Raw genomic sequence first — 72,089 nt, forward strand, 5'->3', positions numbered from 1 at the left:
TATGGATACATAAAGAGTTGGGCCACATGAACCAAGGATCATAAGACCCATGAGTATGGATATGGGTTATATCCATGACCCTAGAAATCCCACATATAAATACATACTTCATTGCCCAAAATCGAGACTGGTGTATTTCTTGGAGTTCATGGTGTTTTTGGGTGTATGGAATTCTCTCTCAAGGGAACTCCTTTGTTTATGATGTGTTGTGATTCCACTTGAGGCTTCCACACTATTGGGGCTAAGCTCTTTAAGGCCAAATACATCAAGACTTCAAGCTCCATCAAAAGGTATGTTATCCTAACTAGTATATTATATGGTTTATATCAAATGCATGCTAGTTGTAGGTTTAATACATTGGAAACCATTTGCATGTATAATTAGTGAAAACATAGATCCAAGGTATTTAGGGTTGTATGTGCACCATAGGATGTTGTAGTATACTAAAACCCAACAGTTACAAGTTGGCATCAGAGAGATGTTTAAGCAGATTAGGTGTTTGCATAAACACTTAAGCTTAGACGGAATGAACGAGAGGTAATCAAACGACTAAACTATACCACATCTTGCGTGTAGGTATCATGTCTTCAAGGATATCTGGAAGGTTTGCTAGGGTCACCCCGGAGGATGAACACATCCCAATTGGAGCTTATGTTAGAGCGCCTGTAGATGTACCAGAAATTCCGCTAGTGGACGTGGCCAAGGAAGAGGAGGAGGCAGGGGCAGAGGAAGATGACGAGGAGCTGTAACAGCACCGATAGCTGCACCGTCTGTCCACGGTAGCTCCGGCTCCCACCGCGGTCGAGGTCGAGCTCGTGGAAGGGGTCGTGCGACGAACATGGTCACTAGGGAAGAGTTAGCTGATGAGATTGCTCGGGCGATTCAAGCGACATTGCCAAATGTAGTTGCTCAGGCACGAGATGCAATAATGAGTGTGTATGAAGGTAACTTGGGCGGGGTGAAGAGGACTACGAGTATAGTACACCAAATATAAATCATGACCCAAGTATTGCACAACCCTCAAGGCATCATGACAACCGTGAACGGCGAGGTTGTAGTTACAAGACGTTCATGGATTGTAAGTCACCCGTATTTAACGGAGAAATTGATCCCGTTTTGTCATCAACATGGATCATGGAGATTTAGGGAACATTTGATACTAGCAAATGTGCAGATGAGTGTAACAACGTGAAATTTCAAACCAAATTTTTCAATTTAAAAACACATTTATCTCAATTTAAAAACATCTTTGTCTCGATAAATACAAAATGTCACAATGTCAAATCATCAAAGCCCATATCAAAACTGTTCATATTTCGAAACTCCAGGATCCTCTAAATCACAAATCAATTGTTGATGTGTGTACAATCAGGCCGGCGCCTTCCCGTGATCCGTAGAAGTACCTGAAACACATAACACATAACACGGTAAGCACAAGGCTTAGTGAGTTCCCCAAAATATCACCTATATCGCGTTAGCCACTCGAGACTAGCTCAATACGACCCTCTGGTCAATGTGTTCAAGTGGAGACCCTCCGGTCCCACTACCCGGGAGGACCCTCTAGCCCTAACTCATTAAGTTCACAACAATAAGCATAAATCACAAGAATAACTTGCAAGTAACACAATAACACAATTAAGCACATAAGGCATCTCAGTCACACAAGGATACCACTCATGGTAAGTATAGTGAGAAGACTCACCTCGTTAGCTAGTAAGTACAAGTCTTGTGCTCGGAAATCTCGAACTGCCCTCTGCCTAATACATAGGATAACCACTTCTAATTAATACTCTATTCGCACTCAATTACACCAAGGTTGTCTTCTCTTTTCTCTCAAATTCTTGGAATGGGTAAAAGACCATTTTACCCTTCCATGGTCCCCATTACTCATGTTGGCCAACCCTAAAGTCAACATAAGTCAAACTCGAGTCAACAGTCCCAGTTTGACCTGACTCGCCGAGTGCACTCATGTGACTCGTCGAGTCCAGTCGTCCCTCAGAAGTCTTCGTGAAGGTCCAACTCGTCAAGTAATCCCCTAACTCGCCGAGTTATAGCATAGCCAGCTCATCGGGACAAACCCTAACCGACTCGTCGAGTCGGCTCCTCGACTCGGCGAGTCCATCCAGACTCTTTTCTCATTCAGATGATTTCTAGGCAAAAAACCTTCCCAAACTCTAGCTCTACACTCTTAAGGCTTGTTTATCACGTAAAGTCACAGGCTTTACGTCCATGCATGGCACTTAGGGCTTGAAATGCCAAAACATACCTTAATAAAGGTTTTTCACTCAAGAGCATTATTATGGCTGAATAAAGCATGGACTTTTGGACTCTAGGGACCTCACATGGTCCAGATCTGAAGTCCAAACCTCTACAAGGACTCAAAACACTCTAGGTCCTCATATTAGATGGAAAAAGCCCTAAAATCCCAAAATCATGAGATCTACTCAACAAAATGAGAAAGGTGCAAGCTTTATACCTTTCACAGAAGCTCTAAGGTGAAATAACCACGGATCTAGCAACTCCTTGTCGTCTATTAGCTTGAAATCATCTCTTCTCTTCAAAAGATGCACCAAACACTCAAAGTTAGCTCAAAACTCTCTTCCTAAGCTCAAAGGCCGATTAGGGTTTACTCTCAGTGAAGTTGAGCCGCAAATGAGGCTATAAGTGCCCTTAAATAGGACCCAAACCCGGGGATTTAGGGTTTCTCTTCACAACGTCTACTTGGCGAGTCGACTCTTGGACTCGTCGAGTAGATCATTAATCCCACGTGGCACATCGCGACTCTACTCGACGAGTTGTAGCACTGACTCGTCGAGTAGCTCAATAGTCCTCAAAATAAATAAATAAACAATATACCTGGAAGTCTGGATGTTACAATTCTCCCCCACTAGAATCAGACTTCGCCCTCGAATTCATGATCTGGAAATAACTCTGGATACTGCTCTTGCATCTCGGACTCCGGCTCCCAAGTCAACTCAGACCCTCTCCGACGTTGCCACTGGACCTGAACCAGGGGTACCTCTTTGTTCCTCAAAACCTTCACCTTTCGATCCATGATCGCAATCGGTCTCTCAATGTAATTCAGGATCGCATGCACCTGAATGTCCTCTAATGGCACCACTGCCGCCTCATCGGCTACACACTTCCTCAGCTGAGACACATGGAAGGTGTCATGAATCTGCTCAACTCCGTAGGTAGATCCAAACGGTACGCTACCTTACCCACTCTGACGGTTACCCTGAAAGGACCGATGTATCGGGGCCCCAGCTTGCCCCTCTTCCTGAATCGGATCACCCCTTTCCACGGGGATACCTTCAGGAGGACAAAATCTCCAACCTGAAACTCAAGCTCGGATCGTCGCCTGTCTGCGTAACTCTTCTGGCGACTCTGGGATGTCAGTAACCTCTGTCTGACCTGCTTAATCTGCTCAGTCGTCTTGAGCACTATCTCAGTGCTACCCATCACTCACTGTCCCACCTCTCCCCAACAGATAGGAGTCCGACACCTCCTCCCATAAAGAAGCTCAAAAAGAGGCATACCAATACTGGAATGGTGGATGTTGTTGTAAGAAAACTCAGCCAACGACAAATATGTGTCCCAACTTCCACCTAAGTCCAAAACACATGCTCGAAGCATGTCCTCGAGCGTCTGAATCGTCCGCTCACTCTGCCCGTCTGTCTGCAGGTGGTAGCCTGTACTGAAGTGCAATCGCGTACCCAACTCCTCATGAAACTTTTTCCAAAACCTGGAAGTAAAGCGCACATCCCGATCTGACACTATCGATGTCGGCACTCCATGCCGAGCTACCACCTCCCTTACATATATCTCGGCCAGTTTCTCTGCAGATGAACTCTCACTAATAGCAAGGAAGTGAGCGCTCTTCGTCAACAGGTCCACAATTACCCAAATGGCATCGACACCTCGCGCGGTCCTCAACAATTTGGTGATAAAATACATGGAAATCAGTTCCCACTTCCACTGGGGAACCTCTAGTGGCTGCAACTTGCCATGAGGACGCTGGTGCTTGGCCTTAACCCGGCGACAGGTCAAGCACCTCTCGACTACCCAAGCCACGTCCCTCTTCATACAGGGCCACCAATAATCTCTCTTCAGGTCCAAGTACATCTTAGTGGCTCCTGGATGGATCAAGAATCTTGATTTATGCGCCTCCTCCATCAGAATACGGCGAGCTTCGCCAGTATAGGGCACCCAAATCCGCCCTCGAAAATTCATAAGCCTTCGACTATCCGTCGTAAACTCAGACACCTGCCCACTCACCTGCTCCCTCTTGTGGTTCTTCGGTCTCACAGCCTCCACCTGGGCCTCTCGAATGGTATCTAAGAATGGAGTTATCACTATCATTCTCATACACGCATCTCGGATCGGAGTACTCTCTACTCTACGGCTCGGGGCGTCGGCTACCACATTAGGCTTGCCCGGATGGTACAAGATCTTGCAGTCATAGTCTTTCACCACATCCAACCACCTCCTATGTCTCATATTTAGGTTGGGATGATCCATGAGATACTTCAGGCACTTGTGGTCCGTGTATATGGTACACCGAACACCATAAAGATAGTGGCGTCAGATCTTGAGGGCGAACACTACCGCCCCTAACTCCAAATCATGGGTGGCATACCTCATCTCATGAGGCTTCAGCTGCCTCGACGCATATGCTGTCACGTGACCCCTCTGCATCAACACTGCGCCCATTCCTGATATAGACGTATCATAATATACCACAAAGTCCTCCACTCCCTCCGGAAGGGCTAACACTGGAGCTTCGCACAATCTCTGGCAAAGAGTCTCGAATGATGCCTGCTGCTCAGGCCCCCAAACAAAAGTAACGCCCTTCCGGGTTAATCTGGTGAGAGGAACCACAATCTTGGAGAAATCCCTGATAAATCTCTGATAGTATCCGGCCAATCCCAGAACACTCCTGATCTCGGATGGGGATCTCGGCACCTCCCACCGCATAACCGCCTTAATCTTGGACGGATCGACCAATATCCCATTCTGATTAACGATATGTCCCAGGAACTGGACCTCTCGTAACCAAAAATCACACGTGGAGAATTTGGGATACAGCTTCTCCGACCTCAAACCCCAAGAACCTCTCGCAGCTGCTCCTCATGCTGCTCTCTGGATCTCGAATACACTAAGATATCATCGATGAACACGATCACCGACCGGTCAAACATAGGCATGCACACCTGGTTCATGAGATCCATGAATTCTTTCGGTGCGTTGGTGAACCCGAAAGGCATCACCACGAACTCGTAATGCGCATAACGAGTTCTAAAGGCCGTCTTCTGAATATCCTCCTCGCATACTCTCATCTGGTGATATCCGGATCTCAAATCAATCTTGGAAAACCAAGATGCCCCCTACATCTGATCGAATAAATCATCGATCCTCGGAAGTGGATAATGGTTCTTGACCATCAACTTGTTTAACTCCCGGTAATCAATGCACATCCGGTGTAAACCATCCTTTTTCTTGACAAAAAGGATCGGCGCTCCCCACGGCGAGCTACTCGGTCGAATAAATCCCTTCCCGAACAGCTCCTGAAGCTGTGAGGATAAATCCTGCATCTCTGGTGGCGCAAGGCGATAAGGTGCCTTGGCGATAGGCGCCGCTCCCAGAACCAAATCAATCCGAAACTCCACTTACCTATCGGGAGGCACACCCGGCAACTCCTCGGGAAAAACATCAGGTAAATCGCACACTATCGGAACCTCGGAGATGGAACTCGACCTCTCTCACACAATCCGCGAATCCATCATGTACGCCAGGAAACCCATACAACCTTGCTGTAAACTCTGCCTCGCCCTGGAAGCAGAGCAGAAAGCTGACCCAGACATGGTACCCTCGCCATAAACTGTAAGTATTCCCCCACTAGGGTCTCGTATAGTCACCAACTGACGCTCGCAATCGATCACTGCTCCAAAGCGGCTCAACCAATCCATGCCCACGATGACACAGACATCACCCATCGCGATCGGTATTAGGTCAATCGGAAACTCGACACCAAAAATCTCCAACACACATCCTTGGAATACATCGGTAGCAAAAACCGCATGCTCATCTCGTAACACCCAAAAATTTCAAGACAAATTTGAACTTTTTAAAAACATTTCAAACCATTAAGATCATTACAACTTTGTTTTCAAAATGTATAACATCAGAGTTTCCCAGAAACATAACAAATCATGAGGAGTTGTACGGTCATGCCTTCGCCTTGCCGCGACCCCCTAATGTACCTGAAACAATAAACTTAAACTGTAAGCCCGAAAGCTTAGTGAGTTCCCCCAAAATACCCAACCACAACAATACACATATAATCATAAACAACATACTATGGGTCCAGTCAACCATCGGGTTGGAATACCCCAGGCTCTCAACCATCCGGTTGGAACGCCAACATACTATGGGTCCAATCATCCTCGGGATAGAATACCCCAGGCCCACAACCAACAGGTTAGAATGCCCACATACTACGAGTCCAATCATCCTCGGGATGGAATACTCACGGCCCACAACCTACAGGTTGGAATGCCCAGGTCTATTGGCCTCCGCACAAAGCAGATCAACCTCAACCGCTAAACGAACATGTGCACATATAACAGATAATCACATAATAGTCTATAGACAATACTTGATCTAACGGATCATACCACATAGCACATGGCACCATCCTATCTACCAGGATGCCGATCTAACAGATCATACCACATATCATATAATATTATCATACCCTCTAGGATACCAGTCTAACAGGTCTTACCACATACCATATAATATTATCCTACCCTTTAGGATACCGGTCTAACAGGTCATACCACATACCATATAATATTATCCTACCCTCTAGGATACTGATCTAACATATCATACTAGCATAACATAACCAGATAACAATCCAAAAGGCCGACCTTGGTGCCTTAGACCCTTGAGTATGGTGAGGATAACTCACCTCGCCAGTAGCTCGGAAGGTAGTGTCAAACTCCTCCAGATGTAGCTCCAACTCCAACACCTATATTCACCAATGCCCTTTGCTATCAATATTCAATTCACCAAAATACCCTCAGAAGTCAACTGGTCAACCCTTGGTCAAAGTCAAAGTCAAATGTCACGGTCAACAGTCCATGTTGACCTCAACTCGTCGAGTACCCTTAGCTACTCGCCGAGTTCCTCGCATAACTTGCCAACTCGCCGAGTCACTCGTCTGACACGCCGAGCCTAAGGCAATCTTTATCGGACTCACCGAGTCACTCTACTGACTCGCCGAGTCTACGACAATCTTCACCGGACTCGCCGAGTCAACCATGCCACTCGCCGAGTCCCTTCGGTCTTTCATCCATACAGATGCTTTTTAAGCCAGGGTAAGGCTCCATACTGCGAATCCAAGCTCCTAGGGCCTGCTTATCACGTAAAGTTGCAAACTTTACGTGCATGCAAGGTGCTAATGACTTAAATCAAGCTAAAGAAGAGGTTCTAGGCAAAAGAGCTTCACCAACATGCTAAAGACTGAGACTTAATGATGATAAGAGCCAAGATGAGCCTAGATCTGAAGTTGCAACTTCAGATCTTGGTTCATCACTCGAAATGCAACACCAAATGCCCCAAAATGGTCCCAAAACTCAAATATAAAAGGGATCTAGCTAGAAGAAGCTCAAGGTTATGACTTGATACCTTCAAATGATGATAAACTGAGGTAGACTTCAGATCCCCAACTATTCCTTGCTCAAAGCTTCTTGATCTTCAAGCCTTTCCTCACCAAGATCCACATTTCAAGCTTAAACACACAAGTATGGAGAGAAAATGGAGATTTAGGGTTTCTGTACTCATAGGGGCTGTAAGGGAATGCTAAGGGGGCAAAGGATCCTTTAAATAGGGTGCAAAACCCCAGGGATTAGGGTTTCACCCTCCAACTCCAACTCGTCGAGTCACTCTTCCGACTCCGCGAGTTGGTCACTTAAATATATGGCCCAATCTCACTCCTACTCGACGAGTCAGGGCACCCACTCGTCGAGTAGACCTTAAAACTTGAAATTTAAAGTCATACTATCAATACCTGATAATCGAGGCGTTACACTTCTCCCCCACTTAAACTAGACTTCACCCTCGAAGTCTGCTGCGGTGAACAACTCCGGATAGTGCTCCCGCATCTCAGCCTCCGGCTCCCACGTCCATTCGGATCCCCTCTGATGCTCACACTGTACCTTCACCAAAGGTATTTCCTTGTTCCGTAGAATCTTCACCTTCCTCTCTAGTATGGCCACGAGCCTCTCAACATAGTTCAGGCTCTCATCGACCTGAATGTCATCCAAGGATACCACCGCCTCCTGGTCCATAACACACTTTCGTAATTGCGAAACGTGGAAAGTGTTGTGAATCCGACTAAGCTCCTCCGGAAGCTCTAGCCTGTATGCCACCTTGCCAATCCTGGCAACAATCCTGACCGACCCAATATATCGAGGACCCAATTTTCCCCTCTTCCTGAAGCGGATCACACCCTTCCAGGGCGAGACCTTCAGGAGTACCATATCACCAACCTGTAACTCTAACTCGGATCGGCACCAGTCGGCGTAACTCTTCTGCCGACTCTGAGCGGTCTACAGCCACTACCTAATCTGTTGAATCTTCTCGGTAGTCTGCAAGACTACCTCCATCCGACCCATCACCCTGTGTCCGACCTCACCCCAAAAAACCGGCCGTGACATCTCCGCCCATACAACAGCTCGAAAGGCGGAGCGCCAATGCTGGAATGATAGCTGTTGTTGTAGGAAACTTGGTCAATCGATCCACGATGACCCATATAGCATCAAACCCCTTTGCCGTCCTCGGCAACTTGGTAACAAAATCCATCGTGATCTGTTCCCATTTCCACATGGGAATCTCCAGGGGCTGCAGCTTGTCATGCGGCCTCTGATGCTCGGCCTTGACCATCCTATAGGTCAAGCACCTCTCGACATACCAAGCGATTTCTTGCTTCATACATGGCCACCAGTAACTCAAACTCAGGTCTCTATACATCTTGGTGGCCCCCGGGTGAATAGAAAAATGAGACTTGTGAGCCTCCTCCATGACTGTCTGTCTGTCCCCACCAGACATCACCCAAAACCCGACCGCATCGGGTCAATAATCCCCGGCTATCCTGTACAAACCGGGGGTTCTCACCCTTGATCCTCTCCAGCTTCCAATTTTCCGGTCGCATGCCCTCAACCTGGGCGTCTCTGATCAGACTCACAAGCGGAGAATCCACCGCTATCCTCATACATATAATAATCGGCTCAGAAGCACAAATACTCATATCTGGCCCAATCAGCCTCGGACTGGAATACCAGGCATGCCTACGGCGGGTCCAGTCATCCCTAGGATGGAATACCCTCGTATCACGCACATGTTTGGTCCAATCAACCCTCGGGTTGGAATACCAAACACGTCAGTTCCACTCAATCGTAGGGTCCGATCATCCTCACGATGGAATACCCTAGATTGAAATACCACTTTATACGTAACTCGGGTCTAACCCATAACTTGAAATCCAAGGACCTATCCTTGCAACTCATCCAAAATCCTCTGATTCGTCACAACCGAGTAACACTCATCTGAAATACCGGGTTCCGGCCCGGTCGCGGAGCTAAAGGATTCCTATATAGTTGCCTCACATGACTTCCGAACGAAATCCTTCCCTGGAACTAGTTGGCACTAGATATCATTCCTCTGTGACTCTCACAACCTCCTGATCCAACAGATCGGATCCATGCATCAAATCCTGACGTCACCAAATCCAGGGCTAAAAGTGATTGCTACCTGACCAACGGTAGACTTATATCACAACGACCTTAAGCAATTCCTTGATTCCTTGATCTCTTAACTGTAGTGGCATTGCTATAGTCTTATCGCTAGCTTAACCAGGTCTAATCCCTCTGGGGAAACCCATAACCAATCCGTGGATTTCCATATCCTCACTGATACACCCGAACTGGTGGATACTATTGTTCCCTCCGCGTCCTAGCAACGCGCTCATACTATCCACCAACCTAGCGAATGTTGCGGCTACACCCACAGACTTACATCACTCTAGCACTATTTGCTGCTAGTGAATGCTACAGCTACCCCCGCAGTCTTACAACACTTCCATACCGGTCGAACATGCGCTCGGCCTAACACACAACTGAACTTAATTCATGGCTGTTTTTCCCCAATTTCTGCTATCAAGCGCCGAGAAGACGCAATTCACATACTGGGGAGCTTTACCGAACTCCCAACTCACACAACACTCAAACCAAGCAGCCACTTGGGTTGTCTTCCTTCCTGACAACGATGCGAAACTTATCCCATTTTCAAAACCGATCCTGCTTTTGCATTCCGGTTCGATTCTCCCCCACTTAGATTCAACTACGTCTTCACAATAAATGGAAATTTGAGAATTCCCAATCCTTCTTACTTCCAACGATCGATTTGATGACAATCAGACCTCACCAACTAGTACTCCTTAGTAGCTGCCCCAAATGATCACACGCTTCTAATAACTAGATGAACACTTCCTGATTCCCAGTGAAACCGACAGTCCCTAATGCTTGGATGACCCCACGTTCAAGTCCTGGAGACCAAAAGGTAGATGCTCCAACTAATACCTCGTCGACGAGTTACTTCCCTTGGCGCTTTAGTCCGTCAACCACTAACGGCTGCTAAAACCACTGAATCCTGACAAAGCTGAATAACCATCCTGTGGAACCCTGTCCGCAGACCTCCCACATAATACCCTTCTTCCCAAGATGCTCCAAACAAGTTTCCCGTTCTCGGGCTCTAGAATCATTCTCTTCAGGGTTTGCACCCTGACTCACTTACCATCTTAAACATCCACAGCTGAATTGCAGCAGTTGAAGCAACCTTTGCCCTAAACCGAGCTACAAACCACTCCCAAAACAGATTCTACAATCCCAAAAGTGCAATAGGCCGCACAATCAATCCTTACCACCTAATACAAGAGATCCAAGGCAAACCGAGCCTCAGAAAATACTTATGCCACATCGACCCACCTGCGCTCACCGGCGCTGAAATAATATCGCCAATCCCTGCAACCAACTGACCCGAGCTGGAATACAGTCTGATCTTGGGATCACAAGCCTGCTCGCTCCTTCGAACTCGAAAAACTGAAAGGGCACAACCCTTGCCATAGATGATAAAATTCTAATCAATCACTCTACCTCCCCGCTTCTAATGAATCCCTGAACTCTAATCACCTACAATCCTTTGATAACAAATTTCTCCTGACACCTCCAATGTCCTAACAACTCATGAAACTCCGCAACACATAGATCAGACAGGACAGGCAACTAACCCGAAATTACTGCTTATCCATATTCAACAATATTCCAAGACAAAAATAAATACCAATCACGGACGATTGACCACAATATTATTACAGAATGGGGTTTTCCAATTACATACCAGAGACTTCTAGCGGCTCGACCTTGACCTCCTGAGGAACGATGACCGCTGGAATCTGAATTCCTTCCGTCCTCAACATAGGACAGCTTGACCTGAAATGACCTGGCTGGTGACAGTGAAAGCATATTTGATCCTTCTTGCAATCCCGTTGCACATGCCCTCTCTCCCCGCACTTGTAGCACCTGAATTTGTGACAAGCAAATCCGTGGGTTCCCCCACACTTGCCACACACCTCTTGACCCTCCTGACTTCCAGTACTTAGGTTAGTTGTCTCCAACTCTTCGTCCTCTGCTGAAAAGTCCCTCCTCCTCTTTCCTAGCTGTGACCCCACCACCGGCACTCCCCCAGTATCCATCCCGGTAGCAACATCTCTCACAGATTGCAACGCTGCAACTTGCTCCTCGAACTTGGCGATCACCCTGGCGGTGACCCGGTCCACGACATCGAACAATTCTTCTCGCAAAATCTGAGAAACCTCCACGGAAATCATCTCCCGTATCTGATCGACGGACAATACCAGCCTACCCTGGCCACTCGCTCCCGATCCTGATCCGGATCCCGCCTCAAATCGATTCGCCATCACCATACTGAACATATACCAGGAAGATATCAGATAATCTGCATACACGACGGGGAACCTACTCCCAACCAAACCCTAGGGGTTGTGACTTCCTTGATACGCGTATGGGTCCTGTGCTTTCAGTAGTACGGGCCCATACTGTTGGAGATAGTGTCTAAGTCCATAACTATATTTGGTATGTACTTGACCCGACCCGGCATGGTCCATTTGGATTGCACTTCACCCGAACAATTTACGGATAATATTTTGAGAATAGTATAAGTTATGATTTATTAATATATTATAAGTTCTAATATATTAATATAAAATCATATTATTTAATTAGTGTTGATCTATAATTAATTTAGAATTAATTTAGAGATCAAAAGTATGACTAATTAAATATGGGCTCTTGTATTTATATAGTGTGGGCTAATGCTTATTTGGAATGGGCTAGGCTTGCATGGAAAGTCCATGGATACTCCATGGAGCTTTAACCCATGGATCTCATGGAAATGAAAAGACATGGGTATTAGGGTTTACATGGATGTAACCCTAATCCACCACACTATATAAAGGAGGTTTTGGTTCTTGAAATTGCACTAGTTGATGTGTGTAAACTAAGAGGGCCGATTTCAAGAAGTTTGTGACTATTCTCTCAAGTTTCCAAGTTTGTGGTGAATTGTGACTTCCATTTGAGGCATCCACATTATTGGTGCTAGGCTCTCAAACTCCAAGCAATCAACTACTACTACAAGGTAAGTAATTCTACTAGTTTTATTTGATTCAAGTACCCCATGCCATGCTAGTTACGATAAGAACCTTGGAAAAATAATTATTTGCAGTATCTTAGTCAAACATAGATCCAAGGTTTCTAGGGTTGCATGTACACCATAGGAGTGTTAGAATGTTGAAAACCCATCAGTGGTATCAGAGACTGGTTTGTTTATTTGATACTTGATGCAAAAAAAAAAAAAAAAAAAACTTGAAAATCGAAGTTTTGTTCAAAAGCTCGTATCAAAATTTCAAGTTTTGTATATGTACTTACGATTCTTGAAATTTTTGATATGAACATTCATAAACATATGAGTTTAGAAGATCATAGAAATTATGTGCTATTAATTGATTAGATTAATTCTTGATCTTTATGTGTTTTAATGGAGTCCATAACTAGTTCTTAAGTTATGGATAACCAAAAGTCACATTTATAAATAACCATTAAAAGAACACATAGGTTACAAAAAATGAAGAGTCTTCATTTTTAATAACCATTAACTCATAAGTTATGAGAAATGAAAAGTTTTGAGAGTTTACAAAACTTGCCCTCAAGTTTTGGAACATGTAAAGTCATATTAAAAACTTTAGTTCCAACCCCTAGAATTTTAAAAGTTAAAATTCACCAATGCCCTTTGCTATCAATATTCAATTCACCAAAATACCCTCAGAAGTCAACTGGTCAACCCTTGGTCAAAGTCAAAGTCAACTGTCACGGTCAACAGTCCATGTTGACCTCAACTCGTCGAGTACCCTTAGCTACTCGCCGAGTTCCTCGCATAACTTGCCAACTCGCCGAGTCACTCGTCTGACACGCGGAGCCTAAGGCAATCTTCATCGGACTCGCCGAGTCACTCTACTGACTCGCCGAGTCTACGACAATCTTCATCGGACTCGCCGAGTCGACCATGCCACTCGCCGAGTCCATTCGGTCCTTCATCCATACAGATGCTTTTTAAGCCAGGCTAAGGCTCCATACTGCGAATCCAAGCTCCTAGGGCCTGCTTATCACGTAAAGTTGCAAACTTTACGTGCAGGCAAGGTGCTAATGACTTAAATTAAGCTAAAGAAGAGGTTCTAGGCAAAAGAGCTTCACCAACATGCTAAAGACTGAGACTTTATGATGATAAGAGCCAAGATGAGCCTAGATCTGAAGTTGCAACTTCAGATCTTGGTTCATCACTCGAAATGCAACACCAAATGCCCCAAAATGGTCCCAAAACTCAAATATAAAAGGGATCTAGCTAGAAGAAGCTCAAGGTGATGACTTGATACCTTCAAATGATGATAAACTGAGGTAGACTTCAGATCTCTAACTGTTCCTTGCTCAAAGCTTCTTGATCTTCAATCCTTTCCTCACCAAGATCCACCTTTCAAGCTTAAACACACAAGTATGGAGAGAAAATGGAGATTTAGGGTTTCTAGACTCTAAGGGGTTGTAAGGGAATGCTAAGGGGGCAAAGGATCCTTTAAATAGGGTGCAAACCCCCGGAGATTAGGGTTTCACCCTCTAACTCCAACTCGTCGAGTCAATCTTCCGACTCGGCGAGTTGGTCACTTAAATACGTGGCCCAATCTCGCTCCTACTCGACGAGTCAGGGCACCCACTCGTCGAGTAGACCTTAAAACTTGAAATTTAAAGTCATACTATCAATACCTGATAATCGGGGCGTTACACATCTGCTATAGAAATCCTCAGAGGTCGACTCAACGCCTCACGTCGGATACTGATGTGACGACTAAAAGCTAAAGACACGAAGGATCGACTCGCACCCAAGTCAAATAACACTAAAGCAGATACAGAACTCACAAGAAATGTACTTAAAAATAGCTCAGAATAAGCACAATAAATCTCAGAATAAATAAATAAGGAGATACGTACCAGCCACTGCATCAGGTGCAACGCGGACCTCCTCCGCTGTCAGCTGAAAAGCTCTCCCACGAGCCTTCGGAACCTCGGCCTTCACCGGCCGAACATCAGTAGCACGCAAAGCAGCAGGAGCGGAACCCTGGGCTGATCCCTGAACAAGCTGAGGGCACTCGGCCTTCCGGTGGCCGGTCTGAATGCACTGGAAACAGATTGCAAATCCCTTGGGGCAATCCTTCGCCATATGCCCCTCCTTGCCACATTTGTAGCAAATCCCCGCCCGACAAGATCCCTCGTGACTCTTTCCGCACTTGCCACAAGTGCGGTCCTTCTAGCATCCTGCTCTCGAATCAGCGGGCTTAGCTTGCTTGGATGTCGGCTGCGACTGCGCCGGCCGCCGGTCTCTCCCCTGAGACTCGGCATCCTCCCTAACCTGAGTCTCCAGCTCAATCTCTCTCCTCCTGGCATTTTCCTGAAGCTCAGCAAATGTCCGATAATACGAGTTCGCCACGAACTCTCGAATATCCCTCCTCGGAATGCTCAAATACTGGCTCATGCGTGCTTGCAAAGTCAACACCTGCTCAGGGCAGAACAACACCCTCTCGTGAAACATCCGCGTAATCACAGTCACCGACTTTTTCTTCTGTCTGAGAGACAGAAACTCCTGATCCAACCGTTCCCTCTCCACCGGGGGAACATACGCATCTCGGAACATCACAACAAACCTCTCCCAAGTCACTGCAGCATGCTCTGCAGGAGTAAAACTGGTCGTCACAAACTTCCACCAGTCCTTCGCTCCCAAGCAAAGTTGGTTCAGCGCGAACCGCACCCTTAAATGCTCTGGGTATGAACAAGTGTAGAAACACCCCTCGATATCAGAGATCCATCTCATCGCAGCAATAGGATCCTGAGTCCCATCAAACTCTGGTGGCTTCATGTTGCTGAACTCCCGGTATAGAAACGAGTGACCTCCCTATGGTCTGGCTGCAGCGACAACTGCGGTGGCTGCAGCAACAGCCGCCTCAGAAACTGCAGCATATCGTTCGTCAAACGTCTCGATCAAAGTGGTCTTATTAGACCCAAACATCTCCGAAATAGCCTCGCGTATGGCTGCGGCCACCTCGTCGTGAATCATCCTGCGAATCTCATCATCGCTAACTCCACTGCTCTCTGGGGTGTGGCGTGTACCTACCATGATGTCTCTGAAACACAACACAAAATCATCAGAGAATCGCTTGAGCATACTCACACTCGACTACTCATCCCTACTTGCTCCTTATCATCCTAAGGATTCTTACTTGGATTTCCTGCAGATCAGGTGCTTTCAGTAGTACGGGCCCAATACTACCTTCCACACCCCATCTGTAGTCACCCCAAGTCCTCCTCCTAGGATTCTAATTCACACATACTCTATATCTCTCATATCACATATTACTCTCTTAGTAGACCCATATTAAACTCATCTAAGCATTTCTTCCTAGATGATCTCCTGACTCAGAACTCAGCACATACTCAAGCAAATAACAGATAACACTGATCAAAAGCATTTCCTAGGCTAAGGCATCATAAACCAGGCAACTCTAGCCCTAGAATATTAAATACCTACCCTACCCTCTAGCATGCAATTCTAGTAAACTATCTCATAAGTATTGCATAACACAAAAGTAAGGTATTTGGGAAATCACCGTTCGGGCTCAGGCTGATTGTACACACCGCTCCAGCTCGTTTTCTCTTAAAACTCTTTCTCATTTTAGAAAAATCATTCCTTTTGAAAAATTCTCTCAAATCCTGAGTTTGAGTCCAAACGCACCCGGAGGTGCATCCGAATCCCTCAAACCAAGGCTCTGATACCAACTTGTAACAACGTGAAATTTCAAACCAAATTTTTCAATTTAAAAACGCATTTGTCTCAATTTAAAAACATCCTTGACTCGATAAATACAAAATGTCACAATGTCAAATCATCAAAGCCCATATCAAAACTGTTCATATTTCGAAACTCCAGGATCCTCTAAATCACAACTCAATCGCCGATGTGTGTACAATCAGGCCGGCGCCTTTCCGTGATTCGTAGAAGTACCTGAACACATAACACATAACACAGTAAGCACAAGGGTTAGTGAGTTCCCCAAAATACCACCTATATCATGTTAGCCACTCGAGGCTAGCTTAATATGACCCTCTGGTCAATGTGTTCCAGTGGAGACCCTCCGGTCCCACTACTCGGGAGGACCCTCCAGCCCTAACTCATTAAGTTACAACAATAAGCATAAATCACAAGAATAACATGTAAGTAACACAATAACACAAGTAAGCACATAAGGCATCTCAGTCACACAAGGATACCACTCATGTTAAGTATAGTGAGAAGACTCACCTCGTAAGCTAGTAAGTACAAGTCTCGTGCTCGGAAATCTCGAACTAGCCTCCGCCTAATACATAGGATAACCACTTCTAATTAATACTCTATTCGCACTCAATTACACCAAGGTTGTCTTCTCTTTTCTCTCAAATTCTTGGAATGGGTAAAAGACCATTTTACCCTTCCATGGTCCCCATTACTCATGTTGGCCAACCCTAAAGTCAACATAAGTCAAACTCGAGTCAACAGTCCCAGTTTGACCTGACTCGCCGAGTGCACTCATGTGACTCGTCGAGTCCAGTCGTCCCTCAGAAGTCTTCGTGAAGGTCCAACTCGTCAAGTAATCCCCTAACTCGCCGAGTTATAGCATAGCCAGCTCATCGGGACAAACCCTAACCGACTCGTCGAGTCGGCTCCTCGACTCGGCGAGTCCATCCAGACTCTTTTCTCATTCAGACGATTTCAAGGCAGAAAACCTTCCCAAACTCTAGATCTACACTCTTAAAGCTCGTTTATCACGTAAAGTCACAGGCTTTACATCCATGCATGGCACTTAGGGATTGAAATGCCAAAACATACCTTAATGAAGGTTTTTCACTCAAGAGAATTATTATGGTTGAATAAAGCATGGACTTTTGGACTCTAGGGACCTCACATGGTCCAGATCTGAAGTCCAAACCTCTACAAGGACTCAAAACACTCTAGGTCCTCATATAAGATGGAAAAAACCTTAAACTCCCAAAATCATGAGATCTACTCAACAAAATGAGAAAGGTGCAAGATTTATACCTTTCCCAGAGGCTCTAAGGTGAAATAACCACGGATCTAGCAGATCCTTCTCGTCCCTTGTCTTGAAATCCTCTCTTCTCTTCAAAAGATGCACCAAACACTCAAAGTTAGCTCAAAACTCTCTCTCTAAGCTCAAAGGTCGATTAGGGTTTACTCTCAGTGAAGTTGAGCCGCAAATGAGGCTATAAGTGCCCTTAAATAGGCCCCAAACCCGGGGATTTAGGGTTTCTCTTCACAGCGTCTACTCGGCGAGTCAGCTCTTGGACTCGTCGAGTAGATCATTAATCCCACGTGGCACATCGCGACTCTACTCGACGAGTTGTAGCACCGACTCGTTGAGTAGCTCAATAGTCCTCAAAATAAATAAATAAACAATATACCTGGAAGTCCGGATGTTACAATGAGGACAAGGCGATTTATATTGCGACAATGTTAAAAGGGGAGGCAGTACATTGGTGGGGCATGGTGAAGGAAGTTAGGGGGCCAAGAAGATTTCATGGGATGATTTTCTAAGAATCTTTAAAGAAAAGTTTTGCCCTCGAACGACTGTTAAATAGTTGGAGGAAGAATTCTTGAGGCTGGAACAAGGGAATATGACTGTGAGAGAGTACAGCACTAAGTTCACGGAGAAAGCTAGGTTTGCCGAATTTTACGTGTCTACGAAAGAAAGGAGGATGGAGAGGTATATTTAGGGACTAAAAACCGCCATTCGTGAATTTGTAGAAATTCAGAAACCAGGTACCTTCCAGTCTGCTGTAGACGCCGCGGAAGGCCGATAGTGGGAAAAGAGTCGTCAGAGTGAGAATAAGGAATCAGGAAAAAGGAAGTTGGAAAGTTCAAATACAGACTCAAAGAAAGGCAAGACTTCTAGTTCAGATCGTAACTATGAGCAACAGTCTGGGATACAAAAATGTACTATATGCAGACGATTCCATAAAGGGGAGTGTAATATGAACCAAAGAACTTGCTACAAATGTGGAAAGATAGGACATATCGCTTCAGATTGTAAAGTAGGGAAAGTATGTTATGAGTGCGGGTCCTCAGATCACATCAGGTCAAACTGTCCTCAGAATAAGGTTAACAATAACCAACACATGATGACAGAGAAAGGGAATCGGTCGGGAGATGAAAAGGCAGAAACGATAAGAACAAAAGGAAGAGTTTTCCATATGACAGCTCAGGAATCTCAGGATACCCCGATATAGTGGCATGTACTTTCTTAGTAAACTCTATATTATGGGTGTTATTGAATGTGGATGCAAACATTTTTGTTTTTACTTTTTGTAAGTGCCTAAATATGGGTGCAAAGGCTTTTAGAAATAAAGATTGATGATGATCATTTTGTAGTCATAAGAAAGAAATTTGATGATTGCTTGAATGAAATAGACAATTATTTAGCATCACTAAATTTAGTACCTGTAGCACTATGAGATTTTGATAGAAATGAAGTGGTTGTCAAAAAAAAACCAAGCTAACATAGATTGTAATAAGAGAAGTATTGGGTGTAGGTGCCACATAGGGGAACATTATATTGTATGTGTACCAGTTGTAAGGGAGTTCTCGAGAATCCTATGGGTTAGCCCCAACAAGGATGAAAGGATTTATTTAATAGTTGCAGGACCTGCTTGAAAAGGAAAGGACGTTGTAGATGTGCATGGATTACCAAGATTCAAAGAAGGTGTAAGATCTTTACTGATTAAGGAAGGATAACGTTTTCACTTATGCTCTAAGTCATAAGCTAAGGAAGGAATCAAGTAAGATTCAAAATGATGAGAATTGATGTAACTGTCAGTTTACCGGGTGGAGCGAAGAAGAGTCAGAAAGAATCCATGGTAGAGGATAAGTGGAAAGTTTTTAGATTTGTTTAACTGGTGTATGATGACACATTTTAGTGGGGACATGGGTGTATGATAGTCGGGAACATAACGAGTGTGTTGTGACCGACGGAGATAGGATTTGAGATGTTACTCATTTCCTTGGATATTTAAATGTTTGAGCATAATGGATGTGTTGTGTCAAGTGGGAAGGGAAGTGGACCATTGGTTCTTTCTCTGGATATCTAAAATGGTCATTTAAATTGTGTCATCGGGTGAAACATACTTGTTGGAAAAGTTAGTTAAGTTGTATATTGATGAGATAGTGTAGTTGTCTATTTCTGATCGGAGCCTTAGTTTCATGTCATCATTTTGGAAGAGTTTACAACGAGAAATGGATTATCTGGTCAAGAAGTTAAAGAATGTTGAGATACAACTCATGAAAGCTCAATGAAAGTAACATAAAGGGTTAGATATGACATGGGGAAACGTATGAAGACCCAATACCCTTATTTGGTTGTTTAGTTCAAATTTCGAGGACGAAATTTTTCGAAGTGGGGAAGTTTGTGATAACTCAGATAAAAGAAAATGTATATATATATATATATATATATATATATATATATATATATATGTTATAACTAATTAATATATTTGTTTATTTTCTAGAAATAAAATTAGGTGTAATTAGTTTTAATTAGGCAAAATAATGAGGTTTAATCCTAAAACCCGTCACCTTCAATGAATGAGTAAATTCGAGAAAATCATAAGTTTTTAGGAGTTACAATGTTAGACATTATATAAAGCTCGTAAAAACCTATGAAAACCCCACCGGAATTATAAGAAATCGTTGATAATCAAGGGAGAAATCGAAGAGATAAGTTCTTGAAGGTTTCAGGTCTTCTTCTAGCAAATCAAGGTATGGTTCTTCGATTTATGTTCAAATTAGTTGTATAAATATATTAAGGGTGTGGTTCATGGTTTGGGTTGATTATATGTCTATGTTTCGTCCAAGAAATGGGTAATTAAAAAAATGAATAATGAGTCTTCAGAAAAAAAATGAATTTTAGAATGTTGTGATGTTTCTTTCAAAATTTTAGATGTCGGTTTATGTTAGTAAGATCTGGAGATAGCCTACGTTGATTTTTACATAACTATTTAATGGTTATCCGGGAAAATTGGAGCTGTAAATAAAATATATAAATGGCAGAAAAACAAAAGAGAGGGGTGTTCGGGTTAAGAAGGAGGCAGCTCGGATCTGTTTTTTGGGTGGGTCTAATTCAGAGAGTGGGTTCTGTTGTATAAATATAAGTAAAAGCTCAAACTTATTAATCAATTATAAAAGGAGGAGATATGAAAAGTCTAACAACTAAAATTTGTTGGTACTCCGGTCGTTACGTTTTGTTTTTGAGAATCAAAACTCAATAATTACAGAAAGGGACCTTGTAGTTTAAATAACATGTCATTTTTTCTAAATCAAAGTATTATTAATCCAACGTTTCTTTCGTGAATTAAAACTATTGTTACATATCTAGCCCCTGCAGTTTGGGAATTTGCCTAATTTTAGTTTTTACAATAAAATCTGTTAACATTTGCATTTCAGCCCTTGCAGTTTCGGTATACTTCTGCCCAATTTATTTAATAAATACATTATTGATTATTTTCTTAGAAAAATATACAGTTTAATATATTTTTAGCATTATAACTAAAATATTAGTCGGTTGAACGAGACATACGAATAGTCGAACCACATACCATGAACTCATAGGAAGTTTTCTCGGATGTTGCCTTAGAAAATTTGTTGTTGGAATATAGGGTGCAGGTTAGCAGCTTCGGTTAGAATTTGTCGGTTACGAGGTGCGTTTTTCGTGTTCTGTGGTTGCTCACACATAAATGTTTGTTATGCGTTTATTATGTGGTTTTAATTTATTTATGGACAATATGTTTTACGATAAGTATGGTTGTATGCAAATGTTATTTTAGAGTTGTTATCTACTGTGTGTGTTTTTGGATGACATGTTTAGCGGGAACGGGTGGTTGTTTAATCGTCATGAGCATGACGGATGTGTGTGATCGGCGGGGATGAGAATTGAGAATCATACTCATTTCTTTGGATATTTAAAATATTTGTGTACAGTGGATGATGAGTTGTCTCAAGGAGAAAGGAGATGGACATTTGGTTCTTTCTCTGGATTATTAATCGTTCTCTTAAATTATGTCATCTAGTGATATGTTTGTTGTATGATTTATTGAAACTATATGATAAAACCTTTTTTTAAGTGATGGACATGTATGTGCAACACGAACTCACTAGGCCCTAAGCTTACCCATTTAGAAATTTTAAATGTGCACAACCCACGAAACTATTTAACAAGTGACAGTAAGAAGGCTAGGGAGAAGGATTGATCAACAAGACGACAAAGCAATTCCGCAAAGACGTAACACCTGAAGTTCTTCAATTGAAGACTTTATTTTATTTTATTTTGCTTCAGTTGTAGTTTAGTCTATAAGGAAGTTCAGAATTGATCTTGGAAGATGTTGGAACGATTATTTTCCATTTAATTGATATTTGAAAATTGGGGTGTTACAACGCGTTTATATGTCATTGTTCTCCAATGTATTTTGATATACAACTAGAAGGGAATCATGCCCGCCGTTGGCGCTGTGTTCGTTTATTTTCTCTTGTTTCAAGTTGTATCATGTAGTAGAACATAATATTATATTAATGAAGACATATTCCACATACAGGAGGCGTTTGGATCCAAGAAGCCTGACACATTCATTTTTGCACCAATCTCTGAAGTCCATTGCCTCTACAAAAACACAAGTAAAGAATTAATGCTATAGAAAGAAGAATTGTAATGAGGATGATATATACAAAGCTAATTGCTATTCCTTTAAGTGAAGGAAGTTTACCTTAATGTTTAGCCATCACATCTCTTTTCCCTTTCAATGAAGGAGATGATGAAAGAGAAGCTTCAAGAGCTCTTCCACTCCTAGACTTCTGTCGACTCATAGTGGCTCCTTTTCCAGGAGTGTTCTTAGCCCAACTCTTGACTTGCAAGTTCATGAAAATCAGCCCTGCATCACAACCACAAACAGATCAAACACACTTCCATAAAATATAAATCATAAAATAAAAACACATCATACATACTTATAAAGCTAGCATTTTTTCTTGAATCTCATGCATTTGAAACCCCCTTTTTTAACTTCCTCAAACCACATTCATTTGAAACCTCATTTTTTAACTAATGCAACTCAAAAGTTTTCTTAATTATGATTTAACACTCAAAAGTTTTATAACTTATATTAAGTTTAATTAGCATTTAGTGAAAAGTTTACTATAAAAAGACCAATCTTTTGTGTCTTTTGTGTTACATAAAATCTTACATGTAAGAATGATTTGAAGATATTGTGATTCAAAAGTTTTCATATAGTTGAAGCATTCATGATCCAAATGTGATGATTTGAAGAAATGAGTTATGTCGCATCGATGATAATTGTAATATGATTTTTTCTTTCAACCAAAACAAATGAAGCTTTTCTATTCTTTCTTTATATTCAGTTTCTCATTTAATCTTTATATGTGATTTGTGTGTATTACTCAATCTTAAATGTGACTCTCCAAACATCAATGTTTTGCTTGGAATATCTTTCTGATTCTTCTTTTTCAAGAAAAATATTTTGATTGCAGGTTAGTGAAGAATTGTCATCAAGTTTCTATGGTTGAATGGTGTTAAATGAAGAAAGAAGATTCATAAAATGGATATAGGTTTTTTTGTTTGAGCAAAGTTGACGAATGTTAGTTTTTTCTTTTGATTTAAATGTATGTTTATGTAACATCTTTATTTATATATTCAACCACCCAATGCTCTTATTTATTTGATTGTAGTTTTTAAATTTTGATTATGTTTATTTTCTATTATTTTTTTGTTGGGTTATCCTACACAACATATTAAAAGATAACATAATTTTGAACATTTGATATGTAATTATGATAGACTTATCATTACATGTTCTTCATATGAAAGTAATTTATCCATATTACTACGACAAGAATTACATATGACATTTACGAAAATATATATATATTATATGTGATTTGTTTAACATGTATATGCACCTATGTTTAATAATTGAAGGGATTAAAATGATGCATCAAAACCAATTATTTAGACGATATAATAATAATAATAATAATAATAATAATACATTTCCAAGTACCGCATTCATTTGAAACTCACACTACAACTCAAGAGTTTTCTAATTTATGTATATTTATTAGTTACAACTCAAGAGTTTTTAACTTATGATTATTAATTAGTAATCACTAATAACTTTTTATTTTCCTTTCTTTTATAAGATTGTAAAGTTTTGCTCATTAAAAACATTAATGTATCTGAAGAGATTTGTGATTTAAATATGAAGAGTTAATATAAATGTTATAAAAGATGTTTTAGTGTTTTTATGTTATTAAAAGCTATAGTGTTTATTATTCATATTTTTTATTATTCGTTGTATATATATCTTTTTTAACACAAATGTTATAATAAATATTTTTCTATTTTTATGTTACTAAAAGCTGCAGTTCATATTTTTGTTCATACGTTTTGTTACCCGTTATATTATCATTCATTTGATATATAATTTACACAATTTTAAACGGTTTATAAAAATATCAAATAATTGTATATATCACAATGACTTAAAAATTAAACTATAATGTTTAATAAAACTAATATGTTAACTATATGTTTGCTTTACTACTAACATTTTGTTTCAAAGTAGAAATATTAAATAATAATTTGGTAAAAGTTATTATTTTAACTATATAATTATATTCTCGTTCAACGCACGAAGATTCGCCTAGTATACAATAAAAGGAACATACTTTTTTTGCTTCTTGTTTCAGGTGATCCAAAGGACCCCAAAAAAGATCATAACTTATATGAATTGTCAAGTACCTTTAACAAATACTACTATTATTTAGTATTATTATATATATTGTTATTACGATAGTTCTAAATATTATGTATTATAAAATTATAATAAAATATTATTTATTTGTATATAATTAATATAAATTAATTATAATTTTCATTAAATCAATATCTATTAAATAAACAATTGGTATGTAATTGGTTAGAATTACTTATGCATTGTATGATAGCCAAAGCAAAAATGGTCCAAATCAGAGAGACACTCCCTTAATCTAATGCTCTGTTACTGTTTTCATTCTTAGGCATACCCTTTTGATGTGGAGGCTCAAAAGAAAACTGAAGCTGGAATCCAACCCAATACATGAGCGACTATTCCCAGGTTTGGCAAAAAGAACATTGGGCAAGCCAAAAAAAGTAAGTTAAATTCTTGCTCTTTTTTTTGTAACACATACACTCTTAACAAAGGTTACTTGTACACGTGTTGACCCTGTATAAAAAAAGTCAATCAGCCAACTTCACAAAGACAATTCAAAAGCCTCTTAAAAAAATTCAAGTATATTATATTTTTAGTCCCTAAGTATAGCTGTTTTTAAACATTTTTGCTCCATAATGTTTAAAAAAATACTTGATATTGGTGATAGTATCCAAAATTCTAAAGTTGAGTCTTATCTCAACTAATAATATCATTAATTCACGATGCTAAGTAAAGGGGATAAAGTGGAAAAAATATGAGATCTTAACAGTGAAAACAGACCCTTAATTACTTGGAAATTCGTTCACTATAAAGACCATGAACCAACAACACAGTTAACAGTTCATTATAGGTAGTAATTCCTAAAATTATTTGGAATTGATAAGGTTTGGTAATTCAAGTAATAAATGTTGTGTTAACGAAGGTTTCCATTGAGACATAATGTGTTGTGTGAACAAAAACTATATATGTTACATAAATGAAGATCAAGTGTAACAATAAAAGCATCAAAGCACGGGCTAATAGCAAACTGAAAAGAAAATTCATATACCTGGTTGAAGCATTTCATCGAGCAGTTGGAGTGTTTTATCAAACTTTCTTTCAAATGCCAACCTTAATTAGTTAGGGGTATAGCTGAATAATTTTCTTGAAGAATGATGCTGCAATATCAAAGCAGGGTCAGCTAGTTTTGGCCAAATAACTGTTAAAAAGAAATATAATATTTATATATAATTAATAATTAATAATAATATAACCATGAGTATTCTGAATTAGTTTTTTCATTTGTGAAACACACCTCTTGATTGGAGTGAAGTTCATATCCATTCCTTACTGCGAAAGCTTTATCATTCCCCACAGATTCCTAAATTAAAGACATCTACTCATTTGCATGTTTGAAAAAAAAAAACAGTTAATTATCACAGGTAACTTTACAGAACATGTTTCATATATGTGTTGGTGTCAAGTGCACAAAACAACAAAAAAATAAAAGAACATATCAACCTGGTAATTCAATCGGTTCTAATACATCAAAAAAAGATTCTTAAACTACAGAAAACACAAAACATGAACACAGGTTCTGTATAACGTTGAAACAAATTGATGACACATTTATGTGCTCAAAAGTTCGGTCACATTATTTACTTTACACTCCAGTGTGTTACTTTTTAAACATCTTTTATCCGACAGACAGATAGGGGAAAAATGAAATAGGGGCATACCTTTACTTCACTATCATGTCTGGCAGTAGATGCAAGAACACGTGCATCCACAATCTTCTTTGTCTCCAGTTGAAGCCTTCTTTGGAAGTGCTTAAACATGGTGGATCCTCCAGACAACACTAGATTCTATAATAAGTCTCAAAAAGATTAACTTATTTTTTTATGTAATTTTGTAATAATATATAGTTTTTACAGGCTGAATAATGTGTACATTATATAGAGCTCTTCCTGTGTCAATTGGAGCAGATTGAATACAGCTGTCTATTACAGCAGGTAAAGGGGTTGTGAAGTCTTTATCATATATCTCTGGATTAAAGAAAATTTGCATGATAGAATATAAACATTATAATATCACTAAAAAACATAGTGATATCATCTTTGAAAATAACAAAAAGGGGATAAAATATAAATCATAAAGCTTGGGACCAACAAATCATTCATATCCAACATCACATGAGTAAGGTGCCCAAGTCTTTGGCTTAAAACCTCTCCATTATTTAACATACTTCAATGATTCTTTGTCATGTTTATTGTACTCCTATACAATTAAAGAAACATAAAATATGGTCATAAAATCATGAAAGTTTGTAGCCTTTTCAACTTGCATAACTATGAAGTTATAAACTACCTTGACAATGTCTGCACATGTGTAGCAATAAGTTTCCTTGATCTTCCGAGCTACCTCAAGTGAATCTTCAGGAGGGACATGCTCCCCTCTTTCCTGCATAAAGAAATATCACGAGAGAATTAACACTTTCCCAAAAAAAAATGAAAAGGAAAAGGAAAAGGAAAAAAATAAACTATTTCAAAGCAATTTAATCTGGCATTATGTCGAGCAGCTGGCATGCAGATGAGAATACATTTTTGATGCTAGAAATGACAATTTTTTTTTAGATTGACGAATAGCAGTAGAAGCACAATTACCTATGATAAAGATACATATAGTTTTGGGTAGGTTGGTTTGATTGCTTCTTCCTTCAGATAAATCTTGATTTATCTGAGATATCTCTACAATTATATCATTCACCAGTTCTTCCCGGTACCAATCACCCATTCACTAAAATGAAAAAATATACATATTTCTCAACAGTGTAATAATTCTATTGAATATAATTGAGTGAAAATAGGAAAAGGATGTCATTATAAACCTGGTACCTTGAGAAAGTTGTCTGCAACAGGAGGGGCATCAGAGGGACCTGAATAAAGAAAAAAAATAGTCTCAGATAATCTTTCATCTCTAACAGCAGGGTAGAATAGTAATTTACCAATCTTTTTGTTGGTATGAACTATAACAGGGTATATAAACACGTAAATTATTTTGGGAAAACACGAAATAAAATAAGGGTATAAGCAATTGAGCATAAGAAAAATCCGTTACCGTCTACTGCAGTCTATGCGAACTGCGCGAGCATCAAGAAAAAAGAAAACATGGGTAACCTGCACCTGTTTCCTGATTTCATCAATTTCACAGAAGTGTTATCTGAAATTCGAAAATGAAAAAGATTCAATTGATGTCGTAGCCAATCTGAAGGCGGAAAGGGCGGCTAGCATCTCAGGAAGCAAAATAGAAAAGCAAAGAAGCAAAGAAGAAGGAAGAGTAAAGAACAAACGGGAAAGAAATAAAGAAAGAGAAACGAACCGTATTGGAGGAGAATGACGGCAACCGACTTTGAGGAAGAGAAGATAAGCATCAGCCAAAGCACAAGTTTCAGGGGCAAAATAAGAAAGAAGAAGACTTCCGTGTGCGACAAAATAAGAGAGGAGAAACTTCCGTGTAAATAAGAAAAAGAGGAAATGTAACTTCCGTGTCCAAATATGAAAGAGAAAAAAAGTTACCGTTAACCAATTTTTTAGCAATTAATAGTATATATAATGCTTCTTCAATGACCTTTTTCACACAATCGTTGCACCTAATTTTACACTTCAAGAAGCATAGGAGAAACTCCAAAGAATATTCCAAGATAACAAAAGTTTCGGGGTCATCTACCTAGAAAACAAATTTTTTGATATCAGTTTCTCTAACCTCTCCTCATAAATAACTGAATATGCCAAGCAAGCCTTTCTCTACGGTAGCTTTGACACCACCACCTCAATTGTTCCTCCAAACTTAACATCCTTCATATGGTCTATTAAAATAGCCATTTAAAAAAAATAGATTTTATGAAATGATAATCTTTTAAGAAAACAACTTGTGGAATGAGTTCGCACAAGACATGACTAGTACACATAAGGGGTCTAAAAATGGTTATTTTTGGAAATTCTCTTTAAAAATAATCCAAATCTGTTTTGTTGCTTTAAACAAAAATTAGATGATGATTGGTTAATACCCTATTAATTTATCCATCTATAAAATCCAAGGCTCACTATCATAAATAATTACCCTCTTAGCATCTTCCTACTATACACATTTAGGTGGTTTTCGTATGTTCATATTATCTGCTCCTTGCATCCACGACTATCAACAAACTCCAACCTTGTTCAAAATCATATTTATTTTTCGGATATTGTGCTCATCACTGCGGCTTCAAATGTTATGATTTTCCACCAAGAGAATCATTATTTCCATTTTCCAACCACAATACATGCAAAATTTCAACATGATAACATTAACCCATCCTTTCAGTTAGTGTAGATATTTATTATCTTTAGTAGTTAGCATGTATTTAGCGTTGTTGTCATGTCTATGCTCTACCCTATTATGTCCGACTCCGTGACAAAGTCACTTTGGTCTTTGGGACATATTTTTGGCAGGGTAAGATATGTAAACTACTGGCAACAAGTGCAGGCTTGATAGACGAGAAAGGAGAAAGAAATAGCAAGCCACAAATCGACCAAATTGTTTTTTTAAGGAGATGGAAACGTTGTGTAGCGGAAATATAACATGACAACAAAAAAAATAACATACATAATTAGGAAATGGCCACTTTTTTTTCATTTTAGACATTAAAATACAACAAACATTCATTTTGTACGTCATGAAATCTCACATAGGATGGCATAATTGTACGATGGACAATTATGTATGTTGTAAATCATTCACATTTCACAAAGGATACCATAACTAATACAATAATTTTTTTGTCTGTCATAAATTTAATATACGTTGTAAGGTGTCTGTTATTAAAAGTTTTTTTCTTTCCTACTAACATAAGCAAAAAAAATGAAGAAAAAAAATGTTTATAACACATTTTAATTACGTTATGCAAATTATGTTTGCTACGGCGAACATAATGTGTGCTTCATTAGAGCAAATTAGGAGAATAACAAATAGATATACATTTTATAATGGTCAAACATAATCAAAACATTAAACAACCTTTAAAAACATATTTTGATTGAGTTTTGTTAAATGTAGAATCGACAATATATGTTTTGTTAAATACTAGTAATAAATAAATAAATTTCGAAAGAATTGGTGAGATCTATCCAAGGGACCATAATCACCTACAAGAAAATCTAAAGTTAAGTTGCATGGACCATAAGTTGACATTTTGCAAATCACAAATTTCCAATCCAAATAGGCAATCAATTTGTTGTAAATATATAAACGTGGGGATCAAATCACTTACACAACCTTTTATTTCATTTTATTTTTATTTATAATAATGTGGTTGAAGGGATGTAGATTGATGACATGGATAAGATAGCTTTGACTCACATTAATGCATTATTGTAATCCCATTCACCAAGTAGTCAATCAGCAATGTTTTTTCAAGTTGTAAATTCTCACCCAAGCCTATCTTGTCCTAACTCCTATATATGTCCAGCTTATGAATTTTGTCACCTCGATGCCTTAGTATCAAATTAACTTATCATTATTAATTATTTTTTATAATATATCTTCAAATGTATATTAAATAAACCCGAATCAGTAAACTTGATCAATCATATTATGTTTAAGTATTTAACTATCCTCGTTATAAATATATATTTATAGAAGCAAGTAGTCAAGAAAGTAATGTAAATAACCTAGAACTAAGTGCCTTGCCTATCTTCTTCATTTTTAACCTCTGATTTTCCCATTCTCCAAGTTGATCACATACGTTAAATACCTATTTCTATACACAAATATAAATGAATATATATATATATATATATATATATATATATATATATATATATATATTTGAAAACTTAATAACTTGTTTTCCAATTAAAATTTTCGATCTAAACGTAAATATGGACATGTTTTTGAAAAAAAAAAATACAAAAAAAACGTATGTCCATAAAAAAATATGCATTCCCAAAAAATTGCACATGGTACATTCTGAAAAAAAAAATTGTATAATTTGAATATTTTTATGTGTCATTCTCGTTAAGTTTTCGTTGATAGAATGTATGTTTCGAATAGTTTTGTGTGTCAATATCATAAAGTAGTCTAGATGCGTGTCGGTTTTTAACACATTTACTTATCAATAGGGTTATATTTTATCTCTACTAGCCTACTAGGTTGAATGGCAAAAAGGAAAAAAAAAACATTCGAAAAAGAAAAAAACAAGTAAGATGAGGAAAGTGGTTTTAAAATGACAAAAACATATAGTTATATAAGTAAATTGTTATATGTTAGGCATTTCATTCCATCAATATTTTAATTGTCATCGTACAATGAGTGAGATGGCAAACGGGCAACAAGCTGTGCCGCTAAGCCTTTTTGAATGGTAAAACTAATTCTTTTAAATGCTACATCCGAAGATCTAAGTGATATAACATTACTATGCATGATTCGTTGTACTCTTTTAAGAAGCTCTACCGCATCCGGTGCGAGGAAACCAAACATATCAAATGCAAATGGTATGAACACGTGTTGATTTTCCATGCACGATTTCTCATGTTTGGTGACTTTGCCTGTAGATGCTTTTAAAGCAGCATGTCCCGCCGTGAAACCCCCAGCCCTCAGGCCCACGAGAGGGGATACCCCTGTAAGATCCACACATGCGTGTTTCCCTCCGACCCATCCAAAAATCAAAATGTCAGCCGGTCTGAGGGTTGACCTTCCTTCTGTCGGGTCAGTCAAGAAATTAACAGGTGCTTCTTTCTTAGCGGAAACCCCGGCACGCTTAAATATGTTAAACAAAACATCCCTAACCATATCGTGCATGTATTTGAACCCCGGGAGTTCTTTACAGTGAACTGCATGCTCTCCAAAAGAGTCCAAACATGCCTTGCGACACACAGGACATATCTCGTCAGCTGGGAATATGGGAATCAAGAGTCGATATTTGAGAATAGTACGATACTCCACGGGAGACATGTGTTAGCCAAGCCCATCTATAGGGATAGCCAGAAGAAAATCTTGAGCATGTGGTGCACGTAAGCACTAGAAAACCGTTTTCTGCCGAGCCGTCATGTCGAGATGCACTTCCATATCTTGGACAATTTTACGAAAAATGGCACTCGCCAGTGTATTCTGGGATTTAGGGGGGGCGGTGTCTTTAGTAGTAAAATTGTTAAGGTCAAAATCTGGAAGCTTGTTGCGAAGGGATGCCAAGGCACAGTCAACCAATATCTTAAGTATTATTATTATTGTATGAATTTTATAATTATATATGATATACTAAGAACGTAAAAGTTATTAAAAAAATTTAAAGTTCAGATCACCTCAACCAATATCTATACACATAAAAATTATACCTTTTAGCTCGAAATCGTTAAACCTTTAACCCGATCTTACCCCCCCCCCCCCCCCACCCCTCACACCCAAAAAAAAAAAACCTTTTTCTACTCTTTCAAAATAAAAAGTATACACCACACATGCTGTTTGCTATTGGGAGGTGGTCTATGTACACCTTTCTTATATTCGGGTACAAATTTTAAGTCGTTTTCATTCTCTTTCCTAAAGGAACGGGTCATGTGTTTTGTGGTACATTTTTCGTCAGAAATTTACAAAATAGCTTAATTTTTTTATGGCTTACTTAAAAATAGCTAAAAATAATAGTTTAAATAAAAGTGGTTAACGAAACCATAGATGGGGCAAACATGTTTGCGTTTTTATCAAATCGCCTGCGAAATCATCCTCTCACATGGATTCGTGTTATCTATAATCACTTTGCTCATTTTCAAAGACAAGAGCCATCTGTGGTTTCCTCTCAAGTCGTCTGAGATTTCTTCTCAAGTCGTACGTGGTTTCCTATCAATTTATCTATGAATGTATTAGTCGTTGACACTACTAGAAAATTTGGTTTTAACTACCAAAAATTACCTACAAATATGTTTTGTAGGTAATTTCCATCAAATTTCCAACAAAAGGCAACAAAATAGAAATCCAACAAAATTCCGACAAAATACCTACGGAAATAGAAACCAGAAGAAGTACGTTGGAAAAGTGTTGGTAATTTCCAGCAGAATTCCTACTGAATATTAATTAATATTTAAAAAATACAATTTTGTAGGAATTTTGTAGGAAAATAAAAGCGGGAAAACTAAAATTTTTTCCCTCCTTTTCTTTTTGCCTTTCACCCTCTTTTTTTTTTCCTTTCCCTCACTTTTTATAAATATTATTATTACTACTATTATTTTATATTATTATTATCATTATTAAAAAAATTATTATTTCATATTATTATTAAAAAAATATAATAATTATTATTATTATTACTTTTATTTTGATTATTATTGTTATTATTTTCTTGTTATATTAATTATAATTATAATTTTTTTATTATTATATTTATTATAATTATACTTTTTGTTATTAATATTAGGTTTATTATAATTATATTATATTTATTATTATTATTATGATTGTGTGTCTACGTGTATGTGTATTTGTATATATGGGTATATATATATATATATATATATATATATATATATATATATATATATATATGTGTGTGTGTGTGTAGGGGTAAGTGCATATATATGTGTATAGAGTTTATGATATGTAGGGGTATATGGTTCAGTGTTTAAGGTTTTAGAATTTAGTTGCATGCGTATGTGTATGAATGTACATGCGTATGTATGTATGTATGTGTACCTTTATGTATGTATATGTGTATTGTATGCATATGTATATATTAACATGTAAGTATAAGGATTAGGGTATGGTATGCTTGTGTTTGTGTGTGCATGTGAGTATAAGGATTAATAACAATAAAGTTAAATGTTAATAATAACAATAACAACAATAATAATAATAATAATATGTATACATGTATATGTATTTGTTTGTATGTGTATGCATATGTATACATGTGACTATAGGTTTTAGTATGTTTATTGCATATGTGTATTATATGCATATGTATATATACATGTATACGTATATGTATGTGTATTGTATGCATATGTATATGTAAACATGTGAGTATAGGGTTTAAGGTTTAGGGTGTAACGTATATATGGTTTCATGTTAACGTGGTGGTGGTTTGTGGTGTTGTTTAGTGGTGGTGGTAGTGTTGATGGGTGGGTGGTAACGGGTGGTGGTGGCTGGTGGTGTTGTTTGGTGGTGGTGGTGAAGGTGGTAAATGGTGATGATGATGATGGTGGTGGTGATTGGTGGTGATTGGTGGTGGGTGGTGGTCGCGATGGGTGGTGATGGTGGTGGAGGTGGGGAGGGTGGGAGGGTCGTGGGTCGTGTTGACGGTGGTGATGGTGGGTGTTGGTGGTTGTTCGTAGGTGGTGGTGAATGATCGTGGTTATGGGTGGTAGTTGGTTTGTGTTGGTTGTGGGTGGTGGTGGTGATGGGTGGTGGGTGGGTCGGTGGTGGTGGTGGTGATGGGTGATGGGTGGTGGGTGGGTCGGTGGTGGTGGTGTTGATGGGTTGGTGATGACGGTTGGTGGTGGCGTGTGGCGATGGTAGGTGATGGTGGTGGTGAAGGGTTGTAGGGGTGACATGTGGGTGGTAGGGTGGGGGTAGGGGTGGTGATTATAGTGGGTGGTGAGTGGTGATGGCGGGTGGTGGTGATGGTTGGTGGTGATAGGTGGTGGTGGTTGTGGGTGGGAGGTGGTGGTGGTAATGTATGGTGGTTTTGGTTGGTAATAAGTGGGATAGTGGCGACGGGTGGTTGTGATGGGTGATGAAGGTGGATGGTGGTGGTGGTGGTCGGTGGTGATGGTGGTAGATGGTGGTGGTCTTCGTAGGTGGCGGGTGGGGGTGGTTGTGGCGAATGGTGGTGGAGGGGGGTGGTGGTGATGGTTGGTGGTGGTGGGTAGTGATTAGTGGTGTGGTAGGTGGGTAGGGGTGGTGGAGGCGGGTGGTGGTGGGGGCGGTGGTGATGTTCGGTGGTTGGTGGTGGCCATAATGATGGGTGGTGGTGATGAGTGGGTGGTGGTTATGGTGGGTGAGGCTGGTGGTGGCGGGTGGTGGTGATTGTGGTGTGGTGGTTTTGGTGGGTGGTGGGTGGGGGTGGTGGTGGTGGTGGCGGGTGGTGGTGGTCGGTGGTGATGGGTGGTTGTGGTAGTGGTGATAGGTGATGGGTGGTTGCATATTTATACGTATATGTATGTGTATTGTATGTATATGTATCTGTAAACATGTGAGTATATGGTTAAGAATTTACGTGCATTTGTATGTATGTGTATTTATATGGGTATCTATATATATGTGTATGTGTATGTATGTATATGTGTGTGTGTGTGTATATATATATATATATATATATATATATATATATATATATATATATATATATATATGTATTGTATGTATATGTATGTGTATGTATGCAAGTACATGGTTCAGGGTTCGGTGTTTAGGGTTTAGGGTTTAGGTTTAGGTACATGTATGTGTATGTGTAATTATGCGAGTATATGGTTTAGGGTTAAGTGCATTTATACGTATGTGGTGGTAGTGGCGGGTGGCGATGGATGGTGGTTGTGGTGGTTGGTGGGTGGTGGTGGTGTTGATGGGTGGGTGGTAACGAGTGGTGGTGGCTTGTGGTGTTGTTTAGTGGTGGTGGTAGTGCTGATGAGTGGTGGTAGCTTGTGGTGTTTTTTGGTGGTGGTGGTGAAGGTGGTAAATGGTGATGATGGTGGTGGTGATTGGTGGTGGGTGGTGTGGCGATGGGTGGGGATGATGGTGGAGGTGGGGAGGGTGGGAGGGTTGTGGGTCGTGGTGACGGTGGTGGTGGTTGTTGGTAGGTGGTGGTGAGTGATGGTGGTTATGGGTGGTGGTGGTGGTGGTGAAGGGTGATGGGTGGTCGGTGGGTCGGTGGTGGTGGTTGTGTTGATGTGTTGGTGATGACGGGTGGTGGTGGCGTGTGGTGGTGGCATGTGGTGATGGTAGGTGGTGGTGGTGGTGAAGGGTTGTATGGTCCAAATTTGTTTCAAATGTTTTCGCAATAAGAAATGTTTTCGATTGAACTATGTGTATATATGTATTCGTGTATCTGTATGTGTATGTATTATATGCTTATGTGAACATATATATATGGTTTATGGTTTAAGTTCGTACAAATCCATATAAATACACATACTAACAATAAAAAATTTAAATAATAATAAAAAATCTAAATAATTATAAAACTAATAATAATATTTATTATTTTAAATTATATAATAATAATAGTTATACTAATAATAATTATTATAAATATAATAAGTGTTTTTATAAATCTAATAATAATGTTCCGTCGGAAATTTGTAGGAAACTTCCAACGGAATTCCGACAAAATTGAAAATCTCTCACTTACTTTTCATTCCCTTGAACCCTAGCCGCACATAGATGAAAAAACGCCCTGAATTATTTTCCCTCATTGTTCCCAGCGATTCTCTCCAAACATCATCTAGCCACCGGCGATTCTCCCCAAACTTCATCTAGCCACCGGCGTTGCGCCCTACAACGCCCACCGGTGCTGCGACACGCCACAATCACAGTCGCTTCACACCATCACCTCTCCACTTCCGTATTTTTATTTAGGTGCGAGCCACCAATATCACAACGCTTCTTCGTCGTTTTTCCTTCGTCGTTGCTGGATCCGGTTACCTCTAGACCACCACCTATCGCCGGTTACTTCTAGATCACCACCTGCCGCCTTCCGCCGCCGATTACTTCAGGTTAGTTGCTTGATACCACCTCCCCAATGTCAAATATGTTAAAAGATGTATACAGATTATGTGTATTAGTAAGTATGTATCAATACTTATCAATATATTATATGAATCAGTATGTATGTAAGAATCTGAGTTCATCTTATGAAGAATCTGAAGCTGAAGAAGACGAAGAAGCAGACGATGATGAAGATGAAGTGGTTTATTATAACTTGTTAGATTTTGATCAAGACGACTTTGATTCATAGATAAAGCTTCTAAAGTAAGGTCTTACATGTTTTACCTTACCACAATTGTATTTGAAAATCTCAAGTTTTGATTCAGTTTGTGCTGCTCTACTTGTACATTCTTGCTCCAACTTTGACTTTATCCTAAATGTAAAATTTTCTTTGCATTATGGTGTTTCTGAGAAGCATCATATTCTTGGGGTTCTTTAGTATGTCCATTTAAATATATTGTCATGTGATGCAAGATATAATCAAATGTCAAGATTGTTGACAAAGTTTTATTTTTGTGTATTCGATTATTTTTAAGGTTGTACATTGGACATAATTGGTTGTACTTATTTTCTTGCTAATTACATCATAGCTACTCCACCATACTTTGAAGAAATATTTTTTGTCCCATCTTTTAGTACAATAACAATTGTGTTGTTTTATTTTCTTGTAGGAGACGTGCTCCCAAGCCTTACTTGAGAAGTATGGGGATGATTTGCGTGATCACCCAATTGATGATGTTGAACTATGGGCGAAAACCCGAAGGGAGATAAATGAAGGATCGGGGAAAAGTTATATCTATGAGATTAGATCCTCAGATTTGGATTTTCTGGTCAGAGGGAACTCATCTGTTGTTGCGGGTCTCAACATGAGGTATATTATCTTAATAAATAGATTGTATTATGAATGAAAATAATCCATGAATATATGGTTTATGTTGCTATTATGGTTTTTGAAGTATGTTGCTATTATGAAGTATGTATTTTTTAATTAATTAAATATACCTTCAAAGGAATAACAAAACTCGATAGTGTATACATATAAGGTTTTGTTGGATGTTTGGACATATGATCCTCAAATTTTTTAAACATACCCGACAATTTAGGGTATGTTTTACTCCATTGATAGCTCCCCCAACAGAACCTATATTTAGAAACAAAAATATTAGTTAAACGTATAAAAATAGTATTTTATTAAAAATATTAAATTGACAAATACCTATTCCATCCATCCATGTTCTCCACCACCCACAAAAATTCCTTGGTGACTTTATCATTAGGCTCTTTTCCCAAAAAACTTTGATTCAGAATATATAGCAAAATGGCACGGACACCGTCGTGAGCCGATATTTCATTGAACCGTTGATTCAAGATAAGGAGCTCTAAATCTTCTACAAGTAAACTAGTGTCCGTGCGATATGGGAAGACTCTGGACCGAAATGTATTTTCACCGTATCCGTGTTTATACATTGTTGAAAATTCGATCCTTGATCTAGGACACCGACCCATGTAAATTCCGGACACAATACAAAACTCCTCGGGCCCAAATGATAATGTACGTCTAGAAAACCTAAAATGTAGACGCTCAGCTGCGTCCGTTTCAGCAGTAGGACGCAACATATGCAGTAACAATCCATGAATAAGAAGTCCATCTCCGGACTGAGCTGGAAGGTCCAACAAGTAACCGAAGCTAGTTGTTGAAAAAATATATCGCACTTGTCCGTTCAAGCCACTCAAAACTTCATCCAACTCATGACATGAAGCTTTGAAAGATATGTTACACATCATCCTTTTGTTTGGAAGCTACAAAATAAAATAAACATTAAGGTTCAATAAGGTTTTATAAAAGAAAAACAGTGTTAAAGAAGTAAACAAATCAAACAATATAACACTTAATCATTCCTTTCATATATTCTATTTGTTTTGTATAAAATACCAAAGGAAATTAATTGACAACATTTTTTGTATTTTCTATACTAATAGTATACCAAATATAGCATTGTACTTTGAAAATGGTGTGACAATAACATATTTTATAACAAACCCGAAACTACCAAAACACAATGTTATTTTATCAATACATTTTACTTCAAAGTATCTACACATTATAAACATAGAAACTTCTTCAAATAGATAGTACATTGCTATTGTATGGTATAATCGAGACATAGAAAATAACATACTTTTTCACAAAATGCAAACATGAAATCATAAATTCATAACATATATACAATCGTTAAAATTCCGTAGAAACAATTTTATTTGAAGAAAAATGAAAATAAATATAAAATCGTACATAAATGATAAAACCTACGATTTTATATACAAACCTACGGTTTCTTTATTTTTCAAAAAAAAATCACAGAATTGACAATATATACAAATGTTTATTGGTTATAAATTTTTTTTAATAAAAAACCGGAAAAAAACTGTAGGTTTTTTGGAAACCTACGGTGTACAACCTTTTAATGCACAAATTGTGCATTAAATTGTTGTACACCGTAGGTTTTCAAAAAACCTACGGTTTCGCAATTTTTTTTTTTTGAGTTTTATAAAAAAAATCATGAAATAATAACATATATACAATTCCGATCATGTTGGATCAACTTTAAAAAAAAACGAAAAAAAAAAGTTTCGTACGGTTCATACGAAACCGTAGGTGTACAAGTCGACACTGCACAATCTGTGCATCAGGCACTTGTACACCGTAGGTTTCGTATGAAACCTACAGTTTTATTTTTATTCTTTTCGATTTTTTTCAAAAAAAAAACCTTAACCCCATATACAAAACCTACTCCTAATCACGAACACGGTAAAATTTTGATGAAAAGTAGACAAACCTGGTTGTTCTTCGGGTGCTCTATTGAGAGAAAAAAAGTACCAAAATCAACAAAACAATAGTGAAAAATGACCTAATTTGAAAAATTAAACATTATATACTTTGGGCTAATGGGCCACGAAAAAATAAACGGACCGTAAAACAGTAGTCCATTACCACGAAAGAGTAGATTTCAAGCAAAACAGTAGTCAACGCCCGTTGACCGTAGTCAACTGTATGTTGACTACTCTTTTGTGGGCTATTTTTGGCTAAGATGTATTTTTTGGCTTTTTTTATAAGTAATTAACCATTATGGCTAGATTAGTAATTTCGCCTAATTATTATTACTTTTTGGCTTTTGATTTCATTTAAATAAAATTAAAAGATATGTGTTACAACCGTCTTACATTGTGGGTGTAGGACTTGCTCTCTACACTAATTTCTATTTCATCATTAGGCTCATTGCTAAAAATTCGGGATATCTCCAGAAAAGTCATAATATTTTGGGCAAATTTTTAATAAAGTCCTAAATTTTATTTTTTGAATAAAAAAGTCATGATATTTTCACCTTTTGAATAAAAAAAGCCTAAGAAACTGGCTAATTTATTCACTTTAGCCATTTTTGACCTGTTCAGCAGGTCATGAGACCAAATTGTTAATTTTTCAAAAATAATGAGACTTTTTTACAGATTTCGTCAAAATTTTTATATAATGTATAAACATATTTTTTACATACCTATATCTATTTTTACGTATTTGTGTATTTTTTATGTTTTTATATGTATATATTTACGTATTTTTTATGTATTTTAAATATATAAACGTATTTTTTTTTACTTATTTATATGTATTTTTAACCATTTTACATATTTTTTTTATGTATTTTTATGTGTTTTTTTATGTATTATGTATTTATATGTAATTCTATGTATTTTTACGTATTTATGTACTTTTTAAAGCTTTTTATATAGATGTTTATGTATTTTAAATGTATAAACATATTTTTTATGTATTTATATCTATTTTTAAGTATTTTACATATTTTTTATGTATTACGTATTTATGTATTTTTTTAAGTGTTTTATATAGATGTTTTTCTATATTTATGTATTTTAAATGTATAGACGTATTGTTTTACGTATTTATATGTATTTTTTTTAAGTATTTTACATATTTTTTGTGTGTTTTTATGTGTTTTTTTATGTATTATGTATTTATATGTATTTTTACGTAGTTATGTATTTTTTTAGTTTTCATATATAGATGTTTATGTATTTTTATGTATATTAAATGATTAATTGTATTATTTTTACGTGATTAAACATTTAATATACATAAACATCTATATAAGAAAACTAAAAATTACATAAATATGCAAAAATATATATAAATACATAATATATAAAAAAACACATAAAATGCACAAAAATATGTAAAATACATATAAATACGTAAAACAATACGTTTCTACGGCCACAATGCCGACCCGTTTAGATGATAGTAGTTCTGGACTTGGGATGTTTCAACGTTTATACATTTAAAATACATAAATATACAAAAACATCTATATAAAAAACTTTTAAAAAATACATAAATACGTAATACATAAAAAAATATGTAAAATACTTAAAAATAGATATAAATACGTAAAAAATACGTTTATACACCTAAAATACATAAACATCTATATAAAAAGCTTTAAAAAAATACATAAATACGTAAAAATATATAAAAATACATAATACATAAAAAATAACACATAAAAATACATAAAAAAATATGTAAAATGGTTAAAAATACATATAAATAAGTAAAAAAATACGTTTATACATTTCAAATACATAAAAATACGTAAATATATACATATAAAAACATAAAAAATACAAAAATACGTAAAAATAGATATAGATATGTAAAAAATATGTTTATACATTATATAAAAATTTTGACGAAATCTGCAAAAAAGTCCCGTTATTTTCGAAAAATTAACAATTTAGTCTCATGACCTGCTGAACAGGTCAAAAAGGGCTAAAGTGAATAAATTAGCCGGTTTCTTGGGCTTTTTTATTCAAAATGTGAAAATGTCAGGACTTTTTTATTCAAAAAATAAAATTTAGGACTTTATTAAAAATTTGTCCAAAATATTGGGACTTTTCTGAAGATATCCCGTAAAAATTCCATCAAATATAATTTGTCTTAACTTTATCGATAAATAACCCTTTATCTGCCGATGTTGTCCTCCAAGAGTCCAATCGATCATTTAACTAGCATCTAGTCTCAACTATCAATACAATGAATCCAAATAATAATAATAATAATAATAATTATTATTATTATTATAAAAATTATGCAGCAGGGTATCCTCGACATCTCGTACATGTTGAGAAAAAACAATTTTTAGCTAATCCGTGGCTATAAATGTAATTTCAAAATTAACATCTAAGAGATTAAGATGTATCATGTATGTTTTTAGTTCAATAAAATAAATTACATAATGTGAACTCAATTACTATTGAAGCGGATCAAAACTTTTATTTTTGTACAAAACATAAACTATATCTTTAAACATAATTTATAAAAAATAGAAAATAAAATAAACATATTCCAAAACAAAATTTAACACATGTCCTATTTTCTTTTTTTCGCACTCAATTTGCTTCTTTTAATACAATATAGAAGTCATCAACATAAAATTTATATTTAATGTGTTATCCAGTAATTTTTTTTAAAAAAAAATGGATGAAATTAAAGTGCAAAAATCCAAACTCAACCGATTGTCATTAATAATTTACACACACACTCGTCACCCTTTCTCTCTCTATCTCCATAAGCAACACCATATAACACCCCATCTTCCTCCTCTCACCTCAGCAACAAACACACACACTCCACTAATTTGCTTCTTCACCATGGTTTCTTCAGAATTCGCACGCACAGCAGTCGGCATCATCGGTGAGTAAAACACACACACACACATTCTATCTATCGATCGATCGATCTAAGAATATATTTGATTAAATGATTCTGCATGTCCTTTTAAGTGCTTAATTTCATTCTCGGAAGCTTTGTTACTAGCTGTTTTAAACTTTCGATTTCAAATCATGTCAATTGTAATTCATCAATGGCATTCGATCCCTCTGTGAAATTGTTTTAGAGATCGAGAGATTCAGCGAGAGATGAAATCATTTCGTTACTGAAGTGCATTCGGCGTTCATAATTTGTGTTTTTTGTTCGAATTCTAAATCTGATCTAAATTGTTGCTTTTCAGGAAATGTCATTGCACTCATCTTGTTCTTATCTCCTGTGTAAGTTTTCTCTACTATACTTGACTCACACTCGCACACACACTCACACACACATGATCATTTTTGCTCTAGTTTTTTATGGAAACATGATAAGTTTTGCATTTTTTTCACCGCCATGCTCTGTGGATGTACCTTCGCCGCTTCACGAGTTTAGTGTGTTGTTCAAATGACAGATTTACCCTCTAGAAAAAGTGTTTTTTGTGCAAAAATGTTAAATGCTTTGAATAGTGAAAGGGTAAATCTGACATTTGCGTCAATGTAGCCATGTAGGTGTGAAATATGAAGGCCAACTACCTAGTCCTAGTACAGTCTTATCTTTTTTTGTGATTCTTCCGCCATTAATGAAAACTTAAATCTCAAGTACACTCATGAAGTAACATTTAATTCCGAAAAAAATAATTTTGGTCATTTGTAAATAGTTATATTAAATTTTTAATTACATTTGATATATAACATATTTGTGATTTATGTGAGACATTCTTTTATCTTCAGAGCTGCTTTTATTACATTCATAAAATAATTTATGATTTTTGAGATCATAAAATAAGATTTTATATATATTTCAAAAAATGAAACGCTGAAAAATAGCATTTTCATGAATATAGAAAGTTTTTTTGTGATAAAATATTGAAAGTAAAGAGGTCCACTTGGTCAAACCTCAATTTCATTATTTGTTTCGTTTGTAAAGTTTTTCAACTAAAAGTAGATTTTTTTATTTTTTTCCTTTTTGGGTATTAAACTCTTTTTAACAAGAATTAAAAGAAAAAAACTCATTAATCATTATCACTCACAATCTCACATTCTGTTATCAACTTTTGTTTAGAAAGAAAAGGACAACAATTAAATGAAATGAAAAAAGAAAAGGACAAAATTAAATGTAATGAAAAGAACAAAAGATTACCTGTTTATAAATTTTGAGTGTAAGGGAAGAAATATAGTTAGTTTTACAATTTTGTTCTTATTTATAAAAATCCTACAAGTAATAATGTAAAGATATTAATTTTGACCAAAAGTCAAACAAATTCTAATTTTGACCAAAAGTCAAACAAAAATTTCAGGCCAACATTCATTCAAATTGTGAAGAAAAGAACAGTGGAGCAATTCTCGCCGGTGCCGTACCTCGCCACCTTTATAAACTGCGGAGTGTGGGTGTTGTACGGACTTCCGGTGGTCCATCCTCACAGCTTTTTGGTCATCACAATCAACGGCACAGGTTTGTTGATCGAGACTGTGTATCTGCTGCTCTTCCTGATATACTGTGACCGGAAGCAGAGGATCAAAATGCTACTGATCATTGCCGGCGAACTGGTGTTTCTCGGCGTTTTGTCTGCCCTGGTCCTGACCGTTGCCCATTCCACCAAAGTCCGGTCAGATATTGTCGGAAGTATTGCCATTGTTGGGAATATTATGATGTATGCGTCTCCATTGTCTGTTATGGTATGCCTCTTCTTTACTTCCTCCAATTAATTTATCTCTATAAAATATTAAAATATTTTTTTTATCAGAAACTTGTGATAACAACGAAAAGCGTGGAATATATGCCATTTTTCTTGTCTTTGTTTTCGATGCTGAATGGCATAAGTTGGACTATCTACGCACTCATTCGCTTTGATCCCTACATCGTTGTAAGTTGCTATTTCTCTATTTTTCAATAAAAAAAATATATAATGACAATTAATTATTAAATTTGAAATTTGCTTACTCTTTCGAAGGTTACTTGCAAATTACATTAACTTAAATACATATGCAACTTCTTTTTTAAAGTTGCTTAATATATACGCTAACATTAATATGAGATTAATGAAGTTATTTTTATACAGATACCAAATGGGCTTGGATCACTATTGGGTATAACCCAGTTAATACTCTACGCTACCTTTTACAAGTCAACACAGCGACAATTGGCTGAGAGGAAAGCAAATGCAGAGATGGGTCTGGCTGAAACGGGTACACAGATGGGTCCGACGAAGGTGAACAATGTGGGCCAGGCCCATAATGAATATCCTTAGAAGATTTTGATTGGTATAGTATTTTAAACTTAGGTCCATTAGGCCAAAGCCCATTATAAAAGAACTATGAAAGGGCAATGCTGTTTCTGATTTTTCTTTTTCTTCTTTTTCGAGTGATTAGTCATGTGGTGCATTGGAGATGTTAGATGTTTAATTTGAAGCTCTAATGAGGAGAAAATATTATCCATTTCTCTTTTCTGTTTGATTTACTTCTTAACGTGGTTGTTTCATTCACGTTTTTCTTTTAATGTCATCCAATGATCAAGGGATAAACCACACCCTCTTGACATTTGTTGCATGACTATCTCATGATAGAGCAATCATGAAATACTGATAATATTTTGAATGTACGGGTTTTTGAACCCTGATAATTTTTACGGAATTGCCCACTTTAACAATAGACTGTCATCACATTGGCATGACTCATTTATCCTATGGAACACTGGATTGATTTATGTTATCAAGTTTTTGAGAAAATAGTCAAATCAATAAAGGATGAGCAAAAACCAAATCAAGATGGAACAAAATCCAATGGTGTGGTTTGTAAATTTTTTAAAATTATAAATATTTTGTTTGATTCGGTTCTATAAACAAACCGATTTGTTTCGCAAAAAACTAAACCGAGAAACCATTTAAACCAAATGGTTTTGTATTTTTTTAATTAATTTATACCTTATGTTTTTATTTAAATACATATTACTTAACATATAACCCTATCATCTTTTTCTAGATTGATTGGTTGAGTAAAATTTACATTTTCTAATTTACTTGAGAGACTACTGCATAACTATGAATGCGTTTTCTCTCTTCAACTTCACCATCTTTGGCGGCTATGGACAATACCTCCACCCTGCGTCTTATGATTTCTCTCATCATCTACGATAGGAAATTTGCAATTTCTTTCTGGATCACCTCCTAGTATAGTTCCTGAATTTTGGGATGTTTTTATAAATTTTTACTCATTTTGATTTAAGTCTTTATTAAATTGGAATTAACTAAAATGGGTTTTGGTCTTTTATTCTTTTGATTGATAAAAATGGGTTTAGAAAAGCCCACTAGCAAAAACATAAAAGATGGTTTTGGTGGTCATAATTCATAATCAATCTCCTAAAGAAAACAAGAAAAACCATGATCACTCTATTACCCTTTCTATTGGGCCTCTAGATCGGAGTCCGTCCTTATTAAGAGAGAGGTGGGAGATTTTAGTTCAATTTATGATTTTATTACACGATTGTATAAAATGAGTTTGATCTCGGTGCAACTAAATGGTGAGGGCCAAGGGAGATGCGCTCCTAGCGGGGTCCCATAATGATATTTTCGGAATATATTCTCCATAATTATCTTTGAAATCAACATTTTTTATTTAAGTGATAAAATCATCATTTAATGTTAATTGATACTTATATTTGGTAATCAGAAAATTATGAATTTTATAAAACTGTAGTTCGCAACCTTTTATCGGTGCCTTGACTGAAGATTGTTCGTTAAAAGATTATACCCATAATCTGGATTTCGTTTAACTCAGTCATATGGTCGAAATATCATATTCGAAAAGTGATTAAATGATCATTCAAGAAGATTCAAGTTGTTTATCGATTTTAGAAACCGTCTTCTCCTCTTTAACCCTAACTAGGAGGGTACACCACTAGTTTATACTTCATACGTATCTTAGTTAGCCGGCTAATAATATTGTTTGAAATTCTATTTAGTTATGTTTTGATCGATTTTATTTTGTTGGTTATTTGAGTATTTATTTTATTATTTGGGTTTAACAATATATTTTTAAAAGTAACAGATACAGTATGTTATAATTTAGTCTTTTTCTATAAAACAGGAAATAATAACAAAAAAATTTAACAAAACTTTGTATATTTTACATTTCAATTTTTTTCAACAACTCTATAAATCAAACATAGAACAACAAAAATCTATATTCTAATATCAACTAAACTCATAATAAATTTAAAATTCTTTATACTCAATTCCTTTCTAGACATTTTGCAAACCAAACTTGTCATAACTGTATCTTCAATTTCTAGGTTTATGTTATTGTAATTTATAATTGTTTTTTATTTTCTATTTAAATCAAATACAATAAAAATATATATTTGGTTGGAGTGATTTTTTTAATATACATTGAAAAATTGGATATACAATTTCAAAAATCCAATTCTAAACCTATATGAATGATGAATCCGAACATACCGGATCCTTATTTCCTGGCCCAGATCCGGATAAATTTGGACCAGATTATTTGGTATCCGAATACCTCCGAAATTAGTTACCAATTGGATTTTAAAAAATGGATTAGATTACATCCTATTTTTGTGCACCTCTAAACTAAACATAATTAGTCAATTTAGTTTGACTATGATTTGTTTCTTTAATGTAGACTATTTTAGAAATATATACCGATAAAATGATAAGTACTTTTGACAAAAACTCCTTACATACATAAAATGAACAAGCAATAGCAAAAACTCGATGAAGCATTATATGGTTATTTTAATATTTTTAGCTTATCGACTTCAATAAAAAAACTAATCCAAACACCCTGTTATACCTTTATAATTGGGCCTCTTATATTATCTTACTAGTCCAACATTTTGGGCTTTTAGCATTTTGGTATTTGCAGTTTCTTTCTCGACGACAGTTTTTGCTTTTGCAGCTGCCTCGTCCCATTTCTCGGATTCTCGCCGGAAGTCGACCACATTGCCGTCTCTGGCCACTCCTTCTTAAAGTCCTTGATCGGCGTCCAATCGGAAAAAGGTATGTCGTTGATCGTGTCTTTCCTAAAAATCTGTATTTAGTAATTGCTACGGTATCTACATCTATCTTTATCCGATCGATTCAGATTTCTGATTGCGATTAGGCTGTTAACAGAAAATTATGGATGGAGAGACGCCTAATTTCAAAAAATGGAATATACTATATCCTGTTTACATAAACTCGAAGAAGACTATAGCTGAAGGTAGACGAATCTGCGCAGCAAAAGCATGCGAAAACCCTACCGCTGTAGAAATCGGTGATTGTTGCAGCCACCTGAAAATTCCTTTCGCTATTGAGGTTTTTTCGACTTCACTTTGAATTTTCTTTTACACGAAGCTATGATTCTACTTCTGATATCGAATAGTTTAATTTCAACTTTAAAGTGAACTAGATTTTCACGTTTTAAGAATGATTGATTAGAATGTGGAGGTTTTATTCATGAAATCAACAAGTTGACATAATGTATACAGTTAGTGTTGATTTGGTATCAATATCCTTACAACTTGAATGAAAGATCCAAACATGGATCAGTTGATTATCTATCTGTGTTCATCTGAAGAATAGTAATTTGTTAAACAGAAACATCATATCCGGCAGGTCGGACCAATGATGGGGATTGATAATCAATGGAGCAATAACAAATAGGGAAAAAACAATGAAATCAACAATAGAGAAGATAAATGATTAAAAATGGGAAGACGATGGAATTGATTAACAATCAAATGATTGCCCAGGGAGTGGTCCCTCTCTCACTGAAATCAAATCTCAGGAGCCCAAACAGAATACAGAAAAATTACATCATAAACATCATATCACACACTCCCTCTATTTATTCTCTTATGCTGGCATAACTAACTCCTCAGCTACTTTCCTTTTTTGCCCTTATTCCCCTTCTAGAATAGACTAGCAACGGTTTGTGTGTGTCATCTTTTGTGGTCCCCTCGTGTGTATTCCCATCACTGTAGCACTTATCAAGTATAAGGAGCTCTTTTATTAACTTAACTGTTGTAATTTAGGGTTCTAATTCACTTTCATTCTTATAAAGCTTGATAAGGCATATCCACGGGACTTCATGCAAGTAGGAAGGGTGAGGTTCATTCTGAAAAGGTCGGATGGGAGTTTATACAACCAAGCTATCACATCTAGTAAGCATTGATTTCTGAAAAGTTCTGATTTTTATTCCATTTTTTTCCTGTTTTTTGATTCTGTTGTATGATCATGTGGCTAATGAATGTAAATTTTGTGCAACACCCAGTATAAATGTGGAAATAGGAACCCTAAATTTTAACATCATAAGAAAATAACCTCATTATATGGCTAATAGTCTTTCTTGTTTTTTTCATTTAACATGAATAATATGAAGAAAATAGTTGTTTCTTGAGTTAATGGGGCTTAATGAGTTAAGCACTTAATCTAGACAGAATGAGTTAATAGGTTAAGCCAGAAAACTTGGTTTAATGTATTAAGACATTAACCAAAATTGATGAATATTTTTTGGAGTGTAATGGTAAAATGGTAATTTAATCTCATTCATACGGTTTATTTGGTCTAGAAAAAAAAAACAAACACACCTTATGTATACAGCACTTTATCCATACAAACATGCTAATGTTAATTATGAAATTTTGAATTGCAGAAAAACACCTGATGCTTCATGTTGCTGAATTGGTTCCAAGACACCCTGGCAGGGTAAAGAAACAGGAGCCTGCTGCCACGTCAACCACTGGACCTTCTAAATCTGGAAAGGGTGGCAAAAAGAAGAGATAACTTTTTTTTTTCTTTAGTTATATAACATGTTTTTGTTTATTTAAAAAATATTTGGATTTTGGACCCCTTTTCATTGGTTCTAATTTTACACCAAGTTGTGACCTGCTGTGGCCTGTGTTTTTATAATTTCTTAGACATGGGAAATGGAATATGGATATGTAGAGATTTAAGATTTTGCATATTACATATCTCTAGATTTATATATTTTAAGTTTTTAACCATGTTTGCATAAAATATATAATAATACAATGTTAGAGGTTACAAATATATAAATACATTTTGACATGGCTTCTTAATTCAGTTTTACCTGTTTGACCCGTTATGAGTTGCATAAAAGCCAAATTGACTTGTTTTCATATAGGGTTGGAAATGTGACATGATTTATGAAATAAAGCAATAGCGATTAGATATGATGTATATCGATTAAAACAAGTTGAATTGACCAGTTCAACCTGGTTATCAAAAAATAAATTCATTTTATATATTCATGCATATCAAATAATTAAACAACCATTGTTAACCATTAAGGTAGCGTTTGGTGGTGGGACTAGGTGGGACAGAACTAGATTGAACGGAACTGGACTAGACTGGACAGAACTAGACTGAACTTGTTATATAGCGTTTGGCAACACCAGAACAAAACGGAACACAATAATAAAATTACAAAATTATCTTTGAAATAATTTTTAATATTCTTTTACAATATAATAATGATTATAAAATAGGTATTTTATATGCTAATTAATACCTTATATATATACGTATAATTGTACAGATTTCGATATTATCCAATCTTTATCCATCATGTATCTGTCTCATATTCTCCTCCATATTCATTAGTGGATATCAACCACCATCGTAATTATACTTAGCTACAAAAATCATGTCTTCTATCTATATTGAAAAACTTTCCAAAAAGTTTTCTTTTTTCTTTTTGAAAATAGCTTTTCGTTTGTTGATAAGAAGACACCATTACACTCGAACGTATTTTTTGCAATAATTTTTTTTCTTTGATTTTTTTTTTTTTTTTGTAAACTGTCAAAAATTTACCGACGAACGTCTTGAAGGGGTTCTTACAATTTCTGTGGGAAATATGAGTGGTGGATAAATAAAAAGGAAACTGGAAAGGTTTTTTTTTTGTCATTTTGGTTTTTGTCCCATTGTGTTCTATGGTTTTAGATGAGACTAAATTTTGGAGAAATAGTCCCATTGGACTTGGTCAACAACTAACTTTGTCCCTGTCCCGTCCGTGCCAAACGCTCAGTGATAGAATTTTGTTCTGTTCTGTCCCATCCTGTTCCGCGTACCAAACGGGGCCTAAGTGTTCCACTAGAAACTCAAACCAAACATTAAAATAGATACTAAATATTAATTCAAAACACACGATTAACCAATTAACCTGTATGTATTAAAAAAATGTAATAACATTTGCACTTTACTCGTATGTAGTAGATTGAAGATCTATATATTAAAACACTAAACACCAAAAACTAATGAGGTGCTATTAATAAAAATGGCAATGACCTCTTTCAAATTAAAAGCAACAATATCGAGTTCGATAAACTAAATGAACAAACACCAATATGTAAATAGCAAGCTAGCAAAAAAGGCCATCTAATAGTATCATAAACAAAAACTATTACAAAGTAACAATTTAACAAAACTATTACAAAGTAACAATTTGAACAACATTCTTTGCTCCCAGAGGTTCAACCGGGGTTTTCAGCAGTTCCAGGTCCGGGTTTTTGAGAAGTCAGAAATAGCCAAAAAAAAACTCGTTCATGTTTGACCGCTCTCTTCACCGGGTCACGGTCTAACCGGTTCGACTGGCTGGGTCAACCCATGTTTTAAAACATTGGTGTGCTATGAATGTGAGCATGTTTTACACAACTGAAAACCAATAAACAAATACAATTATGTGTTTACTACAACTGAAAACAAAAACTAAAACCAAAACAAAAATGTTATATGTGTATTGTTATAAGAGAATGATATTTGTTTAGAACTACGTTTATAAATTAAACAAAAACATTAGGTCATATTAAGCCCGATGCCAAATTTGTTCATTTTGGGCATAAAATGGTTCAAGTTGACATATTCGAGAAGTATATATTTTTCGTTGGGAAGTTTTATATAATAAAGAAACCACAAGGGGCTATATGATACTTCAACTGAAACGCATGGGGTCCATCTGTCCAAAATAAGAAAGTTATATACTGATTTGAAAATATAACAAAATACAAGGAGTATTAATGCAAATTTTCTTTCGTTAAATTAGACCCGTAACTTTACTAAACAAGAAGTCAAAAACTAAAATCACTCGTCACAGAAGGCGCATCCGTAGGGCAAGCGAACGGCGAAAAAAGTCCGCCAGTCGTCGTCGTCTCCGGTAAATTTTCCGTCAACTCTTTTTCTCAGCATGTTTTTGTCTCTAGGAAACAAAGATTTAAATCAGAAACAAGTAGATCCGTTAAAATCGTAGATTCGTGCATGCTTGATTTTTCCTCTTTTTTGTTTAAAATTTGCTATTGTTACGATTATCATGATATTGTGGAGTTAGTTAGTTATACTGTTTTTGGCTTTGTTAATCAACTTGATTGATTGTTGTTTAACTCATTTGTAGTTGTTGTATCTTCATTCTTCATTGCAGACATGGGAGTCGAACGTATAAATAGCATTATCCGTTTATGTAACAGGAAATTAATTTGTTATGTAAATTTTTTTTTTTTTGTAGAATTAAAATTGAGGAATTTGTAAAAAGTTAGGGTTGTTTGGACACATGTGAAATGAAGAACCCAAATCCAAAATTTTAGTTCCATTCCCATAAACAAATCCAGAAAGAAGTCAAATCAATCAAAACAGAAACAAATTGACTTGCCTTTTGCATTGCGGATTTTTAATCTTTACATACATTTATTTTCCCATAATAATAACACATTTGCATTTTTTTACTATTGTGATTGTTACTATTTTTTCCTCAGATTATCTGTGCTGATTTACAGGTTTTTTTTAGTATAATGGGTGGTGGTAGGGTGGCTCATCCGGTGTTGAAAGGGCCAAGTGTGGTGAAGGAACTGGTGATTGGGGCAGTGCTTGGGTTGGCTGCTGGTGGTTTGTGGAAGATGCACCACTGGAATGAGCAGAGAAAAACAAGGGCTTTTTATGATCTTCTGGAGAAGGGTGAGATCAGTGTTGTTGTTGAAGAATGAATGTTCCTTGTTGATGTCTTTATTAGTTAATATATAAATTGGAGATGGTAGTTTGTGATTTTAATAAAACATAAAATTCTGCATTGAAATTGTACTCAATTTTCACTGTTTTGTTAAAAAAAATGTGGGGTTGCTGGATCTTGATTGATTGATTGATGTTATATTTTGATGCTATATTTTTTACATAAAGGAATCATTACGAGTATGTATGTCTTTGAGCTCAATTCTGGAAGATTTCATGAGTGCTTAGGAAAGATCCTGATGATTTCAGTGAATGGCTAAGCACCATTGAACATGTATTCCATTTGTGCGACATCGTTAATGAAGAAATGACATGTAGAAGGAAAATCCAAGGTTGAGACATGGGAACAGATGAAGATGATGCTACGATGCAATGTAACAACCCGTTATTTCTTCTTGAAAAGTCAACCCGAGTCAGTCAAAGTCAAACTTGGGTCAACTAAAATCAACTTAAATCTTATTTTATCTTGGAAGGGTTAGATTAATATTTTATATAAGTGTTTACACCTTGTATTCAAGGTGTTGTATGCTTAATGAAGTGAAACAAGTTGGACCGAGAAACCCATGTGAGGCCAAAACCTTCGGACCGTGAACGAGGCTTCGGCCGTGAACACCTCGGACCGTTAATGCTTCTAGGCCAGCACTGCCTTCGGACCGTAAACGAGGTTCACGGCCGTGAACCCTTCGGACAGTGAACCCTCGTATATATAATAGGGTGTTGCCATTTTCTCTTCATTTTCTCATCTTCCAGCCGTGAACCACCCTATTCTCTCTCAAGTATCATCAACCATGAACCCTCCTTTCTCCTCAAAAGTGTAAGAAACACTTGCCTTTTCTTGTTGTTCATGTGAAACCCTTTGATTCCATCTTTGATTCATCACATTTTCTTCAAGATCATCAGGTGTTCTTGGGCCGTGAACCATCCCAGGGTCGTGAACACATCATCTTGGACGTGAACACTTCAGGTGTTCTTCATGTTCTTGGGTCATGAACCACTCATAGGGCCGTGAACCCTTCACTCTTGGTCATGATCATCATTCAGCCTCTCGTTTTTAGTTCTAACACTTCATTGATCCGTTTGTGCTCGGGATTTCACTCGTGAAACTTATCATCCTATACCATATCTTCAATCGAATCACCGACATAAGGTGAGTTCATACCCCTATAATCTACCTTTTAAATTATTTTAAATGCTTTTTAGGGGGGGAATACAAGTTGAACACAAACTAATTGTGTTAGTAAATACATGTGATATCAATCACATAAAAGATTTCCTTATGCTTTGAATTGTTATTCTTACGATAAAGGATTTCCCAATACTTCCATAATGACTTAAAGTCATATGAACTCTTTTCAAAATCACATAAACTCTTTTACCTTTTAATTGTCAAAATCATGTTCATATATGTATAAGTATATAAATAATACTTAAAGGGCTTAGGAGTAATGAGTTGCCTTATTTCCTTTTCCTTGTTTGGATGTGGGTTTAAGGTGGAGTTATTTGTCCGAAGGCCGTTTCCTTCTTAATTACATACATTATACATATGGGAATATAAAAGGTTACTCCAGTACATGCTGAGCAAAGGGGGTACATTCATGATAGATCATGCTAATCAGATAGAACGTATAAATTATAATAGGTATAATTTATGAAACAAACGAGAAATCTATTTTCTAGATAAGTATACGAGGTCTAAATTACTTTATCGAGAAAAGGATATAATTCGATCTTTACTCAAACTAAAATGTGATGGTACGTATTCAGGACATAGTAATACTTGATATGTTACATTCTTGTAACCAGAGTCTCCTGGAGGGAGAGCGGGCATTGTGTGTATAGATCTATATGGGACTGATAATCCCACATCCCGACTGTTAGATACAGTCCGACAGATCAGCCATGGGGTGACAAATGTCACATATTCAGTTTCGACACCAGTAGATCGTCATGTTCATTCTAGTCCAGCATGGTTACAACTTTATCACATTTTAAACCCTAATTAACCAGGTTAATATTAGGGTAGTTATTCTCACTAGTTTATTTTTAAGAAATACTACTGTATTAATCACTTTCCACAAATAAAACGAAACGGTTTTATGGGGATTTAAAACCACTTTACAACACGGTTTTATGGGGATTTAAAACCACTTATCACCAACAAAAAGGAAAACATCCTTCTTATAATTTTATGGATAGTTAAAATTATGTTAAACTTTATTATAAGTACAGTAATACTTAAATAGAACGGTTTTATGGAATTAAAACTACTTATCAGTTGTAAAGCAGAAAATATAAGATTTTCTGGAACGAAATCAGTCATTTTCTCAAAACTAGTATAACATAAATGACCTTTAATGGTTAATTCTATAATTCCTTAGTTTATACATCATATTTATATATAAGTAATATCCGATAGGCAGTGGAATGTGTAACTTCTGCCTTACTTCTTGTTCCTTGTTTGGTTGTGGGCTTACGGCATATTCACACATTCAACTGTCCGTTCGATATTAGGTTTTATATAACTAGTATAAACTAAGTAATTACAGAGAGAACTATTTTGGTTATCATTTTATCACATCAGAAAATATATGATTTTCTGGAGGAACCAGCGAACTTTTCCAAGAACTTAGAGTATACTTCATATAACTAAAATACTTATGAACTCACCAGCTTAAATGCTAATCTACTCTTTCAAAATAACTTTTATTCTCAGGAATCCGGTAGACAAGTACACTCCCGAAGCTTTTGAGAAGACTGCCTAGTACCGTGCTGCGTCTTTTGTCTTCTACTGTATCTACTTTGTTGTTTGAATATGTAATGTTTAAACACTTATGTAAAACGTATACTTATTAATGCAATGGTTGTTTGTACTTTGATTACTATAATGCATGTGTTGTGATACTTACATGACGTCCTCCGCCCCCGAACGTTTCCGCCATTCTGGTTTGGGGGTGTGACAGATTGGTATCAGAGCATTGTTTATAGTGAACTCAGTATATCAGTCATAAAAGATATACAACTATAAACACATTGGGATAAAAACACTCTGACCAAGAGTTATACTTTAAAATATAACAATATTTTATAAAAGTATAAGTACATGCATAATATATATACTTAGAACGAGTATCACAAGAAGAACAAAACAAAAGTATTTGGATGTTGGACATTGCAGTTAAACCTGGACAGTTATGTAATCATATCTGAGATCAATATAGTCTGATCAACTATATTCATTTGAGATATGACCAACATGTGTTTGGGAGTGATTTTAGTGTTGCAATAAGTCTAAAACTTACCTAGATATCAGAAAAATTCTAGATCTAAACATGAAGGTTAAAATACTATAGGAGTATTTTAGGATACTATAACGACCAAACTGGAAATTATCAACTTCTTATATCTAGAAGTTCAAGAATCAAACATATAATTAAAATACTATAGAAGTATTTTAGATACCATAAATAAACTTTTGGGAAATTTTAAAAGATCTTTTCTGGTAAGTCTATAATTACTAAGTGAATATGATAAGGTTATATATAGTTGAGATTTTATAGACTTAGAATATGTGGTTTTCACTCTACTCCCTTTTCCGGGTTTGGATGTGGTTTTAGAGTAGGATTACTTATTTGAAGGCCTATTTGATCTGGATTATATATAATCGGTACACACTATGTGATTATAGAATGACCGGAAAGGATCACCTTCGTAAAAAATTAATTTTTTTTCTCATAGATTCTTTAGACATTCCCATTCTCGTATAAACCCCTTAGATAGATGTAGTCACTCCAACAATCAATAGAAGAGTCAAGGAGGATCCAACAGAGTTTCATTAAGAGAATTCCGAGAATGAAACAGATGAGAAGTAAAGAAACTATAAAAGTCATTTAGTGCCCTTACCTTATTAAGGACACCAATGAGAGGCTCGCATGAACTTCCGGGATTCGAACTCTTCATTATGAAGTAATGGAGATCAGTGTAAGAATCGAAAGTAAGACGGCACATAAATTCAATATACCTACGAAGGAGAAGGACACCATATAGATACCCGGAGAGAATAAATCATTACCACTCAGAATAGAACTGACAACAGAGGAAAACCACGCGTGTTACATGCGAAGTGTTTGAGTGCCTTTTCATCACAGTAATAACTAATAAATAATGAAACCTAGTGAGTTAGTGATTAAATTACTCACATTAGGTTTTGAGCTTATCGTCTTTCCCTGACTCGGCTAATAACAATAAATCGGATCACAAAATCTCAATTGAGAGTGATTATTTCTCAAATTCATAAGTCTATTTTATGTAGACTTTATTATGAATTACTTTCAGATCTTTTCGGAAGTTGGAACATGATATCCATCAACCAAAGATAACTTAGTTCGGATGACACTCGTCTGATAACCATTCTAGAAACTTACTTATACTCTTTACCAGGACTGCATCATAGGGATGTAGGTCGAAACATTGAGAACCGAATAACAAAACGACAAATTTATATGTATATATAAATGATTAGAATACATCTAGAGACAACCATAGTTGCTCACGAGCTCATTTTCTTATCGTGTATCAGAATCATGCCTCCGAAGAAACGTAATCAACCCTCCGATAAAACACCAATCCTTCAGATAGATTCGGCTACATTTCAAGCTACAGTCACAACAGCCGTAGCAGCTGTCATGGCTCACCTTAATGCTAACAACGCAATTGTTAGTGGAAATGTGATCGGCAATCCCGAACATGGTGATAACCAATTTCAGCAACACGTGCCTACTTGTAAAGACACTCCGGACCCCAAACCTAATATCCTGAAACGAAAGTTCGAGAACGAGAAAGGGAGTTGTTCAACTCAAGGACCTTCAGAAGAGCAACAAGTTGGGGCAGTCAATACCCCTATCAGCCCTGATATCCCAACACCGACCACACCGTACTTGGGAAACCTCCCACACTGCAGCAAGTGTAACTACCATCATCATGGAGTCTGTCGAGTGCCGCATTGCAATAGATGCAACATGAGGGGGCACACCGCCCGCATCTGTAGGACTCTGGTCGAGTTTATCACTTCAACTACCAATGTTGGAACCAGTCCAATATGTCATCTTTGTGGTGAAATAGGACATTTTAAGAGGGATTGTCCAACATAGAAGAACGACGGGGGAGCAGGAGGAGTTTGACCCCAGAGAATGGGGAAGCATCAAAGAACCCTGCTATATTTTGGTACGCTTCCAAACCCCAATAATTAATTATAATTATAATTACTCTCTCATTTGAACCAAATCACAACACTCATATTAAAACTCGAAACCCTAACAGGTAAGCTATGATGGCTTAGTGTATACATTAGGGTCATTTATAATTAAGATTTGTAGATTTAGAGTGAGTGATCCCGCCTCATTTCCTGTTCCTTGTTTGGTTGTGGATTTAGGGTTGGGTTGCTCAGTCAACTGTCTTACCAATCTTAATTATACATGACTTGTATACACCAAGCGATTATAGAGAGACCTAGTAGGGATCATTTCGCGAAAGTTCATTACTTCAAATTATCAGAACCCTCGTATTGGTAGTACCCGCCAATTTCGAATTAAAAAGGGGGTTTGTAGCAATAATAACAGAATAAAACCGGAAGCGCTGAAAACTTGTGTACATATGATAGTTCATCATCCTAGTAATCATCTCTTCCAGAATGACTTAATATAAAATTCGTCGAGAAGTTCCGACATCCTCATCCGACATGGTTTGGTGTGGTCCTTACCATGCAAAATTCTTATGCTGTGTAAAAAGAACTTTTTCCTTAATCAGCCGTCAGATGAAATTTTCCAAATCCATAACGTAAACCTTTATATCATCTCTCACTTCAGAACTTCAGAAGTACCCATGCGAGAGGTACCACACTTTCTAGCCTGCTCAGTAGATAGAAAACTTGAAGGAAAAGGTACCAAAGAAGTCTCAGAAGTTAGTAACCACCCGTAGTATACCCAATAGATCTCCGAGGAAAACCACTTGTATCGCAGGTCAAGTTTAAGAATAGAGAATAAGGACTCATGAGGTTAATCTATCGCTACTAAGTGTATACGCGAGAGTGGTATATAATTTAGACTTAACAAGATTTAGGATGTGTGATTCCACCCTATCTCCTGTTCCTTGTCTAGTTGTGGACCTGGGGCAGAGTCACCCATCCGAACGTTTTGTCAAATTTAAATTATATACGACTTGTACACACGAAGTGATGGTGGATGAGCCAAGTAAGGGTCTTATCATGAACTTCAGAGCAAAAGCTCGCAGGCTTATTACAATAACCAGGAGATACCTATGTGGAAGTGGTAGCGGATTGCAATGGGATTCATAATCAAGTTACCCAAGACAACGGGTGGACTTGATACCATTTTGGGTGATCATCGACAGATTAGCCAAGTTTGCGCACTTCCTACAGGCAAAATAGAGAAGATAACTAGAACGTGTCTTAGAGAGATTAGTTAGACTGCACGGTATTCCAATATTTGTTTTAGTATAGTTTGTTATGTCGTGATTCTATTATTTGAGCTTGTTTTTAATAAAACTTGCGCCTTAAACCTCTTAAGAACTAATTTGAGATATTTAAAGGCTTATTTCGCAAAAATGTCATTTTTTGTCTATTTTAGCTAAAAATAACATTTTAGCCCATTAATTTATAAAATTCTATATTTTCGGCCCAAATGTTTAATAATTGACATATTTGACCCAAAAATACATGTATTGGCGTTTTCAGCCCATTTTTGCAAAAAATTACATTTTTGGCCCATTTTCCGTGAATTTTACATTTTCGGCCCAAATTCCAAAAACTTTGCATTTTTAGCCCAATTTAGAAATAAATGTTATTTTCACCCCTAAATTCGGTTTATTTACATTTATGGCTCAAACTTTGATCAAATGACATTTTCAACTCCAAAACTCTTAATTTTCGCAAATTTGGGCCCAAAACCGTGAGGCCCAAATATTAAGCCCATTAGGCTAAAATTTACACTTTTGGCTCTTTGAAATGTAGGGTTATCATAAAAATCCATTTTTATATAAGTATGACCTGTTTGATCCTTATAAAACCGTAAATGTCACTTTTTGCCCTTATCTTTTGTTTTCGTGACAAATATGACCCTTAACAAGATTTTTGCTTTAAATTTTCATATCTTAAACAAATAAACACTTTTAACTTGATAATATGATGTATAAGGTGTCTTAGTTCATGGATTTTTACTCAATGTTGCTTAAGATGTCGAGATGTGTTAAGATCTAACACATTTTTACAAAATAAACTAAGAAATCACACATGACATGCATAAAACACATAGATATACACATTTTACTTGTATTCTCCCCCAAAAATCATGTAAAAACCGAAAACAAGGGGGTATGAACTCACCTTTGCTTTGATGTTTCGGTTTTAAAGAAGGAATGAAGAGATTTTTGGTCCTAACAAGCTTCTTGAAGAACTTTGGAACTTAGATGGCTCTAAGATGCATGATTCACGAAATGGTATGAGTTAGGAGGAGATTTTTGAAGAAATTAAGGAGTTAAACCATGTATCTAAGCAAAATCTTACCAATGATGGTGATTGTGGTGGGAAAACCTTCTTGGAAAGGCTCACAATCTCGAAAATTTGAGAGGAAGGAGGAGTTGTTCTTGAGAGTGTTTGAGAATTTATTTGAGAGAAACTTTGCAAGTGAAGTGTGTGTGTGTGTGTGTGCTTTTCTCGGCCGAGAGATAAAGAGAGAAGGGAGAGGAGTGCATGGAAACATGAGAGAGCTTGGTTACATGATGAATAAATGCCTAGTTATCCTCTAAACAAAAATGAGGTTGCATGGTTTAAGTTAGTTATCCATTTTCTCTTTTTTTTTACACACATGGGTCGAAAATGGGCCAAATGAAGTGAAAGAAAATAGCATTGGGGTCAATCTCTTGGCTTGTTCGAAATCATGAGGCCCATAGAGAAAATTTCTGGCCCATTGGGCTTTTAGGGTAGTTCATGGCCCAAATGGCATAAAAGAATGGGTTTTATGGTCCATTAGGGTTAATTGGTTCAATTATGGTCCAATAAGGCCCATTAGGGTTAGAATGAATCATTCTAGGCCCAAATGGCCCAAAGTGTTATAGGTTAATGTATTGGGTCCATTCATAATCCAAATAGGGTTTCTAACCCCAAGATAGTCCGATTGGATGCTTATTGGTCCATTAGACTCAATAAAGAAAACCCTAGCCCATGATAAACTTGAACCGAGATTCTTAGGGTTTTCAATCCTTAATTGACTATTTGAAGTGTTTTGTATAGAGTTTTGATCTTTACTTGGTGTTATTGAATGAACATAGTGCATGGTGTCAAGTTAGGGTTACAAGTATTATCATAGATGATGTTTACATGATCGCAGAATTTCCTGGCTAAAAATGCCAGTTGTGACCTAATCCCCCCGTTAGAGGGAATTTCGTCCCGAAATTCTTTTGAAAACTAGAATTATGAAAGAGAAAATAAGTGAGGGTACTTCTGCTTCATTTGATCTTCGTGTTCCCATGTGAATTCCGGTCCACGCTTAGCGTTCCATCGTACCTTCACAATCAGAATGCGGCTTTGCTTAGTACGCTTCACTTCCCTGTCCATGATTTTAACTGGTTCTTCGACGAACAGGAGATTCTCGTTGATCTCGATCTCTTCTATAGGAATGACAAGAGTTTCATCTGATAGACACTTTTTCAGATTTGAGATGTGAAACACTGGGTGTACGTTGCTGAGCTCGGCAGGTAGCTACAGCTTGTAAGCCACTGGACCAATCCGGGCAAGAATCTTGAACGGGCCAATGTATCGCGGGTTCAGCTTTCCCCGTTTCCCAAAGCGAATCATTCCTTTCCAATGAGAGACCTTTAATAACACGTGATCCCCGACTTAAAATTCTAATGGCTTTTGTCGCTTGTCAGCATAGCTCTTCTGTCGGTCTCGCGATGCTTGAAGTCGAGCTTTGATTTGGATTATCTTTTCGGTCGTTTCCCGGATGATTTTGGGTCCTGTAAGAGCACTGAATAGCTATTGCCTTTTTGCTAGTTGGGTGTCACCCACCTCGTCCCAACATAGGGGCGATCTGCATTTACGACCATAAAGAGCCTCGAAGGGAGCAACCTTGATGCTTGTGTGATAACTGTTGTTATAGGAGAATTCGATCAGAGGCAAGTGATCATCCCATGATTTGCCGAAGTCAATCACGCAAGCTCGGAGCATATCTTCGAGTGTCTGGATGGGACGCTCACTCTGACCATCCGTCTGTGGGTGGTAGGCAATGCTCATATCTAGCTGTGTTCCCATTGCCTTTTGAAGAGATTGCCAGAATCTTGAAGTGAATCTGCTATCTCGATCCGAGATAATAGACACTGGCACTCCATGGAGTCTCACGGCCTCCTTGATGTAGATTCGGGTCAGCTTTTCCATCTTGTCAGATTCTTTTATTGGTAGGAAATGAGTGGATTTTGTTAATCTATCGACGATTACCCAGATAGCATCCAATCCGTCTGCTGTCTTTGGCAATTTGGTCATGAAGTCCATAGTAATCCTTTCCCATTTCCACTCGGGTATTGTCACACCCCAAAACCGGAACGGCGGAAACGTTTTGGGGTGGAGGACGTCATGTACAGTATCATAACAAAGCATAATAGTAAAGACAAGCAAACAACATCCATTGCATTAATATAATAATTATAATACAAGCATGTTCTGAACAGTATGTAAGACACAAAAAATGTATAATCAAAATAAAGATGAGTCTTGTATGTGCTCCATCTTCGCAAAAGCTTCATCGGTACCTGTCTACTGATGACCTGAGAATACAAGTTATTTTGAAAGAGTTTGTCAGCATTAAAGCTGGTGAATTCATAAGTATTTTAGTGTCATTGTTTGCCTGAAAAATTTGTAAGTGGTTGAGTGTGTAAGTTTGTAAAAATGTTTGTAGTGATGGTTTGTAACTCTTAGAAAACCCTATATTTTCTATTAAAAGTAGTCTTCTACCAAGCCATAAAGTACTGTATGTTTATTCAATTTAAAAGTAAGTATTTCTCCCAAGACATAACGGGGTACTGTAGCATTATGCTATTAGTGACTACTGTTGTATTAACTACCTTAAACCAATTGTTAATTAAGGTATAATGTGATATAATTGTAACCATACTTGATCGACCTTAGTAAAACACGACGCTCGAAGACGTCGAGATGGTATGACATTCATCACCCGAAGACCTGCAGGTCCCACTGTAGTTAGCAGCAAGGTGTAGGACGATCAGTCCAGTATAGATCTATACACGAATTCACTCTCTTCTTTCCGAAGACTCTGGTTACAAGTCGAACCATGACAGAGTTGCCATGCCCCGAAGTAGTGCCTCACATTTAAGTTATAGTGGGTATGTATTATTTGTACTAGTGTAGTGTATGTTCTCTCCTGATTCTCATCATAGTGTGTTCCTTAGTATAGAGTTTAGTGCGTATGAATAGTATGTATTAGTGTATGTTCTCTCTTTCTAGTGTGTAGTATGTTCGGTTATATAGTGTAGTGTATGTAGTGTCTACCGTATGCATTGACTCATGTATGAACTGACTCGTTGTATGTTTCATAGTATTAGAAATAATGTGTAGTAACTCCTAAACTATACCTATTATAGTTTACTAGTAATGTTGTATAAGTAAATTAGCGTATACACCTTTGCTACCCAAAGGGTCGGTGCTGAAGTAAAAGCTTTATATCTACACATATATACATGATATATAACTAAGGATCAAACGACAGTCGGACAAACAACAGAGTACTCTAAGTCCACAACCAAACAAGGAACAGGAAATAAAGTGAGTTATCAGTCCTAAGTCCTTCAAACCTTACTTATATAACTATATATGCATTAGACATGATTTGGCAATATATAAGTTTAAAGAGTTGGAAGTAAAGATTTGATAATCAAGAATAAGTTTTATAAACAGTTTAACATGTAAAAGAGTTTGATAATCATTTTGAAGTAGTTTTGTTGACAAAACAGTTAAAAGTATAGAAAATCCATTTGTTTGCAAGTTATAAATCACATGTGATTGATATTATAACTAGTTTGATTCAACTTGTATTCCCCCCCATAAAAGCATTTAAAAACATTTAAAAAGGTCGATTAAGGGGTATGAACTCACCTGTAGTGAGAGGTTTGGATGGAAGTGCCGGATAGGATGCTAGGTGTCAAGTGAGGACTTGAACACACACACGGATCCTATTTAACATGTAGTGATACATAAATGTATCTAATTAGTCATTTAACAACTAATTAATCAAGTAAAGACACCCTAATACATGGAAACACTTTGATTCAAGTGCTAGAAGTACTAAAGGGTTGTATCTAAAGAGAGTATGGCCTCACATTGGAGTTTACTTCCCATTTAGTAACAACAAATGAGTTTACGATTTTTGGTCATTTCCCCCATGAGTTTACGGCCGTAAACTCATGGTAATTTGTACCATTGTGTGTCTTAAGGTCTTATACCCCTCAAGGAAGTGTTCTAGGCTTGTATCCAAGGCTTAGGAAGGGACTAGGGCTCAAGATGACCCTTCATTGGAATTTACGGTCCATGGACCACTCCCTTGGAGTTTACGGTCGTAAACCCATGATTTTACGGCCGTAAACTCATGGTCACTCCTACCATTTCGTGTTTTAAGGTTTCTAGCTCATGCATGCAAGGTTCTAGTCCAATATACAAGCCCTAGAAGGTGTTGGTGGCACTCAAACACCACTTGATGGTGTTTACGGTTCAAGGAGATCCCTTGACCGTAAACACATGTGTTCTTGAGGGTTTTTGATGTTTGTCAATGGTTTAACATGTATTCTAAGCAAGTAACTAGTTAGGAGGAGTGTACTTACTTATAGGAAGCTTGCAAGAGTGCTTAAGGACCAAAAACACTAGTGTGTGTTCTTGGTGTTTTGAAGAACACTTGAAGATCTATGTAAAAGTGAAGATTTCATGGATGAAATGGAGTATAACAACTAGATGAAAGGTTATAACAACAAATCAAACAAGGAAAACACTTACATTTTGGACGATTTGGAAGGTGATCTTATGATAGTTGAGAGAGAATGAGGGAGTTCTTGAGCTAGGAAGCGAAGAATGAGAAAAATGGGGAGTAAACTCATGCTACATGCATGAGTTCAAGGTGAAGGGGAGTTTACGGCCCAAACTCCCCAAGTTTGGCCGTAAACACCTTGTTAGGGTGTGAAGTGTTTACTTGTTACACATTACTCCTAGAAGACACTCCCTTTTATTTGTTCGTTTGATGCATTTATTTTAAAAATACCCAAACGGACTTTAAACCGGCTAAAAATTCACAAAAATGAATTTGACTATTAATTTGTAGTGCTTGACTGCAGAGTTTATACAAATGAAAATTTCCGGTTGTCACATCATCCCCCCGTTAGAGGGAATTTCGTCCCGAAATTAGAGTTCAAGCAACTAAGTTATTACAGAATAACTAAGTAAAAAGATGAGGATATTTAAGTTTCATTTGTTCCTCACGCTCCCAAGTGAACTCCGGTCCTCGTTTGGCGTTCCAGCGAACCTTCACAATTGGGATGCGGCTTTGCATCGTTCGTTTGACCTCTCGGTCTATGACCTCTACAGGTTCTTCCACGAAGTTGAGGCTCTCGTTGATCTCGATCTCGTCGAGTGGGATTACAAGAGTCTCCTCAGATAGGCACTTTTTCAAGTTCGAGACGTGGAAGGTAGGATGTACGTTACTAAGCTCGCGGGGTAAGTTGAGTTTGTAAGCTACGGGGCCGATTCTAGTGAGAATCTCGAAAGGCCCTATGTATCTTGGATTTAGCTTTCCACACTTTCCGAAGCGTATTAAGCCCTTCCAGGGTGAGACTTTCAAAATGACTCGGTCTCCCACCTGGAACTCCAAAGGTTTCCTTCGTTTGTTTGCGTAGCTTTTCTGTCGGTCTCTAGAGGCTTTCAATCATTCACGAATCTGAACGATCTTCTCTGTCGTTTCCGGAATGATCTCTGGACCTGTGAGAGCGCTGTCAGGAACTCGTCATTTAGCTAACTGAGTGTCACCCACCTCAGCCCAGCACAGGGGGGATCTGCACTTCCGGCCATAGAGGGCTTCAAATGGAGCAGCCTTGATGCTCGTGTGATAACTGTTGTTGTATGAGAATTCAACAAGGGGTAAGTGAGTATCCCATGCCTTCCTAAAGTCGATCACACAGGCTCGCAACATATCTTCCAAGGTTTGGATAGTTCTCTCACTTTGTCCGTCGGTTTGTGGATGGTAGGTTGTACTCATATCCAGCCTCGTTCCTAAGGAGCTTTGTAGTGACTGCCAGAACCTCGAAGTGAATCTACTATCTCTATCGAAGATAATCGATATAGGAACACCATGCAGTCGTACGATCTCCCTAATGTATATTCTTGTAAGCTTCTCCATCTTGTCTGTTTCTTTGATAGGCAGGAAGTGTGCGGACTTGGTCAATCTGTCGACGATGACCCAAATGGTATCAAGCCCACCCGTCGTCTTGGGTAGTTTGGTTATGAAGTCTATAGTGATCCGCTCCCACTTCCACTCAGGTATCTCCGGTTGCTGAAGTAGACCTGACGGTTTCTGGTATTCGACCTTGACCTTGGCGCAAGTAAGGCATTTACACACGAAGGTAGCAATCTCTGCTTTCATGTTAGGCCACCAGTATGACTTTCTAAGATCCAGATACATGTTATCTGAACACGGGTGGACGGAATATCGAGTGTTGTGCGCTTCCTTCATGACCAAGTCTCTGAAGCCACCGTGTCTTGGTGTCCAGATCTGGTCCATGAGATATAAGGCTCCGTCACCCTTGACTTCCAGATTCTTCTCCATCCCTCGCAGGGATTCACCCGCCACATTTTCAGGTTTCAAAGCTTCAAGCTGAGTCTCCTTAATTTGTGTGGACAGATGTGAATGGATAGTCATAGTCAGTGATTTGACTCTTTGACCAGAATATTCTTTCCGACTTAGGGCGTCTGCTACTACATTGGTTTTTCCTGGATGATAACGAATTTCGCATTCGTAGTCATTGAGTAGCTCGACCCACCGTCGTTGCCTCATATTGAGTTCCTTCTGATTGAAGATGTGTTGTAGGCTTTTGTGGTCTGTAAAGATAGTACTCTTCGTACCATACAGGTAGTGTCTCCAGATCTTTAGGGCGAACACAACCGCTCCTAATTCGAGATCATGTGTGGTGTAGTTTACTTCGTGTGTCTTTAGCTGTCTTGAGGCATAGGCGATGACCTTACCTCGTTTCATCAGAACACACCCGAGCCCTTGATTTGACGCATCGCAGTAGACTACGAAGTCTTCTATTCCTTCGGGGAGGGATAGTATCGGCGCGGTGCACAAAGCTCGTTTTAGCGTTTGGAATGCCTTCTCATGTTTCTCTTCCCAGTCAAAGGCCACGTCCTTCTGGGTCAATCTTGTAAGAGGTTTCGCAATCCGGGAGAAGTTCTGTATAAATCTGCGGTAGTAGCCAGCGAGACCGAGAAATTGACGAATTTCAGTAGGCGTCTTTGGTGCTGCCCAATTCTCAATGGCTTTAATTTTGGAAGGGTCCACGTGGATCCCTTCTTTGCTAACCACGTGTCCTAAGAATTCGACCCTTCGGATCCAAAATTCGCACTTAGAGAACTTGGCGTAGAGCTTCTCTGTTCGCAGGGTTCCTAGGACTTGCCGCAGATGATCACTATGTTCCTCCTTACTTCGAGAGTAGATAAGTATGTCATCGATGAAGACGATGACGAACTGGTCCAAGTAAGGACAGCATACTCGATTCATTAAGTCCATAAACACTGCGGGCGCATTTGTCAATCCGAATGGCATCACCACGAACTCGTAGTGTCCGTAACGAGTTCTGAAGGCTGTCTTCGGAACATCCTCCTCTAACACTCGCAACTGGTGATACCCGGATCTCAGGTCGATCTTTGAAAAGTATGACGCCCCTTGCAGTTGGCCAAACAAATCGTCTATGCGAGGCAGTGGGTAACGATTCTTGACTGTAAGCTTGTTGAGTTCCCTGTAATCGATGCACATCCGAAACGATCCGTCTTTCTTCTTTACGAACAAGACTGGTGCTCCCCAGGGTGAGAAGCTTGGTCTTATAAAGCCCTTGCTGAGCAGTTCGTTAAGTTGATCAGACAGTTCTTGCATCTCAGCAGGTGCTAGACGATAGGGCGATTTGGCTACCGGGGTCGCTCCTGGAATTAAGTCGATTCGGAACTCGACTTGACGTTGCGGGGGTAATCCTGGGAGTTCTTCCGGAAAGACGTCGGGAAAATCGCGTACTATGGGAAGGTCTTTTAGGTCTTTTGTTTTCCGGTTTGTATCAACAACGTGCGCCAGGAATGCACGATATTCCTTACGCAGGTATTTTTGGGCTTGAATACTTGAGATGATACGAAGGCTCGTACCAGGTTTGTCTCCGAAGATAGTAAGAGTTTCCCTTGACGGAAGATTAAGGCGAACAGCCTTTTCATATCACATGATGTCGGCACGGTGCAGACTCAACCAATCCATGCCGACAATGACATCGAAACTTTTAATTGAGACCGGCATGAGGTCGATTGGAAATGAATGGCTATCTAGAGTTAGAGTGCATCCTATGTATACACTACTAGTGCTCTCAGTCTTTCCATTAGCCATTTCTACAGTGAATGGTTCTTTAAGTGTGCGGGGTTGTTGTTTAAGTAAGCGAGTAAATTTTTGGTTCACGAAACTCCTCTCCACTCCACTATCAAACAGTATGCATGCATAAGAGTCATCGAGGAGAAACGTACCAGTTACCACCGTAGGGTCAGCAACTGCTTCCTTGTGGCCTATATCCAAAACTCTTCCGGCTCCACCAGCATTTCCTGCCTTGGGGCAATCCCTTTTGTAGTGGCCCACTTCGCCACATCCATAACAAGACTGGGTCACACCAGACCCTGGAACCTGGTTGATTGGCCTTGTCGGGGCTCTGCAGAAACGGACAGTGTGTCCCTTTTTGTTGCAGTTGGAACACTGTAACTCCCGGCAGGGTCCATTGTGGTGGAAGCTGCATCTATTGCACTTTGGCAGGTTCCCAGCGTACTGCTTTATCGGAGTAGCAGCGACCGGTGCTATCGCGGCATGAACCGCCACAACCTGCTGCTTTTTGGCAGCTTTTTGCTTCTTCTTGTCGTCCCAGAACTTCCGCTTGTTGTCAGCGGGTTTGGAAGGTTCGGAGATGGCTTGGGTTGTTGTTGCTGACGGGGTACAGACCCCATGGTCTATGAGACGTTGTGCCAACCGCTTGGCACTGTCGAAGGTAGCGGGGTTGGAGGCTAAAACATTCCCCTGCACCGGAGGCAACAACCCCCAGATATACCTCTCTACCTTCTTCCCCTCCGTGGGAACCATGTTGGGACAGAGGGCCACCAGCTCGCTGAATCTGGCAGTATAAGAAACTATGTCGGAGCCCTTCATGGTTAGGCTCCACACCTCCTGTTCCAACTTTTGGATTTCGCCCCGCGGGCAGTATTCCTTGATCATGAGGTCTTTCAAAGTTTCCGAGCCCATATCGTTAGCCACTACAAGAGTTAGTGACTTGACATGGCTATTCCACCATGTCAGGGCTCTTTCTTCGAAGGTGCAAGCAGCAAACTTGACCTTACTCGCTGCAGGGCAGGAACAAATCTCAAAGATCGACTCCGTCTTTTCGAACCATTGTGAGAGGGCAATGACTCCGCCAGTCCCTTTGAAGGGCTTTGGCTTACAATTAGTGAAGTCCTTGTAGGAGCACTCTCTCGAGCGCACAAGGAGTTCACCTTGAGTAGAATTAACAGGGGTTCCACCTCCGCTTGCACCAGTGGAGTGATATTGAGCCATGGTTGTTGCTACAGCCGCAGCTACAGCAGCATTCAGAGCCGCCGTATCGATTACTGGAGGAGGTGGTGGTACTGGAGTTGGGGTAATCGGAGGATTACGCCTTGTTGATTTTCGAGGAGGCATCCTTCAACTGTAAGCTTAAAAAGATGAACATGATAGTAAGAATCAATTGTAAGCATAGTGAGAGTGATCCATGGGCTAAATTTCCATAGTTCAACCGTTGAATGAGTGTATGTTTTAAAATAGAAGTACAGTAGAAGAGTAGAGAAACACAAGAGTACAGATGTTTACAACAGATTAGATAACTGCCAATATTACTGGTATTATTGATGTAATAAGTTCGGGAAAAGTGACCTAACAGTAGGTCTTACATCATACCATAAGGGAGAAAGGTTGACAGTTTTTAGAATTTTAGTCAAAGTACTGGGAAGGTAGGAATATTTTACAATCAAATGCTACATAGAGCATAGTTAAGAAAGGCTATTCCTTAATTTAAAAGTAAAGATGAGTCGATATCTTCTACCGGCGACGGGTATCCCTTGGGCTAACCCTCAGGTCTTCCAGTTGACGTACAACTTCCTGAAGATGTCGCTCATGCGCCCTCTGACGCACTCGGAGTTCCATGACTTCAGCTCGGGACGCAGCTAGCTGTTGCTGCAGAGCCTCATTGGTCCTCCTAGTCCTATCCATAGCCTCTTCGAGTTGGCGAATGTGGAATGTGTTAAGGCCAGAGTTGGCATCAATTTCCACTACCTGGTCGATAGTTGCATAACCTTGCTCGACATTCCTAGCAATCCTACGGATCATGATGGGCAGGACTCGGTCAGCGGAACCTCCCTCACTTATGTTGTAGAAGCTTCGGTCTCCGTTGAAAGGTAAGGGCTGACCCTGCTCATCACTCCATCGATTCAAGGTTGTTGCCCACATGGGAGTGGGACCTTGAAATGTCGGACGGGGGTTGAGGTTTGGAATTGGAACTCCTTGGGGGAGGTTGTTGACCTCTGGTTCGGAGTCGGAGCCATCCGAAAAGCCTTCTGCGAGGTGATCATCCAAAGGGATTGGGTGATCATCTTCTGGCTCCTCATCAAGCCATCCACCAATGCCTTGGTTTGGATAATATGGATCGTCGGGGAGATGGAAGCCAGCCATGCTATCTACGCGAGAAATGGGAAAGAATAGTTAATAGACGTACTAACCTAAGATACTTATAAGATGATCGTTATTAGTTGGCTCAATACTTGCATAGTGCATACCAATTACATGCAACCAAAACAGGATAAACCTTCGAGTAAGTGACCCTAAATCTAAATCTATAACCAAACAAGGAACAGGAAGTAAAGCAAAGATCACGGGTTCTAAGTCTATAGCGCCTTTGTCACATGTAACCGTAGAGTATCCACTTAGCAACTATTGTCCTACTAGTAACGACCTTTTTAATTCTCACATATGTAATTTATAGTAACGCAGAATACTCCTATAGTATTCTGTTCTAACGTTCTTGTTGTAGTAGTGTTGGTAAGTTTTTAGACTTGTTGCAACACCACAATCATTCTTAGGCACATGCTAGTCACTCCTCGGAAAATATAGTTGATCAGGCTATATCCCCCTAGTTTTGACTATATGTCTCTAAGCCTAATTGTGCTGTTCAACAATCGTAGTACTTTTGTTCTGTTCTAGTATGATACTGACCTGGTACGAATAGATGTATATATACTTAGTTAAATATTTTATTATTTAAAAGTATATATTCTTGGTCAGAGTGTTTTCATCCCATTGTATTTATAGTCTGTATATCTTTTATGGGTTGATATACTCGATTCACTATAAACAGTGCTCTGATACCAATCTGTCACACCCCAAAACCGGAACGGCGGAAACGTTCTGGGGTGGAGGACATCATGTACAGTATCATAACAAAGCATAATAGTAAAGACAAGCAAACAACATCCATTGCATTAATATAATAATTGTAATACAAGCGTGTTCTGAACAGTATGTAAGACACCAAAAATGTATAATCAAAATAAAGATGAGTCTTGTATGTGCTCCGTCTTCGCAAAAGCTTCATCGGTACCTGTCTACTGATGACCTGAGAATACAAGTTATTTTGAAAGAGTTTGTCAGCATTAAAGCTGGTGAATTCATAAGTATTTTAGTGTCATTGTTTGCCTGAAAAGTTTGTAAGTGGTTGAGTGTGTAAGTTTGTAAAAATGTTTGTAGTGATGGTTTGTAACTCTTAGAAAACCTTATATTTTCTATTAAAAGTAGTCTTCTACCAAGCCATAAAGTACTGTATGTTTATTCAATTTAAAAGTGAGTATTTCTTCCAAGACATAACGGGGTACTGTAGCATTATGCTATTAGTGACTACTGTTGTATTAACTACCTTAAACCAATTGTTAGTTAAGGTATAATGTGATATAATTGTAACCATACTTGATCGACCTTAGTAAAACACGACGCTCGAAGACGTCGAGATGGTATGACATTCATCACCCGAAGACCTGCAGGTCCCACTGTAGTTAGCAGCAAGGTGTAGGACGGTCAGTCCAGTACAGATCTATACACGAATTCACGCTCTTCTTTCCGAAGACTCTGGTTACAAGTCGAACCATGACAGAGTTGCCATGCCCCGAAGTAGTGCCTCACATTTAAGTTATAGTGGGTATGTATTATTTGTACTAGTGTAGTGTATGTTCTCTCCTGATTCTCATCATAGTGTGTTCCTTAGTATAGAGTTTAGTGCGTATGAATAGTATGTATTAGTGTATGTTCTCTCTTTCTAGTGTGTAGTATGTTCGGTTATATAGTGTAGTGTATGTAGTGTCTACCGTATGCATTGACTCATGTATGAACTGACTCGTTGTATGTTTCATAGTATTAGAAATAATGTGTAGTAACTCCTAAACTATACCTATTATAGTTTACTAGTAATGTTGTATAAGTAAATTAACGTATACACCTTTGCTACCCAAAGGGTCGGTGCTGAAGTAAAAGCTTTATATCTACACATATATACATGATATATAACTAAGGAT

The 72,089-nt window shown here is 37.7% G+C and overlaps 4 protein-coding genes across 11 annotated transcripts; 3 read left to right on the forward strand and 1 right to left on the reverse strand.

Moving 5' to 3' along the window:
* Nucleotides 1-22,150: 22,150 nt before the first annotated feature.
* On the reverse strand, nucleotides 22,151-28,097 carry LOC145121056 (actin-related protein 3-like). 5 transcript variants are annotated; one of them, XR_013714478.1, is made up of 12 exons: nucleotides 27,642-27,896; nucleotides 27,419-27,459; nucleotides 27,188-27,320; nucleotides 26,892-26,984; nucleotides 26,694-26,801; nucleotides 26,475-26,569; nucleotides 26,264-26,389; nucleotides 25,840-25,920; nucleotides 25,594-25,702; nucleotides 24,880-25,058; nucleotides 22,545-22,709; nucleotides 22,151-22,441 (listed from the first exon to the last, which is right to left on the reverse strand). XR_013714478.1 is itself a non-coding variant. In XM_079056839.1 (12 exons), the coding sequence occupies exons 6-9, from the start codon at nucleotides 26,589-26,591 to the stop codon at nucleotides 25,661-25,663; spliced, it is 351 nt and encodes a 116-aa protein (XP_078912965.1). In that variant the 5' UTR covers nucleotides 26,592-26,801; nucleotides 26,892-26,984; nucleotides 27,188-27,320; nucleotides 27,419-27,459; nucleotides 27,642-27,743; nucleotides 27,903-28,097; the 3' UTR covers nucleotides 22,151-22,441; nucleotides 22,545-22,709; nucleotides 24,880-25,058; nucleotides 25,594-25,660. The 5 variants fall into 5 exon arrangements, 3 of the variants coding, with proteins under 3 accessions (XP_078912965.1, XP_078912966.1, XP_078912967.1); XM_079056839.1 differs by adding an exon at nucleotides 27,903-28,097 and having other exon boundaries at nucleotides 25,840-25,905; nucleotides 26,475-26,801; nucleotides 27,642-27,743; XM_079056840.1 differs by having other exon boundaries at nucleotides 25,840-25,905; nucleotides 26,475-26,801; nucleotides 27,412-27,459.
* A 13,776-nt stretch (nucleotides 28,098-41,873) lies between these two features.
* On the forward strand, nucleotides 41,874-44,571 carry SWEET7 (Nodulin MtN3 family protein). The gene is made up of 5 exons (XM_079055906.1): nucleotides 41,874-42,018; nucleotides 42,335-42,371; nucleotides 43,430-43,808; nucleotides 43,877-43,996; nucleotides 44,192-44,571. The coding sequence occupies exons 1-5, from the start codon at nucleotides 41,976-41,978 to the stop codon at nucleotides 44,378-44,380; spliced, it is 768 nt and encodes a 255-aa protein (XP_078912032.1). The 5' UTR covers nucleotides 41,874-41,975; the 3' UTR covers nucleotides 44,381-44,571.
* A 2,423-nt stretch (nucleotides 44,572-46,994) lies between these two features.
* LOC145118840 (signal recognition particle 19 kDa protein-like) lies at nucleotides 46,995-49,095 on the forward strand. Of its 3 annotated transcripts, none has more exons than XM_079054500.1 (4): nucleotides 46,995-47,149; nucleotides 47,264-47,446; nucleotides 48,195-48,294; nucleotides 48,786-49,095. In XM_079054500.1, the coding sequence occupies exons 2-4, from the start codon at nucleotides 47,270-47,272 to the stop codon at nucleotides 48,914-48,916; spliced, it is 408 nt and encodes a 135-aa protein (XP_078910626.1). In that variant the 5' UTR covers nucleotides 46,995-47,149; nucleotides 47,264-47,269; the 3' UTR covers nucleotides 48,917-49,095. The 3 variants fall into 3 exon arrangements, with proteins under 3 accessions (XP_078910626.1, XP_078910628.1, XP_078910627.1); XM_079054502.1 differs by having other exon boundaries at nucleotides 46,996-47,149; nucleotides 47,235-47,446; XM_079054501.1 differs by having other exon boundaries at nucleotides 46,997-47,149; nucleotides 47,253-47,446.
* Nucleotides 49,096-51,197: 2,102 nt separating this feature from the next.
* LOC145118764 (cytochrome c oxidase subunit 5C-2) lies at nucleotides 51,198-52,273 on the forward strand. 2 transcript variants are annotated; one of them, XM_079054440.1, is made up of 2 exons: nucleotides 51,198-51,305; nucleotides 51,919-52,273. In XM_079054440.1, exon 2 carries the CDS (start codon nucleotides 51,934-51,936, stop codon nucleotides 52,123-52,125), a length of 192 nt encoding a protein of 63 aa, XP_078910566.1. In that variant the 5' UTR covers nucleotides 51,198-51,305; nucleotides 51,919-51,933; the 3' UTR covers nucleotides 52,126-52,273. The 2 variants fall into 2 exon arrangements, with proteins under 2 accessions (XP_078910566.1, XP_078910567.1); XM_079054441.1 differs by having other exon boundaries at nucleotides 51,213-51,305; nucleotides 51,930-52,273.
* Nucleotides 52,274-72,089: the final 19,816 nt, after the last annotated feature.

The sequence above is a fragment of the Lactuca virosa genome, chromosome 6 (genome assembly GCF_052849685.1).
Source record: "Lactuca virosa cultivar CGN04683 chromosome 6, Lactuca_virosa_CGN04683_v6, whole genome shotgun sequence".
Classification (NCBI taxonomy): Eukaryota; Viridiplantae; Streptophyta; class Magnoliopsida; order Asterales; family Asteraceae; genus Lactuca; species Lactuca virosa.

Excerpts from the sequence above, each read along its gene's own strand:
- LOC145121056 (XM_079056839.1), bottom strand. The coding sequence starts at position 26,591 with ATGCAAATTTTCTTTAATCCAGAGATATATGATAAAGACTTCACAACC. Across the intron at positions 26,390-26,474 it reads CAGGAAGAGCTCTATATAAT|AATCTAGTGTTGTCTGGAGG; the intron begins GTACACATTATT and ends GACTTATTATAG. Across the intron at positions 25,703-25,839 it reads AACTTCACTCCAATCAAGAG|CATCATTCTTCAAGAAAATT; the intron begins GTGTGTTTCACA and ends TTGATATTGCAG.
- SWEET7 (XM_079055906.1), top strand. The coding sequence starts at position 41,976 with ATGGTTTCTTCAGAATTCGCACGCACAGCAGTCGGCATCATCG. Across the intron at positions 42,372-43,429 it reads ATCTTGTTCTTATCTCCTGT|GCCAACATTCATTCAAATTG; the intron begins GTAAGTTTTCTC and ends CAAAAATTTCAG. Across the intron at positions 43,997-44,191 it reads GCTTTGATCCCTACATCGTT|ATACCAAATGGGCTTGGATC; the intron begins GTAAGTTGCTAT and ends ATTTTTATACAG.
- LOC145118840 (XM_079054500.1), top strand. The coding sequence starts at position 47,270 with ATGGATGGAGAGACGCCTAATTTCAAAAAATGGAATATACTATATCCT. Across the intron at positions 47,447-48,194 it reads AAATTCCTTTCGCTATTGAG|CTTGATAAGGCATATCCACG; the intron begins GTTTTTTCGACT and ends ATTCTTATAAAG. Across the intron at positions 48,295-48,785 it reads CAACCAAGCTATCACATCTA|AAAAACACCTGATGCTTCAT; the intron begins GTAAGCATTGAT and ends TTTGAATTGCAG.
- LOC145118764 (XM_079054440.1), top strand. The coding sequence starts at position 51,934 with ATGGGTGGTGGTAGGGTGGCTCATCCGGTGTTGAAAGGGCCAAGTGTG.